The following is a 71,199-nucleotide window of genomic DNA, read 5'->3' on the forward strand; positions in this document are numbered from 1 at the left end:
GACGATAGGTAGATAATTGTCGTTGCTGCCGGCCAACGCGAGGAGTGCGAGAAAACCGCGAAGCTGGCGCAAAGGTCGGCAAGAGTGACGCATAGGACTAATCTGACACACCTTCAATAGTTTTAGGACCTAAAACTGTAATTTCGAAGTTATAGGACTAAAATGACACACATACAATAGTTTTAGGACATAAAACCACAATACCAAAGTTATAGGACTAAATTGACACACCTCCGATAATTTTAGGATTTCCGGTGCATATTACTCTTTCCTCAATCTCAAACACTTTCCAGTCCACCCATTTTCGATAGTTTTAGGACTTCCGGTGCATATTACTCCTTCCCCAATCTAAAACACTCCATAGTCCACCCATTTCTTTAGGCCTACACACGTCCACCCATTTCACCTCGTCCCCAACCTCCTCCGGCGTCGTCAGATCCGCCGGCGGGAGCCCCCTGCTACAGCGCCCCGACCCGGCTGCCCCTCCTCCTCGAATCCTCCCCGCCGGGCCGCCGCTCCTCGACTCCTCCCCGCCCGGGCCGACCTCCTTCAGTGCCGTGCGGCAGGACGCGCCCGGGAGCAGGACTCGATCGGCCGCCCGCCTGCCCGGCCCTCTCTGCCCTCCGCCCGGCAGCAGGAGGCGCCCGCACGCCCGGCCCTCCCTTCCATTCGCTGGTAAGCTCCGCGGCCCCTGCCTCTCTTCTCCCTCATGCTCTCTCCGTGTTTATCTCTCTGGTACTATATAATTTGTATGTTTATGAGATTGATGACATGTTTATGAGATCTCTCCGTGTTTATGAGATTGATGACATGTTTAAGAACTGGCCCTTACTAGTACTATGTACGGCCACAATGGTTGTATAAAGGCTAAGTCAAATCTTTTTCTTGCATCTCCCAGGTTACAACACTTCTGAAGTTATTTCACTTGTTTACCAGAAAGAAGACAGAGTTAAACTGCTGATTGTCAAGGTAATGGACAGTACTGTATGCTTGTTGCCGTTTAATATTTGACCGATTTCATTATTTTGCTGTTGCTTTTAGCTATTTCTTTCTTTTTCAAATATATTTTAAGCGCAGTAGGGATGAGGTAGAGAAAAACTTGTATAAATACAGGTTTAGGGAAAACTATGAAACATGGACAGAACATAGTGAGAACTGAGAAGTATGTTCCTAGCCAAGACGGATCTGCCTCTGCCACAAATTGTGCGAGGCATGATGAAATTGACCGAATGGACAATATGTTAGTTGACCTAGGTGGCAACCGTCCTCCACCAATTGATCAAGAACCAACCTCCTCTGCCAACGCTTTCTATAGGATGGTTAGCAGTACTGATAAAATTGTCCATGCGAACACAGCACACACGCGTATTTCTGCAGTAGTCCGTTTGCTAGCAATTAAATCTCAGTATAATATGTCAATTGCAGAATAAGATGATGTGTTACAAATCATCCATGAACTTATGCCTCCGGGTGCTAACTTGTCCAAGGACTTCTACCAATCTAAGAAACTCTTAGAAGGCCTTGCTATGCCTTATGTCAAGATTGATGTGTGTAAGAATAACTGCATGTTGTACTATAATAAAGATAGTGAGCATAAAGAGAAGTGTGACATCTGCGGTACATCTCGCTACGAGGAAGATCAGAATAAAGCCGCACATAAAGTGTTGAGATACCTCCCTCTTAAAGATAGATTACAGAGGTTGTATGCACATGAGGAAACAGCAAAACATATGCAGTCGCACAGTCGTTCCAATTCTGATAAGATGGTCCACCCTATTGGTGGTGAAGCTTGGCAAGGGTGTCCGTCTTGTCATAGCTGGTGATGGTTTTGCACCATACTAGTTGAGTGCTGCTCCATATACTTGCTGACCTGTTTTTGTAGCTCCATTAAACCTTCCACCTGGTATTCTCTTGAAACCAGAGTATATATTCCTTAGCCTTGTTATCCCTGGTCCTGAATATCTTGGTAAAATTTGAGTGTCCTAATGCAACCTTTAGCTGATGAACTGATGCAATTGTGGGCGGGGCTGAAGCATGGGATGCTTATCACAAGGTAAACTTTCCAATGAAAGCGGCATTTCTATGGTCAGTCCACGACTTTCCTGCCTTTGGTATGTTTGCTGGGTGGAGCACCCATGGCAAGCTAGCATGCCCTGAATGTATGACTGATTCCAAAGCATTTACTCTTCAATACGGGCGGAAGCCTTGCTAGTTTGATTGTTATAAGCTAGCATGCCTTTGGCATTTACTCTTCAATACGGCAGACTGACAAGCAAATGTGAAGTTCCCTGTCAAGCTATCCCTGTCATCTTTCCCTGAAGGGCGACCGACAGGAAATACTTACCCTGTCAGGTTCCCCCCTTTTCCTGTCTGTTTTCAGCCCACAGAAATATTTCAGATTCTGGTAGTGATCATCTTGGAAGTAAAAATGTTTTACCCTGTCATAGTTGCATACCTTAGTTGGCACTGTTTTGCCTCTTGAAATTATACTAGCTGAATGCCCGTGCCTTGCCACGTAATGAAAGGAACATTCGTAGAAAGAAATGCTTATGCACGAACAAATGACATAGCACACGCTCTCGTGGTCCTCACATACCATATGCACTCTTCAACTTCAGCCACTATGAGGTTCAACGCCTCCCTTTTGTCCACCGTCCTTTCTGCAGTGTGTTTCCTCTCTACCTCTTCAAGATATTGTTTTCATATGCCTGGTCTTTCTCTTTAGTTCTGATGACTTTTGTTAGAATAGTCTGCAAACCCTAGCATAAACCTTTTGTCCCAAAGTAATATATGAAGGAAAAATATAGTATGGATAGTCCCCAAGAATAAGTTATATGTTTCCACACTATCCATTTCCATCAGCATGTTAACAAAACGGAAATTATAAATCCTGAACGTTCAGGATTTTACCATGGCAAATCGAACCGTTTTCGATGGCAGTTTTAGTGACGCGAGGATGGCAAGTTTAGTTGACACGCAAGACAATTTTCTGGCAAAAAAATACACTGAGCACGGAGTTGCCATGCTTGCCAACTAAAATTGACATCCTCGCGTCACTAAAATTGCCATCAAAACGTTTGATTTGCCATCGTCAAATCCCAAACGTTCGGGCGTTATCGGGGTCCTAACAAAACACCCCCTCATCCCCTCCGCCCTCCCCTTTTCGCTACCACGATCGACCTTATTGTTGAATAAGCTACCTTCCTATGGCCTTCAGCAAAGGTTTCCGTCCAGTACTATGAATAGAATAATATTCTCTTGGGGATGAAGAGTTGTCCCTTTACATTGGAAAAGCATGTTACTCCTCCACCCCTATTTCCATGACCGCTTGTTTTTCTTGATTGCATTTAAGCACCGGTTTTACCAATAATATATTAATTATATGTCATAACTGTTAAAACCTGCATTTTAATATGAATCATATTTCCCTTCACTCGACCTCTAAAAAGGCCATATGATAGCTTTACAAGAAGACACATAGTTCCACATCGCATTATAAGAATGCCCCTTTAACAATGGGCATGAATCTTATGTTAAAACAAGTTAGAATCTCCCAGAAGAAAAGGAACAAGTTAAAATATTCCTTTGCAGTCCATTTCCTTCAAGAAACATTTAAATATCCTCAAGAAATGCAGAACCCCAGTAATGTTTGATACTCTAGAACTTTTTGAAGCAACCTGAACCAAACATGTACATAACATGTCTTTTTGAAGCAACCCCAGTAATGTTTCATAGATTAGTTTTAATGAAACTATTTCATAATCTAAAACATGTACATAACATGTCTGTTTCCCATTCCTTGCGAGTATTATCACTTCCTAGGCTACAAGAACCATACTCCAAACCGAAAGATATCAACAAAAAATCACTATCTTTTCAAAGGAAAAAGGGAACGTCCCCCCCCCCCCCCCCCCCCCCACCCACTTGCATCTTCTTCACAACAACGATCACATCTACAAGAGGAAGACACAAATAAAGAGAACAAACAACTTTGCGGAAAGAGTACATCACTAAACAAATTGAATGTCATCTTACCACATCCATCTTTTAGTGTCAGGTCTAAGTACGCGAGAGTCAATCCTGGGCACAACTCCTTTAGTTCCAAGCAAACCAAGCAGAATTAAAAACCAAGATCCAAAATTAGGGATCAACAAGCACATGTGAGGCTCCGGTTCTTACATTGATCTGCTTCTGCAAATAACACGGCGGCTTTCTTATGGGCAGTTAATGTTCAGTCATGTTCCACCACTCAGTGGCGGAGCTTGATGAAGATTGTTCAGTCATGCCCTTATTTTGGATATGCCCTAGGCTGTCACACTCACCGCCCTTACAGGGTTCTGAAGGGCTGATGGGTTGAACTTTACCATCACTAGCACTACCGGTAAGGTGCACAGGTTGGATCTCAAGTTTTAGTTTTCTCTCTTTTTACTAGTTCGGAAACTTTGCCTTCCTAAATTGCAGGAAAGTCATCAATATAATGTATCTACAAGGAAGGTGGTGCCTCCACTCATCTTGTTGTCTCATGCTGCTACAAGCTTGCCACCATAAGACTTGTCAAGGTCCAATGGGGACGTGCCACTCAATAATATGGATGGGTCCTAGGCTGCCGCACCTTTTGCCATGGCCCAGCCCATGACAGGCAGCAGCAAAGGGTGCCTTTCCAGAGCAAGGTGGTTGAGATGGGTGTCCATGCGCCCATCCATCACTGCCCTCAACAATCTTCATCAAGCTTGGGCCGCCGCACCATTTGCCATGGTGCAGCCCATGACAGGCAGCAGCCATAAAGGACGCCTCTTCAGAAGAGCAAGGTGTTTGAGATGGGTGCCCATGCGCCCATCCATCAGTGCCCTCAACAATCTTCATCAAGCTTGGGCCACTGCACCATTTGCCATGGTGCAGCCCATGACAGGCAGCAGCCATAAAGGGCGCCTCTTCAGGCGCCCATCCATCAGTGCCCTCAACAATCTTCATCAAGCTTGGGCAGCTGCACCATTTGCCATGGTGCAGCCCATGACAGGCAGCAGCCATAAAGGGCGCCTCTTCAGGCGCCCATCCATCAGTGCCCTCAACAATCTTCATCAAGCTTGGGCGGCTGCACCATTTGCCATGGTGCAGCCCATGACAGGCAGCAGCCATAAAAGGCGCCTCTTCAGAGCAAGGTGCTTGAGATGGGCGTCCATGCGCCCATCTATCACCACAACAGCTGCTGAGTACATCCATTCCATCCATGGTGTTTGCCCATTCTTGGCAAAGGAGGTGGAGGAGCCCACAATGTGCCCATTGTTGGCAAAAGAAGGAAGAGATGCAACTCCAATGGAGGTGGAGGAGCCCACGATGCTATATGTTGTATATTTTTTTTATTTTTTATTTATTGATGCCTGGTGGTGATGTTTGGCCATTCTTGGCAAAAGAACAAGAGATGTAATTATTTATACTCCATTTAGAGGTATATATAGATGCTGCACGTGAACGCTGAATGAAGTTACATCAGGGCTGACCCTAGGCCATGGCAAAAAGTGTGACGGCCCAGAACAAGTACCCTGGGCGATGGCAAGGAGTGTGATGGCCCACAACAAGTTGCGATGCCCAAAGTAGGGCCGACCCTAGGCCATGGCAAGAAGTGTGACGGCCCAGAATTCCTGCACGAGCCAATGTGTTGGAAGCTACCTAGAGGGCCAATCTCATTCATCCTACAGATTTTTGCTATGTGTATCTTACTTCTCTTATTTGTTCTTTAATTCTGTTTGGTCATATTAATGCGTGCTATATACAAAGCAGACCAAAAAAAAAGCCCCCCCCCCCTCCGTACCGCTGCCCCAGGCGACACCAGGGGCGACCCGCCTCCTCCCAAAGCTCACTCCTCCGCCTCTCCGCTCGCCGCCGGCCCGTGTGCCACGGTGGCGGCGGCCCCCTGCTGCCGAAGGTGCCAGGGGAGGTCCGGTCTGTTGGTGGCGCTGGGAGTCGTCGGGTGCTTCTGGGGTGGTGGCCGGCGGCTCGCCGACGCGGGATGCCGGGGCGGCTGCCCTGGGAGGTGGTGGCCATGATCTGTTGCGCGCCGATGGAGGCTGGTGGGAGCAGGCCTTGGGTGGCGCAGCGGTGGATGCGTCGTTCGCGCGGCGTGCTGGATCTCGATCCGGTTTTTGCGGGCGGGCGCCTCTGGTGCGCGGCTGCGCGGGTCCTTGTGCGGTGTGGCGGCGCCAGGTCGTCGCCGCTTTGCTCACTCGGAGCTTGGGGTGCGTGAAGGAAGCCGGGGCGGCGCCCCCGGGCTGAGGGGCACGTCGGTTTGGCCGTGGTGGTGGCCGGATTTGGCTCTGCCATCGGATCCCCGTCCGGTGGTAGCCCTGGCGTGTGCGCTGGCACGTCACTCGCGGCATGAGGTGCTGCTGTGGCTTCCGGCGCGGCGGCAGCTGCACCACGAGGTGGAGCCGGTGGACGTTGATCATGGGGATTGTGTGTTGTGCAGTGCTTCGGATATGCTCGGATTCGGAGGTGTGGAGGAGCTTCGGGCGAAAGTCCAGCACTGACTTTGGGTCGGTGCCGGCAATGGCGGCGCCATGGCGTCGTTCCCCTTTTTGAAGGCGTTGTCGTGGAGCTCCATTACACGACTCTCTGGGAGAAATCCCTAGCTTCGGATGGTCGAAGCGGGCGATGACGGCGGCTACGTCGTTTCCTTCTTTGAGGCATCGCCTTAGAGAGTCAGCATACTGCAGTTTGCACGGATCTCTTCGTCGTCGGGGACAGTGGACATCGGAGCGGCGGCTCCGGGTGGTTTCTGATTGTGCGTCGAGATGGCGATCTCGGGAACAATGTGAGTGGTAGCTCTATGTAGTGGGGCTCTATCTCGACATTGGTTGGTTGGCATCCTTGTCCCGCTTGGGCGGTAGGGGTGTCGGCTCGGTCGATGCGCCCCAGAGGGGGCGATCTGACTTTACGTCGGGGCGGCGGCCCCGAATGTGGTGCGACGTTCGTGGTTTGCGAGCGGTTGCCTTGAGCAGCGTGGGCTGCGGGCAGCTGGGTTATGCGGCGTTGCTGCTCGGGGGGGAGGGAGCGGTGGTATGTCGGGGCGGCGGCCCCGGAAGGCGATGTCGGTTGATTGCGCTGGGCGCGGCGGAGCAGTGGATGTCGGGGCGGCGACCCCGAGAGAATCACTATGGCGACCAGACTTCTGTGGCAACAATGATGGTGGGAGCGATGTCGGCGACGCGACAATGGTTGCGGTAGTCGGCTCTTCTCCGGCGTGTTCACGGTATTGCCTCGGTTTGTTTGTTGCTGTGGAGTCGAAGTTGCGGTGGCGGGGCCCTGTGGTGTACGATAACTGACTGCAGGTGGTCTGTTCGGCGATCTTCCATGGCGCCAGCCGTGCTTGGTTTTGTTCTTCTGAGTTCTCCGTCAGAGTCGGAGCTGCGTTTGTCTGGCCGTAGGTCGACATGTCGTCAAATAGGATGGACTTTGCCCTGTGTGTTTCAGTCTTTGGGTGTGGGCTTGGCCCTTGTTGTTCCGGTTTTCCGTAATTAACTGGGCAATTCTCTTCTGCTTAATTAATAGATGAGGCAATCTTTGCCTCCGTTTCGAAAAAATATATTAATGCGTACTGATTCTGTTACCAAGGATTCAAATATTTCTGAAAATAAGTAAATAGAAAATCCATCTCACCATTATAGCAAGTACACATGTTAGTTCTTGCTCTCTTTCAAAAATATGTGTCATTTATAGAGGAGCAAGAGCATGTCGTAATTTGTGCTCATGTATGGAAATTAGGCTATATCTTTGATTATTTTCTAATAATTTTTAGGTAAATCTAAATTTCTTAATCAAATACTGAAAATATTTTGAATAGCAAACCATAAAACCAAGCCACGATCCCTTCTTAATGTCAGGTTCATCTCGACGAGGGCTTCATCAGATACATCTCACTTGCTTATCCTAGCAACCTTTTGCCCCTGGAATTATGCTTTTTGTTATCTCTTGAGTTACTTGTTTTCTCCAACTCTTGCCATAACTGTTTAATGGTAAATGTATGCAAAAGGGAAAAAAATGTTATTTATATCTCATGGGCGTAAACCCCGTGGCCTGATGAGCGACATGACTGACCATGGCCTGGCGCAAATGCCATGAATCACACATAGCGAACGATGCGTAGTACTCGTCCAAGTTGCCGCTTTTTTCCAACCCCCCTCGAACTGGAGTATTTTGATCCGGCGTGGGCCAGAGTAATATGTTATTTTTTTTGTTCCTCCGCTTCTATTTTTGTTTCTCTTTTCGTCTTCCTTTTTCCTACATTTTTCAAATAACACGAAGCATTTTTTAGAAAACACAAAATTAGTTACATGAATATTTTCCCTAAAATACACAAACATTTTATATTTTATAACCTATGAATTATTATTGTATATATTGTTCAAAATTAGTTTTTAGTTCTACATATGTAAAAATAAAAAACAAGGATTATCTATTTAGTGGGCCGCATTTAAGCTAGCCCATTAGCTTAAAAACGACCTTAAAAATAGGGGTATCCTATTATATTTAAGTAATGGAAAACGATCTTGTGTGTTCTATATGATACCGTGATGGGGAATTATAAAAAATCAGGTAGGGCATCCTATATTTGAGTGTAACATTTTAGTATGGCAAACTGGTCCTCCGAGCAAGTTTTCTTTTCCATTATACTGCCTTTTCTCCTATCCCAGTGAAAGTCCTAAAAGTGCCCTAACAGTATCTCAAATGCTGGTACTATTACATAGTTACTATATAAGCTATATATACTGCTAAGTGAATGACTGGCCATGATTGCGGTTTTTTTTCTTGACAGTTAGGATCAATAGCATGGATGCTGTAGTAGCATTCAGACATGATTCTATTGCTCATAGAGGCCATATTTGTGTCTCTGAGAAAGCTTGTTTGCTTATCAAATAGGAGTACATATTCTGCTATTGTGAGTTTGCACATTAAAATACATCGGAAGGATAAATATCAGACAAATGAGCATGAAAGTTGGCCTCCTCAAATTATTGCTCTTTAGCTCTCCCTATTAAAGATCAAAGTATCCACTTCACTAATTTAATATGATTTTGCAGGTACTTATTCTTCTCCAAGAAGGGTTACCAGGGGAGGAGGGGCATACAGAGGCAGGGCACAAATGGACACGCAAATGTATAGAGGTGAGCAAGACCACCCTGTAATATGTAAAATGCTTAGCCAAACATGTTCTCGATACCCCCCAAAATTCATAATTTGTTTTTGGCAAAATTTGATAATATTGATAGAAGGTACATCTGCCATGTATAAAGTTAGATTCTACTCGCACCCTAAAAAACCAAAAAAAAAACATATCCTGCTATGAATAATAGGGAAAGTCACTATTCAAATGAGAATTGAAATTCCTATTGTTTACAACATGGCCTTTTCTCTTTTGTTTGTCAAGAAAGGGTTAAATCTGGATACTGAAATTTCTTGCATGCTAGGCTCATAGTTCACCACGTTGTTCCGTGATTTTTGTGTGATCTTCTGAGGTTTCTAATGTACTGTGTGTTGCTAGCAACTTATGAAGGCATACTAGCTTTCCCTTGATTCCTAACATGCATGATTTCTCTTAATACAAGAATTATGTATATATTTTCACAAGCTTGTTTGCCTGTCAAATCTAAGCTTTGTTTTATCAGTCACTCCACCCAATTAATGTGAATTATAATGATTAATCACGTAAATACATATTACTGGAAAATGACTCGCTCAAAATGGTTACTTTAGGAGTTTGGTGTTTTAGCTTGTTCAACTTGCTTAAATGTACTTGCAGGTTGATTTTTCTGTAGAGTTTGTGAACTAGGACTGCACAGGACTGTACGGGCAGGTGAGCTCAACCTCCTCTCTTTTCAATATCTCTATTGTGCATGTCTATATATAATATGTTAGCGCAACATAAGTCATGAGCTGTCTAGTGAATTAGTTGACAATAAATGTTGTAAACAATAAATGAAAGACATTACGAAAAATGAAAAAGGCACACACTTGTCAACGATAAAGCAAAGTTTTCGTGGGTATACCTGTAAAACAGTGCTAAGACCTCACCTTTTAGAAATAATTACAATTATGAAAACATGGATCAAATTGCTGAATTGAATAAATTTGGTGCTATCATATACCCACCATGTTCACGACTAGAGGTAAGCGGAACCAAATCAGTGACACCTGTTATAGGGTGAACCACCACCTCTGAAAATGTATTATGCGAATGTCAAGGACCTCGGTGCCCAAGACAGCCGGAGCTCGACTACGTAGTTCGTAGTCTCGGTTGATAGGAGCGCTAGGGTTTTTGCCTAACTGTTCAATGGCGCAGGAGATGAGATTAGGAGTAGAGGAAGAGGTAGGAAATAATGATTTATTGCTTGCCGTCAAAGGGTGCAGATTACACGATATATAAAGGCCTCATGGGCTGCTAACAAACTGGAAACTATGCCTAACAAACTACTCCTGGACTCTAGGAACCAATGTATACGGATCAGGACTCCTTGCCCCGATCACGCCTCGCCAGCTGTGGCCGTCGGCTGCTGCTCCTGGGCGCGTGGCCCGCGCCTGTACGCAGCGCCCGACATGACATCTCTCCCCCCTCGACGAGCAGCTCGTCCTCGAGCTGAAAAGCGAGGTAGCGCTCGATGAAACTGTCAAGATCCTCCCATGTTGCCGATGATGCAGCCTCGCCCTTCCAGTGGACAAGGAGCTGGCGAACGCCACGTGCTAGGCGTGAACGAGTCACGCGATCTGGTTTCGGGACAGCCGCACCGTTGTGGATCGGAGGCAAACCTGGCGGTGCAGTTGGAGGCGTGCCGAAGAACTTCTTGAGGAGGCCCACGTGGAACACGTCATGGAGGCGCGAGCGCGCCGGAAGCTCAAGGCGGTAGGCGACGTCGTTGACGACCTCCGAGATGCGGTACGGCCCGTAGAAGCGTGGCTTGAGCTTGCCCCTGGTTGGCAAGTTGAGAGAAGACGCGGCGCGCTGGCGAAGACGAAGCCACACCCAATCGCCGACGACATGCCGAACGTCGCGATGGCGTCTGTCGTAGTAGGACTTGTAGACCGCCTGCGCCTGCTGTAGACGATAGCGGACGTCAGCGAGTAGCTCGTCGCGCTCCGCCATGCTCTTGGCCACGGCCGCCACCCTCGTGTCGCCTGGCTCGTAAGAGCGAATAGTGGGAGGGTCGCGGCCATACACGAGCTTGAACGGAGTTTCTTGGGTCGCTGTCTGGTAGGCGGTGTTGTAGATGTACTCGGCCCAGGGAAGCCACCGTAGCCACTGCCGCGGACGATCCCCTGTGAGGCAATGCAGGTACATAACAATGATCTTGTTAGCAGCCTCCGTTTGGCCATCCGATTGAGGATGAAACGCCGACGTCATGTGCAGCTTCGTCCCGGTGAGACGCATGAGCTCTCGCCAAAAAACCAAGGTGAAGACGGGGTCGCGGTCAGAGACCATGGACTGCGGAACGCCATGGAGGCGCACGATCTCGGCGAAGAACACCTGTGCCACCGACTCCGCCGTGTACGGGTGGGCCAACGCCACAAAGTGGCAGTACTTGGTGAAGCGATCCACCACGGTGAGGATGACGGACTTCCCGCCCACGCGAGGGAGCGCTTCCACGAAGTCGATGCCGACGTCAGTCCACACGCCCGTGGGCACCGGCAGCGGAAGCAGCAGACCGGCGGGGTGCAAGTGCTTGGACTTGTACCTCTGGCAAGTACCGCAGGCGCGGACGTACTCTTGCACCGTCTTGCGAAGGTTAGGCGCGTGGAAATCGCGGCGGAGACGATGCAGCGTGCGCAGGACGCCTTCGTGCCCGTCGTCGTGCACTGCGGTGAGGAGCTCCTGGAGTAGTGGGGACGACGGCGGAATGTAGAGGCGGCCGTTGAAAGTGACGAGGCCGTCGGAGAGCGACCACGGCAGCTGCCGCGTGCCCGCCGTGATATCCTCGCGCAGCGCGACGAGCGCCGGGTCGGTTGACGTAGCTTGCCGTAGGCGATCGATGAAGTCGAAGCGAGGACCCGATATCCCCATGACCGTCGTCTCCTCCGTGTCGCGGCGGGAAAGGGCGTCCGGGAAAGGGCGTCCGCCACCGTGTTTGTACTACCTGCCTTGTACTCCACGGTGAAGTCGAACCCTAGTAGTTTGCCGACCCAATGGTGCTGCGGAATGGTCGCCAAACGCTGGTCAAGGAGGAATTTGAGACTGTAGTGATTAGTTTTTACCACAAATTGGCGGCCCCAGAGGTATGGTCTCCAATGACGAATAGAGCACCAGGCCGATGAGTTCCCGTTCATATGCTGCCAGGGAACGGTGACGAGGCGCGGCCGGCCGGCTAAAGAAAGCCACCGGGTGCTGGTCCTGGAGAAGGACGGCCCCGAAGCCGTACATAGAGGCGTCACACTCGACGATGAACGGCCGTGTGAAGTCCGGCAACGCGAGGACGGGAGCCATGGTGACCGCCGTCTTGAGGGCGGTAAAAGCTGCTACCGCCTCCGGCGACCAGGAGAAGCCGTCCTTGCAAAGGAGGGCCGTTAGGGGCGCGGCGACCACGCCAAACTCCTTGACAAACTTGCGGTAGTACCCCGCAAGGCCGAGGAACCCCCGGACCGCGCGCGCCGAGCGTGGCTGCGGCCAGTCGGCCACTGCCTGCACCTTTTCCGGGTCCATGGCCACTCCTGCAGCTGAGATGGTGTGACCCAGGTAGGAGATCGACTCGACGGCGAACGCGCATTTGGATCGCTTGACGAAGAGCCGGTGCTGGTGCAGGACGGTGAAGACGGTGCGCACATGTCGGAGATGGTCGGCCCACGTCTCGCTGAAAATGAGGATGTCGTCGAAGAAGACGAGAACGAAACGGCGCAGGTACGACCGCGGCAGATCGTTCATGAGTGCCTGGAACGTCGCCGGTGCGTTGCAGAGGCCGAACGGCATCACCAGGAACTCGTAGAGGCCGTCGTGGGTGCGGAAGGCAGTCTTTGGGATGTCCTCTGCGCGCATCCGCACCTGGTGGTAGCCGGAGCGCAAGTCGAGGTTGGTGAAGAAACGAGCGCGCCGGAGCTCGTCGAGGAGTTCGTCCACCACCGGGATGGGAAACGCATCCTTGACAGTGATGGCGTTCAGGGCGCGGTAGTCGATGCAGAAGCGCTAGGACCCATCGGGCTTGCGGACCAGCAGTACCGGCGAGGAGAATGCAGAACAACTCGCTCGGATGATGCCCTGGGCGAGCATGGCAGCGCACTGACGCTCCAGCTCGTCCTTGTGCGCGGCCGGGTAGCGATACGGACGGACGGCCACCGGAGCGGAACCGGGCAGCAGGGTGATGCCGTGGTCGCAGCCGCGGGGTGGTGGCATGCCGGAGGGTTCGGCGAAGATGCCGTCGAACTCGGTGATGATGGCGTCGAGGAAGTCGCGGCCGCTGCATGATTTCAGGGCTGGTCCAGCCGGTCTTGCAATGCCGCGCCAGCACACCCGATGGCCCTCCCGCCAGAACGTCATGGAGAGGGTGCGGAAATCCCACAGGATCGGTCCAAGCGTCGCAAGCCACTGCGTGCCCAGGACGACGTCGTAGCCCGCGAGCGGCAAGGCGAGGAAATCCTCCGAGAACGCCTCTTGGTCGATGTGGAAGGACACGGCGCGGTATGCGCCCTGGCACGGAACGCGCTCGCCGTTGGCCACCGTTACGCGCATCTTCTCAGGGGTGGGGGATGGCAGTGTAGCACGGGCGGCCGCCTCCTCGGCGATGAAGTTGTGGGTGGAGCCGAAGTCGATCAGGGCGAGGAGGGAGACACCCCCGAGTGTGATATGCATCTGCATGGTCTCGCTCGTGCGCACGCCGGAGATTGCGTGGAGCGAGATCCGAGGGTCGGCCGGCGAGGCATCAGCGGTGGCGGAGGCCGCGTCGTCGTCGTCGTCGTCTGGCGCCAGGTCGAGGAGAAAGATGCGCTGACACATGCGGTTGTGGCCCCTGCCAAACTTCTCATTACAATTGAAGCAGAGGCCCAGGCGACGGCGTTCCTCCATCTCCGCCTGTGACAGGCGTTTGATTTGGCGCCCTTCCGGCAGAACGGGGGCAGGCTGGGGTGCGGCTGGTGGTGCCGGTGCGGGGGGCGCGAGGCGTGGTACGGGCGCCGGCAGGATGCCCTTCTGCTGAAAACGAACCGGTGGCGCGGAGGCGAGCGCGCACTGGTCGCGCAGCTCCAACTTGCGGGCGAGACTCATGGCGACGGCGAGGGACTGCGGGTTGTGGATCTCCACGTCGAGGCTGAGGGGTGGCTGGAGTCCCGCGGTGAAGATCTGAACCTTCTGTGTCTCCGATAAGAAGCCTGCCCGGGGAAGGAGCGCCTCAAACCGCTCCTGGAAGTCGACGACGGACGTTGTGCGCTTGCATGCCATCAGTTCGCCCAGCGGGTTAGCGCGCAGAGGTGGCCCAAAGCGGAGATTGAGCAGCTCGGTGAAGCGGCGCCACGGAGGTGTGCCCTCGTCGCGCTGGACCTGCATATACCACAATTGGGCAGTACCCTCGAGATTGTATGACGCCATCCACACTTTCTCCTCCTCGGCGATCCGTTGTTGATGGAAGAAGGACTCGCATCTGTTGATGAATGCGAGAGGGTCGGACTTGCCGTCGAACTTGGGGAAGTCCATCTTCTGAAACCGGGGTGGTCGATCGTTGTGGTGCTGCCCATCGTGGGCCCCGTCAGCGCCCGACGAGGAGGCAGACTTCTCCTTCTGCAGTGCGGCGACGGACGTCTGCAGGGACGCCACCGTTGCAGTCAAGGCCTCGATCATCTTGGCCAAATCAGCGGTGGTTGGTTCTGCCATGGCGGAAGTAACCGAGGCGACGGCGGATGGTGGCGATGGAGGCGGGCTTGGCGCGGACGCAGGGGTGGAGGCGGGCTGCGGAGGCGTGGACGAGGAAGAGGAACGCCTGGAACCCGATACCAAGTTGTCAAGGACCTCGGTGCCCAAGACAGCCGGACCTCGACTACGTAGTTCGTAGTCTCGGTTGATAGGAGCGCTAGGGTTTTTGCCTAACTGCTCAATGGCGCAGGAGATAAGATTAGGAGTAGAGGAAGAGGTAGGAAATAATGATTTATTGCTTGCCGTCAAAGGGTGCAGATTACACGATATATAAAGGCCTCATGGGCTGCTAACAAACTGGAAACTATGCCTAACAAACTACTCCTGGACTCTAAGAACCAATGTATACGGATCAGGACTCCTTGCCCCGATCACGCCTCGCCAGTTGTGGCCGTCGGCTGCTGCTCCTGGGCGCGTGGCCCGCGCCTGTACGCAGCGCCCCACATGACAGCGAAAATGATTCCCTCAATCAAATTGGCTAGTTGAAGTTAGAGTTTGATGTTTTAGTTTGTTTGACTTTAAATTGGCCAGTGGGCCGCATTTAAGCCAGCCCATTAGCTTAAAAATTATCTTAAATAGGGGTATCCTATATTTAAGTAAAGGTACTGTGATGGAGAATTATAAAAAATTAAGTAGGGCATCCTATATTTGAGTGTAAAATTTTAGTATGGCAAACTGGTCCTCCGAGCAAGTTTTCTTTTCCATTATACTGCCTTTTCTCCTATCCCAGTGAAAGTCCTAAAAGTGCCCTAACAGTATCTCAAATGCTGGTACTATTACATAGTTACTATATAAGCTATATATACTGGTAAGTTAATGACTGGCCATGATTGCGGTTTTTTTTCTTGACAGTTAGGATCAATAGCATGGATGCTGTAGTAGCATTCAGACATGATTCTATTGCTCATAGAGGCCATATTTGTGTCTCTGAGAAAGCTTGTTTGCTTATCAAATAGGAGTACATATTCTGCTATTGTGAGTTTGCACATTAAAACACATTGGAAGGATAAATATCAGACAAATGAGCATGAAAGTTGGCCTCCTCAAATTATTGCTCTTTAGCTCTCCCTATTAAAGATCAAAGTATCCACTTCACTAATTTAATATGATTTTGCAGGTACTTATTCTTCTCCAAGAAGGGTTTCCAGGGGAGGAGGGGCATACAGAGGCAGGGCACAAATGGACACGCAAATGTATAGAGGTGAGCAAGACCACCCTGTAATATGTAAAATGCTTAGCCAAACATGTTCTCGATACCCCCCAAAATTCAGAATTTGTTTTTGGCAAAATAGAAGGTACATCTGTCATGTATAAAGTTAGATTCAACTCACACCCTAAAAAACCAAATAATAATAATAATAATACATATCCTGCTATGAAATAGAGAAAGTCACTATTCACACGAGACTTGAAATTCCTACTGTCTACAACATGGCCTTTTCTCTTTTGTTTTTCAAATTTTTTTTGAGGAAAAGAGTGATACAGATCACTCAGATGGCACATTACAATCAGTAATTAGGATATCCCTAATCACTTCTGGCACAGCAGCCACCATATACATGTCTCCACCTCCACCTCCAGCATAGCTTGCGCCTCTGCTTCCTCCAGTGTCACACTCGAATTGACCTGCCTTGCCAATGAGAAAAAACGGCTGCCCCCTGCGGTCTCTTGCAATAGCCCCAGCAGGCAGCAGTACTCACCCCGGAGTCAGCCGAGTAACCAGCGTCGGTATTTAACTTCACCCAACCATCCTCAGGGGGAATCCATCTAGTAATATTGTGTGTGGAAGCTTTTGCAGTCTGTATTGACGGAGATTGCTTGTTCTCCTGGTGCCGATCATCTGGGAAACAGGGGGTAGAACCACTGTTGCACAGCCTCTTTCCCTGAACCTGCTAGCGAACCATGGCCACCAACACCAAGTTCAGCAACATGTTGCTCCAGAAACGCTGCCGATTGGCCTACTGTCTCTTTCCCCGACTTAAAAATGCAGTCATTTCTCAGGTGCCAACAACGCCAGAGAAGAAGTAGAATTTTTGCCCGGGTTTCAGTGCTGCATGTAGAAAACAGATTCTGCAGCCAATCCTCTCCCGACTCCTGGAATATATTTTCACCTGGGAGCTCCCACAGTGCTCTCATTTCATTCCTTAAGGCCTTGCATTTTGTGCATGCCACCACAGCATGAAATTCATTTTCCTCCACACAGCCGCAAATACTACAAACGCTGCTGATCTCCAGCGAGCGCTTCCACCTATTCTTCTTTGTAGCCAGTGTGCCTGTAGCGACCCTCCAGCCGAATACTCCAACTCTTGCAGGAACTTTGGACTTCCAAATAATGTCCCAAATACTTCAGTCATACGGCTCGTTAGACGAACAAGAAGCACGAGTTTCACTTTGAGATTTGAGAGAGTATGCCAATTTGTAGGCGCTCTTAACAGTAAACATACCTGTCTTTTCATAGTTCCAAGCCAGACAATCCTCCACATTTGCCCTTGGAATTTTAATGTTACATATTGCCTCCGCATCAAACGTAGAAGATCTGGTTAATTTCTTGCATCTTTTGTTTTACAAGAAAGGGTTAAATCTGGATACTGAAATTTCTTGCATGCTAGGCTCATAGTTCACCATGTTGTTCCGTGATTTTTGTGTGACCTTCTGAGGTTTCTAATGTACTGTGTGTTGCTAGCAACTTATGAAGGCGTACTAGCTTTCCCTTGATTCCTAACATGCATGATTTCTCTTAATACAAGAATTATGTATATATTTTCACAAGCTTGTTTGCCTGTCAAATCTAAGCTTTGTTTTATCAGTCACTCCACCCAATTAATGTGAATTATAATGATTAATCACGTAAATACATATTACTGGAAAATGACTCGCTCAAAATGGTTACTTGAGGAGTTTGGTGTTTTAGCTTGTTCAACTTGCTTAAATGTACTTGCAGGTTGATTTTTCTGCAGAGTTTGTGAACTAGGACTGCACAGGACTGTACGGGCAGGTGAGCTCAACCTCCTCTCTTTTCATTATCTCTATTGTGCATGTCTATATATAATATGTTAGCGCAACATAAGTCATGAGCTGTCTAGTGAATTAGTTGATAATAAATGTTGGAAACAATAAATGAGACATTACGAAAAATGAAAAAGGTACACACTTGTCAATGATAAAGCAAAGTTTTCGTGGGTATACCTGTAAAACAGCTCTAAGACCTCTTCTTATAGAAATAATTACAATTATAAAAACACGGTTCAAATTGCTGAATTGAATAAATTTGGTGCTATCATATACCCACCAAGTTCACGACTAGAGGTAAGCGGAACCAAATCAGTGACACCTGTTATAGGGTGAACCACCACCTCTGAAAATGTATTATGCGAAAATGATTCCCTCAATCAAATTGGCTAGCTGAAGTTAGAGTTTGATGTTTTAGTTTGTTTGACTTTAAATTGGCTAGTGGGCCGCATTTAAGCCAGCCCATTAGCTTAAAAACGATCTTAAATAGGGGTATCGTATATTTAAGTAAAGGTAAACGATCTTGTGTGTTCTATATGATACTGTGATGGAGAATTATAAAAAGATTAAGTAGGGCATCCTATATTTGAGTGTAAAATTTTAGTATGGCAAACTGGGCCTCCGAGCAAGTTTTCTTTTCCATTATACTGCCTTTTCTCCTATCCCAGTGAAAGTCCTAAAAGTGCCCTAATAGTATCTCAAATGCTGGTACTATTACATAGTTACTATATAAGCTATATATACTGCTAAGTGAATGACTGGCCATGATTGTGTTTTTTTTTCTTGACAGTTAGGATCAATAGCATGGATGCTGTAGTAACATTCAGACATGATTCTATTGCTCCTAGATGCCATATTTGTGTCTCTGAGAAGGCTTGTTTGCTTATCAAATAGGAGTACATATTCTGCTATTGTGAGATTGCACATTAAAACACATTGGAAGGATAAATATCAGACAAATGAGCATGAAAGTTGGCCTACTCAAATCATTGCTCTTTAGCTCTCCCTATTAAAGATCAAAGTATCCAGTTCACTAATTTAATATGATTTTGCAGGTACTTATTCTTCTCCAAGAAGGGGGGTTACCAGGGGAGGAGGGGCATACAGAGGCAGGGCACAAATGGACATGCAAATGTATAGAGGTGAGCAAGACCACCCTGTAATATGTAAAATGCTTAGCCAAACATGTTCTCGATACCCCCCAAAATTCATAATTTGTTTTTGGCAAAATTTGATAATATTGATAGAAGGTACATCTGTCATGTATAAAGTTAGATTCAACTCACACCCTAAAAAACCAACCTGCAAATACATAAGCAAGTTGAACAAGCTAAAACACCAAACTCCTACAGAATCTGTCTTCTGGTCATCCAAGTCCCAGTAGTGTTTCTTTAGGATTGTTTTTTGCCTCTTAAATAGCCAAGAATATTGTTTCTGGAAGAGTGGAGTTACATGTAGTGTGATCATGTTGTTCACTGAACTGAATATTGTGCAAACTGCCAGTTTAACTAGCTCATTTAGAATCTATTTGAATAAAACTGAGAAGCGGCATACGGGAATGACTGAAAATCTCATTTTTACAAGATTACTAGCTACATTTGTTGAGTTCATGTTTGTGCTTAGGGTGTAGAGTCGTAGAGAAATGATTATGTAAATAAGGCTAAATTTCAGTTCTTGCTTCTTGAACTGCATCACTTTTCATATGTCACTAACTTGCTGCTCATCTATCCTTTTCAGGTCACGCCGTCGTGGCTGCACTGGTTCTCCTTACCACCGTCACTGCAGCAAGCCCAACTGGCTACTGGGGTTACCTCTGTGATGGTGGGAACTACAGTGCGCCCAGCAAGTACCAGCAGAACCTTGAACAGCTCTCCGCCACGCTGCCTGAAGCAGTCGCCTCCTCCCCCTCTTTGTTCCACACGCAGGCAGTTGGCTCCAGCCAAGATAGAGCATATGCTCTGGCAAGATGCCGCGGCGACACAGAGGCCGACGACTGCAAGAGGTGCCTTACACAGGCCTTCAAGGATGCCCGGGCTGTTTGCACGTTCAGGAAGGGTATTTCCATCTACTACGACACGTGCAGCCTCTGGTTCGCTGAGAAGATCAAAATTCATCTTGGAGATTTGCAGTCAGTCCTTAGGGCGGATGGTCCCCCTATACCTACCCAATGCAAGGCCTTCCAGAACGATGCCAGTACACTTATCGCAGATGTGGCGAGGAAGGCATCAGATTCTTCTCAAAGACATGCCACGGGAGAAAAGGGTTGTGATGAGCGTGCCTGCAACTACACACTATACACTCTTGCTGACTGTCTACCTGGAATTTCAGCTGCTCAGTGTCAGGTCTGTTTGGAAGATCTAACCTCTACACCAGGCCTGAGTGGTAGGCAAATGGGTGAGCGAAAGGCTACCCTATTGTGCAGTTACCGTTTGGAGCCTTATCAGTTCTTCAGGGATACAAAAGGTGAGTTACCATGAGATGCAGAATTGAATGCTTCTTCTGTTGGTCATATGCTTTCCTTGAATAATGTGTCAACTACATACAGGAGGACACACGAACAAGACTCTTTGGATCGTGGTGGTCATAGCGGGAGGCGCAGTGCTACTGGCAATCGCCTTGCTACTTTGGTGGTGGTTTCTGGTAAGTTTTCCCCGATTCTCAATAATCCAACTAATGATGTATTGTATCTCACCCTGGACACCCTTTGCTCAATTTAGTACATGTACAATGTTAATATCACACACTCCCCCTCAAGATATAATCATGCCCATCTTGCTACAAATGGTGGCTAGGTTATCACCCCAGCCATCTGTCAGGAACCGAACTGTAATCGAGCTAATCTACCACTCAATTGTCACAAATTCAGAGAAGATTTGGGGAATTTCGGCTAGGGTTTATACTGCTTAAAATGGGGAAAGTAGCTCAGCACGCCACTGGGAAAAGTAGCTCAGCACGCCACAGGTGGCTAGGGTATACACCCAGATACATCAATCATGTCCAGAATGGAGAGGAACGAGTTGGCTTTATAGCCATTACAGCAAGAATGCAGCGAAGGAAATAAAACAGAGCATATGCCGCTCTGGAAAGTAAACAGTGACAGGGGCGAGACTCGTAGCCGTTAGATTGAAGATCGACCAGCGACTGCAATCAGCCGTTGGCGAACCGTTATCCTGACGAGCGAGCCACAGGATGATGCATCGATGGCTGAGAATGAATCTGGCACGCAGAACAGGGGATATTCTGTAGTGTTTCTTCAGATAGCAGCAAACAGCATGACAATTCCCCCCGATTAAGACTGAGCTTGTCCTCAAGCTTGAAATGATGGGAACACCTTTTGAATGAACGCCGAGTCCTCCCAGGTAGCAGCTACAAGGGGCAGGTTAACCCATTTAACAAGCCATCTGACTACTGGTGTACTTATGTTGCCTTGTGGTCTGGGGATGAGTTTTCTGTCCAAAACTGCTTCAGGTTCCATTTGAATCATACCATCTGATCCTACCAAGGGCAGGTGCTTGGAGGGAACCACCAGAGGACCAATATGCTTCTTGAGCTGGCTCACATGAAAGGTATGGTGCAATTGGCAGCCTTCTGGTAGGAGCAATTTATAAGCAACCTTGCCAATCTTCTGAAGAATTTTGAGGGGACCATAAAACTTGGAGTGCAGTTTGAGGTGCCTGTGCAAGCTTAGGGATGTATGCCTATAAGGCTGTAACTTCAAATATACCATATCTCCCACAGAGAAGTCCCTTTCTTTCCTTCTTTTGTCAGCATAGTGTTTCATCCTAGCTTGTGCTTTGAGGAGATTTTGTTTGATAACTTCGAGGGCCCCTTCCCTGTTCTGAAGAAGATTGTCACTGTCCTCACAGATAGTGTCAGGGAGGGCTGATTCTGCAAATCATGGGGGGAGGGAATCCATATAAGGCCTGGAAGGGTGTCATTTGCAATGCAGTGTGGAAACTGGTGCTGTACCACCATTCAGCCAAGGATAACCACCCATGTCACTTTTTAGGCTGTTAAAAACACATGCATCTGAGATAATTTTCCAGGCATTGGTTTACTCTTTCCGTTTGTCCATCCGATTGTGGGTGGTAGCTTGTGCTCATGTGCAGCTTGATCTTGAGGGACTTGAACAATTGCTGCCACAAGTGACTAGTGAAGATTTTATCCCTGTCAGTTACAATGACCAAGGGCATGCCATGCAACTTGAAAACTGTATCAGAGAAGGCTCTTGCCACAGATTGCACTGTGATGGGGTGTTTCATGGCTATAAAGTGTGGATACTTGGTGAACCTGTCCACAACCACTAATATTAGATCTTTGTTCTCAGATAGGGGCAATCCTTCCACAAAGTTCATGCTGATGTGTGCCCATGCGAAATCAGGAACAGGCAGGGGTTTTAGGAGACCAGGGTAAGGGGAGTGCTCTGCTTTGTTGAGCTGACAGACTGGGCATTCCTTGACAAAGGTAATTACATCTTGTTTGAGGCCTTGCCAATGAAAGACAAGTTTGACCCGTTGGTAGGTGGCTCTTTCACCAGAATGGGCTCCTAATTCCGAAGCATGAAAGGTTTTTAAAATGTCTGTTCTGAGGGAAGTTGATGTGCCAACCACAACTTTGTTATGGAATCTCAATATGCCATTTTTGTAGGAGTAAGAGCTTGGACTGTCTTTACTGACAGCACATTCAGCTATGAGTTCCTGCACCCTTGTGTCAGACTTGTAGCTCTTGACTACCTCTTTTATCCAAGTAGGAGTGTTGGTACTCGTGAGCATGGACACCATGTATTTGACTCTGGATAAAGCATCAGCAGCTTTATTTTCTTTCCCCTTCTTGTATTCTACTGTGAAATTGTATCCCAAAAGCTTGAGCAGTAATTTATGTTGTATGCCTTCAGTCAACTTTTGCTCCTGAATGTATTTGAGGCTCTCTCGGTCTGTTCTAATCACTAGAGAAGTTGCTAAGTAGTGCTTCCACTTCTTTACTACTTCAATAATTGCTAAAGCTTCCTTGTCATATGTAGACATGGCTGCTGCTTTTGGTCCAATAGTTCTGCTGAAATAGGAAACGGGCCTCCCCTCTTGCATTAAGACAGCTCCTAGTCCATAGCCACAAGCATCTGCCTCCAAAATGAAGGGCTTAGTGAAGTCAGGTAGGGCTAGGAAAGGTGCATCTGTTAACTTGTCCTTAAGTGTGAGGAATGCTTGCTCTTGTTGTTCTTGCCAAACAAATGCATCCTTCTTCAAGCAGTCAAACAGGGGTCTGCAAATAAGGCCATATCCCTGGATAAACCTTCTGTAATACCCACTTAGTCCAAGGAAGCTTCTGAGCTCAGTGACATTTGTGGGTGCTGGCCATTCTTGAATTGCTGTGATATTTGCAGGGTCAGTGGCTACTCCATCCTTGCTGATAACATGGCCTAGATATTCTACTTTAGATTGACCAAAGGAGCACTTGTCCAGTTTGGCATACAGTTGGTTTTCTTGGAGTGTAGCAAATACTTTGGACAAGTGGACTTTGTGTTCTAGGGTCTGACTGAACACTGGGATGTCGTCAAAGAACACTACCACAAATTTGAAAGGACCAAACAGCAAGTTCATGAGAGCTTGAAATGTTGGAGGGCCATTTGAAAGGCCAAAAGACAGTACTAGAAATTCAAAGTGCCCCTGAAGTGTGGAGAAAGCAGTTTTGTGGATATCGTCCTCTGCCATTCTAATTTGGTGATAGCCACTTCTGAGATCAATCTTGGAGAAAATCTGAGCTCCCTTTAGCTAATCTAGGAGATCTTCTATCATAGGTATTGGGTACTTGTTTTTAATTGTGATGGAGTTCAACTTCCTATAATCAATGCATAGTCTCCATGAACCATCCTTCTTTTTCACTAAGAGAAGAGGAGAAGAAAATGGGCTGGTACCTGGGCCTAATGAGGCCAGCTTTTAGGAGGTCCTGGATGATTTTCTCAAGTACCTCTTTTTGGTGGTGAGGAACTCTGTAAGGTCTCTGGTTTACAACCTTTGTTCCTTCAACCAATGGAATTCTATGATCACAGGGCCTGCTAGGGGGTAAGCCAGTAGGGGAAGAGAAGATTTTCTCATATTTCTGGAGTACTGGTTGGAGCTCTTGAGGTACTTGCTGGGCTGCTGCAATTGGTTCAGAGCAGGCAGTAGTAAACAAGAAGAAACCACAAACTGGTCCATGACCTTATCAGCAGTGTCTACAATCTCAGGAGGTCTTTCCCAGGGTACAGTCTCATCCACAAAGGTCACTAGTGTCTTCTGTGGTGTTGTAATCCGTATTTCCATTAAGATGAAATCCATTTGTAAAGGGCTATGTTTCCTCAGCCAATCCACCCCTAAGATCATGTCATACCCTTAAGATTCAGAACCCTGAAAGTGTCTGTAAACTGATGACCTTGTATGGTATATGGACAGTTGTGGGCTGTGAAATCACTCCATAGGACCCCTCCACTGGCCACAACTACTTTAATCTTGGGTGTATCGATGATGAGGGAACCACAGGATGATGCATCGATGGCTGAGAATGAATCTGGCACGCAGAAACAGGGGATATTCTGTAGTGTTTCTTCAGATAGCAGCAAACAGCATGACACCATCATTGCTGCCAAAGCTGCCTTTGCCAAGCCATTCTTCATGGATGTATTCCTCTTGGTTCTGGTGCATTTGGAAGCAGAAGGAATAGAAAGATTTTTGAGAATACTAACCCTGGTTTCTCCTCTTTAAAAAGGAATGTACATCTTTATCTTTTAGGCTCTCCTCTGAGCTTGCTGCTCCTCTTGGCTGCTGGCTCAACTCTCTGGCCTAGGCCCTTGTACAACCCCTTTCTTTATCTTTGTATATACTTGTACGAAGTGGCCCAAGATCTTTCACTTCAAATGTTTTCCCCAATCTCTCCTTGAGGTATTTAATTTCTTCAACATCATCATCAGTTACCATTATATCATCAACATACACCACCAGGATAGCAGGGGGTATCAGGTGGAAACACACTATCTTCTGAAAATCTGCAAATTTTTGTTGTGGTCAATTTGATGTCATCTCAGCCCCCTCCCAGTCATTTTGCAGAAAACTACCTGCAAACCACATTCTGCAGTTTGCAAAGAACCCCTTCTTAAATGTCTGTCCTCAAAATTCAGCCCGCTGGTACACTTTGTGGATGCATGGTCCTGGACCTTCCCGGGCCTGTGCCATTTGGGCCTGTCAGAGATTTCCATCAAAAGTAGCACTAGTGTTGTTAGCTGACAGTCAACAAGTTTTCTATTTGAGGACAACTGAAATATTTAACTATCCAATTCTTTTCGAGCAATGCATTTGGTTACAACCCATTCATTTTGAAAACTGCAACACTGATTATGCTGGAACATATATCTATATCTATAAAAATAACCAAAATTTGGAGTATGGGTATTGGTAGGAGCTAGGACCCTACCGGGTCTAGGGTGGAGGTTGTAGGGGAAGGAGGGTGCTGGACGTGGCGGAGCTAGCGGTCGCTGGCGACAGGGCGCCGTCGTGCGCGAGGGAGGAGGCGGCGGCGCAAAGAGCAGGAGGCGGCTAGGGTTAGGGTCCGGCTCCTCTGGGAGCCGGGCAATAGAATTATTCTTATTGCTTCCTCATGAACGAGTCTTACAACTAGTATATATAACCACAATGGAAAATAAAATAGATAACTTGCGGGCTAAGCCCCTAACTAAATCTGCCCAGTGGGCCTCCTACGGGCATAAGTCTGCCCGGTCATAACATCTCTCCCCGCCTGCGCAAACAGCTCGTCCTCGAGCTGAAAGTCGGGGTAGTGTTGGTGGAACATCTCTCCCAAATAGCATCCTCCTCTGGGAGGCCAGCCCACTGAATCAACACATACCACACCCCGCGACGAAGCTGCGCCTTCAAGACCTTCTCCGGCTCCGGAAGGAGGCGCCCGTCGAAGGTCGGAGGAAGCGCCGGAGGGGCCGCAGGTGGCTCCCCACGGAAGGGCTTCAGCAGCCCCACATGGAAGACGTCGTGGATGTGGGCACCCGCCGGAAGCTGAAGACGGTAGGCCACCTTCCCGATGCGCTCCAAAACAGCAAAGGGCCCGGCGTAGCGAGGGCCCAGCTTGCGCTTCGCGCGTGGGTCCAGCGACTGCGTAGAGCGATGAAGGAGACGCAGCCAAACCCAATCACCCACCGCGAACTCCGCCTCGCGATGGTGGTCGTCGTAGTAGTGCTTGGCCAGCTGCTGGGCCTGAAGGAGGCGTTGCCGGACCTCGGCCAGCATCTCGTCACGGCGCCGCATGAGATCACCGGCCACCTCTGTCCGAGCCGTCGCCGGATCAACCGGCAGTATGGGCGGGGGCGGCCAGCCGTAGACCACCTCAAATGGAGTGGCGCGCATGGCAGAGTGATAGGAGATGTTGTAGCAGTACTCCGCCCACGAGAGCCAATCCACCCAAGCGCGAGGATGATCACCTGTGACACAACGCAAATACATGGCAATCACCTTGTTGACAACCTCAGATTGGTCGTCCGTCTGAGGATGGAAGGCCGTGCTCAGGCGGAGCTTCACGTCCGCCAACCGGAAGAGATCGCGCCAGACATGGCCGGTGAACACCAGGTCCCGATTGCTGACGATCGAAGAGGGAAACCCGTGGAGGCGGACGATACCGTCAAAGAAGGCACGAGCCACAGATGCAGCAGTGTAGGGATGACCGAGCGCGATGAAGTGAGCATACTTGGAGAAGCGGTCGACCACCGTGAGAATGACCGATTTGCCGCCCACCTTGGGGAGGCCCTTAATGAAGTCCATGGAGATATCCGCCCAGACCTGAGACGGCACCTCCAAGGGCTGGAGCAGACCAGCCGGCCGGAGTGTCCCTGTCTTGTTACACTGGCACGTCACACAAGACCGGACCCAGTCACGGACCAGGGCCCGATCACCTGGGATGTAGAAGTCGGCGCGGAGACGATGGAGGGTTTTCTGCACACCCTCATGGCCCGCTGAGTGGGCCAGCAGCAGCACCTGGTGATGGAGATCGTCGTGCGCCGGCACGAAGACCCGGCGCCCATGAAGGAGCAATCCGTCGGCAAGGCGCCATGACTCCTCTAGCTCACCCGCAGCCAGTTGCTGCTGAAGGAGGAGGGCGTCTGGCGCGGCGGCTGTCACCCGGCGGATGTCGTTGAAGAGAGCGAACGTAGGCCCCAAGCGTATGCAGAGTGCCGCCCCTTCGGAGTCGCCCCCGGTAGTGTCGTGGTTGGCGTCGCGGCGAGACAGGGCGTCGGCCACGGTGTTAAGGCGGCCCAGGCGGTACTCGACGGTGAAGTCGAAGCCGAAGAGCTTGCTGATCCACTGGTGATGCGGCACGGTCGAGAGCCTCTGGTCCAACAAGAACTTGAGGCTGTAGTGGTCCGTGCGAATCCGGAAAGACCGACCCCACAGATAGGGCCGCCAATGGCGCACTGCCCGCACCAATCCAATGAGCTCTCGCTCATACGCCGCGAGCTTAAGATGGCGCGCGGCGAAGGGCCTGCTGAAGAATGCGAGGGGTCCATCGCCCTGATGAAGGACGACACCAAACCCTGCACCGGAAGCGTCGCAGTCCACAATGAATGGCCGGTCAAAGTCCGGCATCTGAAGGACGGGCCCTGTCGTGAGGGCCCCCTTGAGGGCCTCGAACGCCACGGTCGCCTCCTCATCCCAGGCAAAGGCGTCGCGACGGAGCAGGCGCGTGAGTGGAGACGCGATGAGGCCGAACTCCCGGATAAATTTCCGGAAGTAGCCCGCGAGGCCCAGAAACCCGCGAAGAGCCCGCGGTGAATGCGGGTTCGGCCAGGCGGCAACGGCCGCCACCTTGTCGGCGTCCATGGCCACCCCCTCGGCCGAGATGACGCGGCCGAGGTAGGCGACGGAAGGCGTCCCGAATGAGCACTTCGAGCGCTTAAGGTGAAGATGCGCTCGAAGCTCGTTGAAGACGATGGCGACGTGCTGAAGGTGCTCCGCCCACGAGGCGCTGTAGATAAGAATATCATCAAAGAAAACGAGCACAAACCGGCGCAAGTAAGGGCGGAGGACATCGTTCATCAGAGCCTGAAAAGTCGCCGGGTGCATTGGAGAGACCAAACGGCATGACCAAGAACTCGAAGTGGCTGTGATGAGTCCGAAACGCCGTCTTGGCGATATCATCCGGGTGCATGCGCACCTGGTGGTAACCCGACCGGAGATCGAGTTTGGTGAAGAAGCGCGCCCCATGTAGCTCATCCAGGAGCTCATCGACCACCGGAATAGGAAACCTGTCCTTAAGTGTCAGTGGATTGAGGGCGCGGTAGTCGATGCAGAAGCGCCATGTGCCGTCTGACTTGCGGACGAGGAGTACCGACGCGGAGAACGGCGATGTGGAGATCCGGATGATGCCCGTGGCGAGCATGAGTGCACACTAGCGCTCCAGCTCGTCCTTCTGTAGCTGCGGATAGCGGTATGGCCGGACCGCCACCGGCGCCGAGCCCGGCAGGAGATGAATGCGGTGATCGTACACCCGGGCAGGCGGAAGGCCCCGCGGCTCGTCGAAGAGGTCGCTGTGCTGCTGCAGGAGGTGCTCCAAGAGTGGGTGCTCAGCCTCGGTAGTGGTCGTCGCCAGCTGAAGTTGGGGCGTCGTCGGTGAGGCGCCCCCAACGCCCTCCCACCGGACGCGGCGGCCGAGACGCCAGAAGGACATCGTCAAGGCGTCGAAATCCCAAAGGATGGGACCGAGGGTCCGCAAGAAGTTGACACCAAGGATGAAGTCGAAGCAGCCCAAGTCGATGCCTGCACACATGATGGTGAAGTGCTCGTCGCCGATGGTGATGGGTACGTTTCGCGCGAGCCCATGACACCGGAGACGATCGCCGTTGGCCACCGTGACCCGAAGATGCTCCCCGCCCGTCGGCTGAAGCGCTAAGCGGCGCATGGTAGCCTCGGGCAGGAAGTTATATGTGGAGCCCGTATCCAAAAGGGCCACCAGGCGCTCGCCGTGTATCATCACTGGCAAGAGCATGGTCCGCTCATCGCGGATGCCGGCAAGCGCATGGAGCGAGACCACGAGTGCCGTCACTGGGGCGGCCGCGGGCGCGGCCTCGGCAGCTGCGGCGTCGAGCCCCTCACCCGAGGCGTCCTCCTCAGTGTAGTCGGTCGTCTCCAAGTAGAAGAGTCACGGGTAGACATGGCCCGACGCGTAGGGCTCATCGCAGTTAAAGCAAAGCCCCAGGCGCTGACGCTCCAGCTGCTCCGCCTGAGAGAGGCGACGGAAAGGCCGCGTCGCAGCCGGGGTGGTAGTCACCAGAGCGGCCGGGGGTGGCCGGGCCGGTGCCGGGGACTGTCGGGCGGCCTGTTGGCCTCCTCGAGCTGGGGTTGCCTGCTGCACGGCCTGGACGCGGCACTCGAAGGCGCGGGCATAATACATGGCCGTCTGGAGATCCTGGGGTCCCCGGAGCTCCACGTCCACGCGTATGTGATTCGGGAGTCCACCGACGAAGAGGTCGGCCCGCTGCTGCGCCGTCACGCCCGACGCGTGGCAAGCCAAGGCCTGGAAACGGTCGGCGAAGTCCTGCACCGTGGAGGTGAAGGGAAGGCGGCCTAGCTCTGCCAGGCGGCTCCCACGGATCGGTGGCCCAAACCGAAGGAGGCAGAGCTCGCGGAAGCGCTCCCAAGGGGACATACTGCCCTCGTCCTGCTCGAGGGCGTAGTACCAGGTCTATGCCGTGCCGCGGAGGTGGTAAGAGGCGAGCCAGGTACGCTCCGAGGCAAGGGTGCGCTGCCCGCGAAAGAACTGCTCGCACTGGTTGAGCCAGTTGAGGGGGTCCTCCGTGCCGTCATAAGTGGCGAAGTCCAGTTTGGCAAACCGCGGCGGTGTCTGTGGCGGGGCGCCGTGGCCGATTGCCTCGGAGGTGCGAAGCAGCGAGGACTGGGGCACCCGGTTAGCATGGCCGCGGCCCATGTAGTTCCCCGCCGAGCCGGAGGGATCGCCGTACTGCAGAGTGGGCCGGCCACTGTGACGGGGGGTGGCGATGATCCGGTCAGCCAGGCCGGTATTGGGGACGGCGACGGCGGAAAGCGCACTTGCTGGATCGGTACGCCTCCCTGTATGGTAGACCCGGGCCCCGTGCTGGGCGGTGGCGGGGCCGGCAGCTGCGGCTGCGTCGGCACGGACCCGGGTGCGTGGGGGGCGCGGCGAGGACCGGGGTCGGCCACTACGGCCATTGGGGCGCGACCGCGGGCGGCGGCGGGGCCGGCAGCTGCGGCTGCCCGGACCCGGGCGGCGTGGGGGGGGCGGCGAGGGCCGGGGTCGGCCATTGCGACCACTGGGGCGCGACGACGGGTGGCGGCTGATGCGGCCAGGGGTGATGTAGAGGCCCGATCAGCGCCGCAGTTGCCGAGTACCAGGGCAAGGCGGCTGGCCCGGTCGTGGCGGCTGGCCCGGTCGTGGCGGCCGGCGGCAAGGGCGGCGGCTGCCCGTAGGGCCCGGCCAGGTAGAGGCGTATGCCCTGGACGGCGGTGACGAGATCATTAAGGACTCCGGTGATTTCCGTCGGGGAGTAGATGGCGGCAGGCGGCGCGGTGAGGGGCAGCGACTGGCCAGTGGAGGCCCCCGCGGTGGAGCCGAGCAGGGAGGTCGGCAGCGGCGGTGGGAAGCGCCAGCGGCGTGGTGGTGGACAGCGGCGGGATGGGTGGTGGAGCAGACATGATCGGACCCAAGCTACCTGATATCAAATTGGTAGGAGCTAGGACCCTACCAGGTCTAGGGCGGAGGTTGTAGGGGAAGGAGGGTGCTGGACGTGGCGGAGCTCGCGGTCGCCGGCGGTAGGGCGCCATTGTGCGCGAGGGAGGAGGCGGCGGCGCAAAGAGCAGGAGGCGGCTAGGGTTAGGGTCCGGCTCCTCTAGGAGCCGGGCAATAGAATTATTCTTATTGCTTCCTCATGGAAGAGTCTTACAACTAGTATATATAACCACGATGGAAAATAAAATAGATAACTTGCGGGCTAAGCCCCTAACTAAATCTGCCCAGTGGGCCTCCTACGGGCATAAGTCTGCCCGGTCATAACAGACATCTTTTTAAGTTGAGATGAATTTGTGTATCAAATAATTACAAAAAAATGCAGTTACACAGGTAGCTGCATATAATTTCAGAAAGTCACACGCTTGTGGTTCTCGATGTTCTTAGAAAAACCATCAGCGTGTAATAAGTTATATACTATCTGTTAAACTTGTGTTTCAAATTTGTTACTTTTTATTCATGTTACCATACATTCCTACGTGTGATTTTCTGAATTTGAATGAAGATGTGTCTTCTAAAAGTCTACATTTGCATAATCATACTTTTTAGTTTTTTTTGACTGACTTATGCAAAGCATTTTCTAATGTATGTTTATTGCAGGCTAAACATCCTTCTGCGATAGATTCCTTCAACAAAATCACAACCAACTGGCAGGGCAAGACGATAGCCCTCTTCTTGGACTACGACGGAACCCTAGCGCCAAAAGTAGATAATCCTGACGAGGCATACATGTCCAGCGAGGTAAGTATAATGAAAAGAAAAATTCTTGCATGTTACTTGATATTTGTAGATCTTTTGATAGGAGCTAGGGTCCTACCAGGCCTGGACCACAGGTTGTAGGGGTGGAAGGTTGGGTGGCGAGAGGTTGGGCGCAGCCGGCGGCGCGTTGGCGCCGTGATCGCGCGGGAGGAAGGCGGCGGCGGTGAGGAAGAGGCGGCTAGGGTTTAGAGTTCCGGCTCCTAAGGGGAGTCGGGCAATAGTTTATGACTTATTGCTTATTCCAAAAGGTAGCCTTACAACTGTTTATATAATCCTTGCTAATAAAAATAAGATAAGTTGGGCTAAGCCCCTAACTAGACACGCCCATTGGGCCTTCTCCGGCTATAAGTGACGCCGGTCATAACATCTTTCCCCGCCTGCGCAAACAGCTCGTCCTCGAGCTGGAAGTCTGGAAAGTGTTGGCGGAACTCGTCAAGCTGCTCCCAAGTGGCATCCTCCTCCGAAAGGCCTTGCCACTGGATCAACAAGTGCCACACCCCACGACGTTGCTGGACCTGCAACACCTTCGCTGGTCCTGGAAGAAGGCGCCCGTCGGAGGTCGGAGGGAGCACCGGCATGGTCGCCGGCGGTTCCCCGCGGAAGGGCTTCAGCAACCCCACATGGAAGACGTCATTGATGCGGGCATCGGCCAGAAGCTGAAGACGATAGGCCACCTTTCCGATGTGTTCCAGCACGGAAAACGGCCCTGCGTAGCGAGGACCCAGCTTGCGCTTCGCGCGCGGGTCGAGGGACTGCGTGGAGCGGTGAAGGAGGCGCAGCCACACCCAGTCGCCAACCGCAAACTCCGCCTCGTGGTGGTGGGCATCGTAGTAGTGCTTGGACAGCTGCTGGAGAAGTCGTTGGCGCACCTGAGCAAGCATCTCATCCCTGCTGCGAAGAAGGTCGCCAGCCGCCTCCATCCTAGCCGTCTCGGGGTCAACCGGTAGGATGGGCGGGGGCGGTCGGCCATAGACCACCTCAAAAGGCATGGCGCGCAGGGCAGAGTGGTATGAAGTGTTGTAGCAGTACTCCGCCCACGCGAGCCAGTCCACCCAAGCACGGGGACGATCACTTGTAACACAATGCAAATACATGGCAATCACCTTGTTGACCACCTCAAATTGACCGTCCGTCTGGGGATGGAAGGACGTACTCACGCACAGCTTCACGCCCGCCATCCGAAAGAGATCGTGCCAGACATGCCCAGTGAACACCGGGTCCCGGTCGCTGACGATCGAAGAGGGGAACCCGTGGAGGCGGACGATGCCGTCGAAGAAGGCACACGCCACGAAGGCGGCAATGTAGGGATGGCCGAGCGCGATGAAGTGCGCGTACTTGAAGAAGCGGTCGACCACCGTAAGGATGATGGACTTGCCACCCACCTTGGGAAGGCCCTCGATGAAGTCCATGGAGATGTCGGCCCAAACCTGAGAGGGAACCTCCAGGGGCTGTAGCAGCTCAGCCGGTCACAGCTTCTCCATCTTGTTGCACTGGCACGTCAGGCAAGACCGCACCCAATCTCATACCAGGGCCCGGTCACCGGGGATGTAGGAATCGGCGCGGAGACGGTGGAGGGTCTTCTGCACGCCCTCGTGGCCGGCTGAGTGTGCCAGCAGCAGGACCTGGTGACGGAGGTCGCCGTGATCCGGCACGAAAAGTCGGCGCCCATGCAGGAGCAAGCCATCCGCCAAGCGTCATGGCTCCTCCAGGTCGCCAGCGTCGGGGCGCTGCCGAAGGAGCTGAGCGTCCGTAGCGTCCGCGGTGGCCCTGCGGATGTCGTCAATGAGGGCGAAGGAGGGCCCCGAGCGGATGCAGAGGGCCGCGCCCGCGGGGTCGATGGCGTCCGAGTCGGGGTCGGCGTCGCGGCGCGACAGGGCATCGGCCACGGTGTTGAGGCGGCCCGGACGATACTCGATGGTGAAGTCGAAGCCAAAGAGCTTGCTGATCCACTGATGCTGCGGCACGGTGGAGAGCCTCTGGTCCAATAAGAACTTGAGGCTGTAGTGATCCCTGCGAATACGGAACGGCCTCCCCCAGAGTTACAGCCGTCAATGGCGCACGGCCTGCACCAAGCCAATGAGCTCCCTCTCATAGGCCGCGAGCTTATGATGGCGCGCGACGAAGGGCCTGCTGAAGAACGCAAGCGGCCCGTCGCCCTGATGAAGGACGGCGCCAAACCCAACGCCCGAGGCATCACAGTCCACCATGAACGGCTTGTCGAAGTCAAGCATCTGGAGGACCGGGCCCGTAGTGAGGGCCTGCTTGAGGCTCTCGAACGCCTTGGTCGCCTCAGCATCCCAGGCGAAGGCATCGTGGCACAAAGTCGCGTGAGCGGGGACGCGATGAGGCCGAACTCCCCGATGAATTTCCGGTAGTACCCCGCGAGGCCCAAGAAGCCTCATAGGGCCCGCGGCGAGTGCGGCATCAGCCAGGCCGCAACAACCGCTACCTTGTCGGCGTCCATAGCGACACCCTCGGCCGAGATGACGTGGCCGAGGTAGGCGACCGAAGGCGTGCGAACGAGCACTTCGAGCGCTTGAGGTGAAGATGGTGCGCTCGAAGCTCGTTGAAGACGATGGCGACATGCTGAAGGTGCTCCACCCACGAGGCACTGTAGATAAGAATGTCATCAAAGAAAACGAGCACAAACCGACACAACTAGGGGTGGAGAACATCGTTCATCAAGGCCTGAAAGGTCGCTGGTGCGTTGGATAGACCAAAGGGCATCACCAAGAACTTGAAGTGATCGTGATGAGTCCGAAACGCCGTCTTCGCGATATCGTCCGGGTGCATCCGCACCTGGTGGTAGCCTGAACAGAGGTCGAGCTTGGTGAAGAAGCGTGCCCCATGTAGCTCGTCCAGGAGGTCGTCGACGACTGGAATGGGAATTTTGTCCTTGAGCTTCTGTGCGTTAAGAGCACGGTAGTCGGTGCAGAAACGCCACGTGTCGTCCGCCTTGCGGAAGAGGACCGCCGGTGCCGAAAATGGCGAGGTAGAGATCCGGATGATGCCCAAGGCTAGCATGACCGCGCACTGTCGCTCCAGCTCGTCCTTCTGCAGCTGGGGGTAGCGGTAGGGGCGCACCGCAATAGGGGTTGTGCCCGGCAGTAGGTGAATGCGGTGGTCGTACGCCCTGGCTGGCGGAAGGCCCTGTGGCTCGTCAAAGAGGTCGCGGTGTTGCTGCAAGAGATGGTCCAACAGGGGGTGCTCGGGCCTTGCAGCAGTCGCCATCAACTGCAGATGCGGCGTCGCTGGTGAGGCGCCGCCCACGCCCTCCCACCGGACGCGGTGGCCCAGGCGCCAGAAGGTCATCGTCATGGCGTCGAAGTCCCAGAGGATGGGACCCAGGGTCCGCAAGAAGTCGACGCCGAGGATGAAGTCGAAGTAGCCCAAGTCGATGCCGGCGCACGTGATGGTGAAGTGCTCGTCGCCGATGGTGACGGGGACGTTCCACGCAATCCCATGACACCAGAGGCGGTCGTCGTTAGCCACGGTGACCCGGAGTTGCTCCCCGCTCGTCGTTGAAGCGCCAAGCGGCGCATGGTCGACTCAGGCAGGAAGTTATGGGTGGAGCCCGTATCCAGGAGGGCCACGAGGCGCTCGCCGTGGACCGACAGGAGCATAGTCTGCTCTGCTCGTATACCCGCGAGGGCATGGAGGGATACCACGAGAGCCGTCACCGAAGCGGGCGCCGGTGCGACCTCCGCAGCAACTGGGGCGGGCAAGTCGCGGAGCCCGTCGGCGGCAGTGTCCTCCTCGATGTAGTCGGCCGCCTCCAAGTAGAAGAGCCGCGGGCAGACGTGGCCCGGCACGTAGGGCTCGTCGCAGTTATAGCATAGCCCCTGGCGACGGCGCTCGAGCTGCTCGGTCGGGGTGACTGGTGGAAGGGCCGCGTCGCGGTCGGAGTGGTGGTCGCTGCAAAGGCCGGAGGCGGACGCCCCGGCACGCGTGGTGTCAGGGGCGGTCTGGCGGGCTGTCGGGCGCCCCGAGACGGCGACACCTGCTGCAAGGCCTGCGCGCGACGCTCAAAGGCGTGGGCATAATACATGGCTGTCTGGAGGTCCTGAGGTCCCCGCAGCTCAACGTCCACGCGGATATGATCCGGCAGACCGCCCACGAAGAGCACAGCCCGCTGGCGAGACATCACACCGGGCGCGTGGCACGCCAGGGCCTGGAAGCGGTCGATGAAGTCCTGCACCGTGGAGGTGAAGGGTAGGCGGCCCAGCTCCGCCAGCCGGCTCCCGTGTATCGGCGGCCTGAAGCGTAGGAGGCAGAGCTCGCGGAAACGCTCCCATAGGGGCATGCCGCCCTCGTCCTGCTCGAGAGCGTAATACCAAGTCTGTGCGGCGCCTCGGAGGTGATACGAAGCGAGCCAGGTGCGGTCCGACGCGAGCATGCGTTGCCCCCGAAAAAACTGGTCACATTGATTAAGCCAGCTCAAGGGGTCCTCGATGCCGTCATAGGTGGCGAAGTCGAGCTTGGCGAAGCGCGGCGGCGTGTGGTTATGGCCGCCGTGGGGGTACACCTCGTCAGCGCGGAGCAGCAAGGAGGGCGGCGCCGAGTCGGTGGTCAGGGGGGGCCCCCCGTGGAACGGAGGCCCGTCGAGGCCGGCGTAAGGGCCGGCGGAGCTGGAGGGCCCGCCGTACTGTGGGGGTGGCGCCGGCGGTGACTGCACGTGCGGCGGCCCCGAAGCCATCGTGTAGACTGGCTGCGACGACCCGGCCAACCAAGCCGGTAACGGGGACGACGAGGGTGGAAACCTGACTTGGTGAATCGGGACCCCCGCCGGCGCAGTAAGGGCCGGCCCGGAGCTGGTAGGTGGTGGCGGCGGCTCCTGCAACGGCCCAACGGACGTGGCGGAGGCCGCCAGGGGCGGCGGCTGCCATGGTAGCCACGGCGGCGTGGTGGCGGTGCGGCCGGTTGCGGCCCGTAGGACCCGACCAGGAACAGCCGGATACCCTGGACCGCCTAGGTGAGATCCCGCGGCGCCTCGGTCACCTCCTCCGGTGTGAGGACAGCGGGGGTGGGCGTGACGGAGGAGCCCGGCGCGGGCAAGAGCGGGGCGACGGCCGTGGTGGTCACCGGGGGCGACGAGTTGGTCGGCAGCGGGAGGGACGGGGTGGGCTGCGGCGTAGACATGATCGAACCAGAGCTACCTGATACCAGATTGATAGGAGCTAGGGTCCTACCAGGCCTGGACCGCAGGTTGTAGGGGTGGAAGGTTGGGTGGCGAGAGGTTGGCGCGGCCGGGGGCGCGTCGGCGCCGTGATCGCGCGGGAGGAAGGCGGCGGCGGTGAGGGAGAGGTGGCTAGGGTTTAGAGTTCCAGCTCCTAGGGGGAGCCGGGCAATAGTTTATGACTTATTGCTTAATTCCAAAAGGTAGCCTTACAACTGTTTATATAATCCTTGGTAATAAAAATAAGATAATGTTGGGCTAAGCCCCTAACTAGACGCGCCCATTGGGCCTTCTCCGGCTATAAGTGACACTGGTCATAACATCTTTCTTATCCCTGATCCATATAATCAGATGCGCGAAGTTGTTCAAGAACTTGCCTCCTTGTGCGCCACTTCAGTCGTCAGTGGAAGGGCCCGCGATAAGGTATTACCGACTAATGGGTATCTAGTAGCATTTTAATTTGGACGTTCTATACATTTGTAATTAGCGACTCACTTGTTTTGCTATTCATCTGCAGGCGGAAAATTTCGTAATGATCGAAAACCTGCACTATGCAGGGAACCACGGAGCAGAAATCAAACTCGTAAGCCATTATTAAATTTAGCAATGCCTATATGTAGTTTATTCTTTCTCTTTGACGCGCTCTAAATATTTAACCTGCAGATTGACGAAACAGAAGCCTACGAACCTGCCCGCGAGTACGTGCCTGTTATAAATCAGGTATAAAATACAACGAACTATAATAATCCGCATATCTGTTATTCAATTTCATTACATTCCAGAAATGCTAATGCATTACTTGCATGACAGGCAAGAGAGCGTTTGGAGGAGGCTATCAAAGAAATAAAGGGTGCAAGCATTGAACATAAGAAATTCGGGATTTCCGTGCACTACCGGTGTGTTGAGAAGGAGGTATAACTAAAGCTAAAGCTTCATTGTTTTTGCCTCTTGTTATGTGGGGTCAGACTTATAGCCGTAGGGCCCACAACAGTACAGCAAAGGAACGACCATAGGAGGAGTGAGTAGCAGGGAGACTGTTTCCTGTTTGTCAGATCCAAAATCTTAAGGACATCATGTAGAGGTCTGCAGATTTTGCCATAATCTTTAGCAAATCGTCTGTAATACCCTGTGAGGTCCAAAAATCCTGAGTTTAGTGACATTGTCAGGTTCTTTCCAGTTTAACACCTCTTGGATCTTGCTAGGGTCAGTAGAAACTCCTTGCTCAGAAATGACATGGCCCAAGTAAGAGACTTGTGGAACAGCAAAGGAGCATTTGGACAGTTTAACAGAGAGCTGGTGTTCCTGCAGAATTTTCAGAGCTTGGTCTAAGTGCTCAATGTGTTCTTCTATTGATTGACTGAATATCAGAATGTCATCAATGAAAACCAAGATGAATTTCCTCAAGTATTTCCCAAATATCCAGTTCATGAGGTTTTGAAAAGTAGCTGGAGCATTTGTCAACCCAAAAGGCATCACTGTGTATTCATAGTGGCCTAAGTGAGTTTTAAAAGCTGTCTTAGGAATATCATCAGTAGCCATTCTGATCTGGAAAGCTTTGCTCCATATAGTCTTAGCAAAAGTTTTCACAAAGTTATTAAAAGCTTTCTGGTGGTGAGGGACTTTGTATGGTCTCAGGTATGGAGGTTGTGCTCCTGGTTTAAGAGGAATTTGATGATCACAATCTCTTGAAGGAGGAAGGACTGTGGATTCAGTAAATACTGCCTTACACGTTTCCAGTAAGGGAGCAAGTTCAGCAGGAACTGCTGGTGCTGTCTGTAGTGTTTCAGTGTCGAATGTATCCCATTACACCCTTTTGTAGCATCTTGTCCAGTTTGAGAGCAGAGATAATACACTTCTCCTTTGGAACAGTGTGATCAAATAATGTAACAGGAGACCCATTCTTAGTGACAGTCAGTATTCTTTCCACCAGATCCAAACAAATAGAACTGTAGCTGTAAATCCAATCTGCTCCTAGGATGATGTCATAGCTGCCCAGGTCTAGTAGCTTGAAGGAACTAGAAAAGGACTTGTCCTGTATAGAGAAGTTTCTGTGAGGTACTATACTGTTGGAGATTAGTTGAGCACCTCCAGCTACTGTAACTTTCTTTGGTGACATAGCTTTCTGGTGGCAATTACTTTTAACTGCAAATGTATTGCTCATGAAAGTATCAGATGATCCACTGTCCACTAGGGCAACAGCCTGTTTGCCATCAATCATTAGCAGAAGGGAAAATGTGCTAGGACCAGTAGTTCCCTCTGCTGCATGGCAAGAAATATACATGGCCTGTTTTGTTTGTTCCTGTTCAGGGGTATTAGGGGCTGTATGAAAGGTTTGCTCAGGTGACTGCACTTCTTCCAGGGTAGTATCAGTGTCACTGTCATCTTCCACTTCTTGTAGAATATGGAGGGTTTTCCCAAATTCTGCATTTATGTTGTCTGGACCAAGGTTCTCTGCAATACCAGCAGGCCCTAGCATTTGGTAGGGGATTGTTCACTTTATCTTGTTGAACTTGCTGTGGGAGAGGAGCCAAGGGAAAATTATTTCTGAAGGGCTGATTGTATTGTCCTCTTGGCCTGAATTGATTTGTGGTTAGAGTTCTTTTGGCAGCAGCTGCTTTTTCATATATCTTTGAGTACCAATAGGCTTCTATCATTCCAGTAGGTTTTTGCCCGCAGACATCATGTTTAATATCTCCTTTAAGGCGTGAGTAGCAGGGAGACTGTTTACCAAAGCCTTTAGTTTGAGTCAGAATCAACTTAGTTAAAAGATTGCAGAGTCAGTTTAGGTAAAGAGATAAAGAGTCCAGATTGTAATCAGTTTAGTTTTGCCTTGATGGCCAAGTTAGTTCACCTATAAGAAAGGACTTGATCACGATGAATAAGCACGGATTTCGAGTTCTTCCACCTCTTTGCTATATTGAAATAATTTTCCTAACGTTCGTTTTTCATTTTGCAGGAACGGGAACTGGTTAAGAAGCTTGCCAAGCAAACCATTAAAGGTTTCTCTGAGCTCACAGTAACTAAGGGTGACAAGGTAAGTAGATTTGGTTGGACATCAATCAAGTTTAAATGTTCTGATTGTCAAGCTTCATGCACTAGCTAATGCAACCAAAATTTTGAACTAATGGAAATGGCTAGGCAATCCACATGTACACTTCAACACCCCCTCTCATGTATGACGCGGGAAGTCAACACATGAATAGACTCAGAGGTATGGCTCAAGAGGCCTAAACGTGGACACATAGCGGGGCAACATCAATTTTTGGATAAACTGCGAAAGCCAAGACTTGAGCTCAATACCCTGATACCATGTCAAGCTTGAGTGCAAGTCCTGGCTTTCGCAATTTATCTAAAAATTGCTGCTTCCTCACTCTGTGTCCACGTATAGGCCTCTAAGTCTATTCACGTGTTGACTTCCCGCGTCACACGCGAGAGGTGGTGTTGAAGTGTATATGTGGATTGCCTAGCCCTTTCCACCAGTTCGGACTTTTGGTTGCGTTGGCTAGTGCATGAAGGTTAACTTTGATCATATTCATTACATGTACACTTGTATGCAATTATATAGGTTGTTGAAGTTCGTCCTAAGGCTGAATTCAACAAGGGGTTTGCAGTCAAGTATATACTCGAGCAGCTAGCCCGCAAAAACAATTGGGACAGTTCTCAGGTGGTCGCTATCTTTATTGGTGACGATAAGACAGATGAAGATGCATTCAAGGTAATATCATCTAAACGCGGAAACCTAATCTTGTTAAATCATTATTTAAATAATCTCTCCACTTTTTTTGCGATTAGGTGCTTCGTAAACGAGTTGGCGGACTGGGGATCCTTGTCAACAAGAAACGCAAGTGGACCAAAGCCTCGTATTCCCTTGAAGACCCGGCTCAGGTAATGTATTCAACCTCAAATGCATTGCATTGTGTAGTCTTGTTAGTTGTACCCAGTAAAATAACTACTAATATTTTAACTTTGATTCAGGTGCAAAAATTTCTTCAGATGCTCGTGAACTGGAAGAAGAAGGCAGAGGCTGAAGTTTGAGCGTAGCTTTGATACATGTCATTCGGTTGTTAACTTGTTATATAAAACTTCTGAATAACAAGTACTAGTTTATGTTCCAAGCAAGTTGGGTCGAGGCTAGAGATGCAACCCAACAGAAAACCGTGAGAACCTAAACGAGAAGCGAGAAAGTACTAGTAAATAAAATAAAGCCCTTTTGTGTGTAATAAGTACATAATTGAGTTGGATCTGTGTGGATTCTTTGTTTCTCCACACATGGCAAGTTACTTATCCGTCCGATATCTAAAGCCCTTTTGCTTTGCCTATAGGACAGTTGTGCTCTTTTTTGTGTGACAAATTTTCTGCTCTCCTAAGATAAGAAGCAATGCAATGTGCTAAATCACTAAAGAAGTTATCAAATAAATCCTGCAAATATTTCTGAATTTGGTTCAGAATGCCCTCTCTTTGGGGAAGTTACAAAAAAAATACAGTATGCAGTGCAATGCAATGTGCCGCGCCAGAGTGAAGGGGGCTAAGCGAGAAGGGAGGGAAAAAGGAGGAGAGCGAGCGTCACCTATCGGCCGGAAGTAGCTGAGGCCAGCCGCCGGGCGCGGGCGTGGCACTCCCTCCTGGCGCCCCCCGGTCGGGTGGGGTGGCCCTCCCTCGGAGCAGAGAGAGACAGTGGGGCGGGGGATATCCTCCGAGGGAGGACTAGTCCCAGTCTCGCCGCCTCCGCTGGCCGCCGCGCCGCCGACCGAACCCCAGTCTCGTCGCCTCCGCCGGCCGCCGCGCCGCCGGCCGAACCCCACACTCGCCTGTCCGGTCGCGGCACCCACCACATTGGGCCCATTCCCCTCTCTCTCTGTTCCCCAAAATAGGAGGGGAGTGGACCTTTGTCTGTCCAGCGTGGCAAAAACAAACCGCCCGTAGCCAAACCGGGTTGCCGCCGGCCGGCTCACTTCTCTTAGTCCGCCGGCGGCGATGGCTGGCTATTCTGCAGTGGCGAGCAGCTCCTCTCCGTCACACGCGTCCCTCTCCCCCGGCACGCGCGTGGATGGTACTACTCCCCGCGGTTCAGGACAAGGTACGGCCCCAGTTCAATTCTCCAACGGATCTGGACTTGGAAGCTGTTTTCAGTTGGGGATTCTTGTTCTCCACAGTTATTGTGGACAAGGATGGAAGCTCGGTAATGGCGAACTGGTGATTTGCTGAAACTGCATTCCATTTCCATTTGTTTTTCTTTTAACAGATCATGCAGATACCACTTACTCAGTTAGAGATTCAAGAAATCTGAATATGTGTGGAATATCAGTATCCTTGCGGATCAAGCTCATTTCCGCAGCGTTGCTGAGGTGGAGGCCTAGCACGAATTCCACCCCTCCTTCAAGCCCAAACCAGAAGGCCGCCGCAGGCCTCTTAATAAACAGCACGCCTTAACTGTAAGCCTCCGAATTCTAAAAAAAAAAAAGAAGAACTGTAAGCCTCCGAAACTCCGATCCGATTTTTCTTGAACTTGCATAATAGTTACTTCGTATTTCTTACTTATGGTGATTATGTGTTACTCAAAAAAAAACTTACGGTGATTATGGTGATGTTTGATGTTATTATAATTCTGGGTCGTCGTGTTTTGTACTGTAGCTAGATAGATGTCACTCGAACCAGAACAACAAAGGAATACAAACTAAGAAGTCACATGCCCTCGTGGCCGCGGCACTTCTTATGTATGTTGATAACATGATCATCACCAGTGATGACTCTCCGTTCATTAATTTTGTTAAAATTAATCCGAGGTTATCGTCGATCTATCGAGGACCAAGCAATCACACGACACGCGACACCGAGATCTGTTAACGAGATTCACCGATATGGCTATATCCTCGAGGCCTGATTACGGGCGCTCCTCCCCATGACACCGCTACAATACCGCACCGGGCCGCCCGGGCGCCGGCACACGCCATGTCGGCTCCCCCTGCGCGCTTGTGCTATTATATTGGCATAGGTTACATCGTGTGTCTATCCTCGCTATATATGAGAGACCTAAGATACAAGTGTCCTACTTGATCACGACTCCATATCCTATATAAACACAATACAACTACAGGTCCAACTCGAACCTACCTTGTACAATAATATTCGACACAACTCTAACAAACTTCACCTTGGCGAATATTCTTCACCATCTTGGATTCATCCATGAGTACCGCTGCTACTCCCAGACTCCATGTGACTCCACCTGCAATTGTAGTCCCTTCTTGTCTTCTTCACAGTCAACACTTGATCAAAATTAAGTTCCTCTTTACTCTACTTTGTGCTCTCAACTTTTGAAGTATCCATTCTGTTGGGTTTAGTCCCACATCGGCTGGGGGGGGGATAACACGACTTATAAGAGCGGGGGTGTCCCCTCCTAATAGGCTAGTATTTGGGGGGGGGGAGAGGGCCCACGACCTCTCATAGATCGGTGTTGCTCTCCTGTTGGGCCTGGTGACGCAGGTGGGTCAAAAACGCTGGTGTTACCGAACCCGAGATTACGTAATAGTTGGTATCAGAGCCCAGGTGCCAGGAATAAATCTTGTTGGACTCATGGATGGTCGGTCATGGTTGGTGGGCTGGAAACGTTGCTGTTAGCGGGCCCATGGGTGACCGATGTGTGAGGGGGAGATTGTTGGGTTTAGTCCCACATCGGTTGTGGGGGGAGAAATAACACGACTTATAAGAGCGGGGGTGCCCCCACTAATAGGCTAGTCTTTTGGGGGGAGAGGGCCCAAGGCCTCTCATAGATCGGTGTTGCTCTCCTGTTGGGCCTGGTGACGCAGGTGGGTCGGAAACACTGGTGTTAGCGCACACAGGATTACGTAACAGTTGGTATCAGAGCCCAGGTGCCCGGAATAAATCTCGTTGGACACACGGGTGGTCGGTCATGGTTGGTGGGCTGGAAACGCTGGTGTTAGCGGGCCCATGGGTGACCGATGTGTGAGGGGGAGATTGTTGGGTTTAGTCCCACATCGGTTGTGGGGGGGGGATAAGACGATTTATAAGAGTGGGGGTGCCCCTCCTAATAGGCTAGTCTTTTGGGGGGAGAGGGCCCAAGGCCTCTCATAGATCGGTGTTGCTCTCCTGTTGGGCCTGGTGACGCGGGTGGGTCAGAAACGCTGGTGTTAGCGGATCCGAGATTACGTAACAGTTGCTATCAGAGCCCAGGTGCCCGGAATAAATCTCGTTGGACTCACGGGTGGTCGGTCATGGTTGGTGGGCTGGAAACGCTGGTGTTAACGGGGCCATGGGTGACCGATGTGTGAGGGGGGATTGTTGGGTTTAGTCCCACATCGGTTGTGGGGGAGAAATAACACGACTTATAAGAGCGGCGGTGTCCCCTCCTAATAGGCTAGTCTTTTGGGGGGAGAGGGCCCAAGGCCTCTCATAGATCGGTGTTGCTCTCCTATTGGGCCTGGTGACGCAGGTGGGTCAGAAACGCTGGTGTTAGCGGACCCGAGATTGCGTAACACATTCAACGCCATCATACACAGATCACTATCTACGTGAAAGTGAATTGGACGCCACATATGAGAGTTACCTGAACTCAACATCACCGCTCTTTCTTGACCGCCTATCTGAAACTTGAAGGAATTTCGCCATCACCCTGTGTCACCTAAGTTAAATTCGCAGTTGTCTCACCTTTTTTTCCAGATAGTCACTGACATGTCCCACCGTTATAGCACTCCGCCTCCTTCTGTCTTGTCATCTGCACTTTGTAATGTGCACTGAACACCACAAAATATACTGCCATGTACTCTCTCAGCTTTTGACATTAAGACTTTCCGTCACTTTCACAGATTCTTCATGGTCAACTCCTGTCCGTCAACTAGCACCAATAGACCCAGTCACCAACTTGAATCTGGTACTCGTCAACACTATGCTTTAGCACCCCTGCACACTTTGTCTGACCACATGTCTGACCACCAGTGCCTTGGCCTGTCGCTGTGTCCCGTGCTTACCGCACGCCTCGCTGCTATCACCGCGTCGAGCCTCTGCTGTCCTGATCGAGTCTCCCGGGTAGCTAGCCCATACCGCCTCAACCCCCACTACAGAGAACCACTGATCATCAACGACCGATGCCGAGTATCACGTCTCCATCAGACCACTGGCCCCTAGTCCGGTCCAGGTGTCTCTCGCTATCCCGCTAATATAGGCTTCAATTCTCTGACGTCTTACACCGTAGCCCCTCCATCAGCACAGAGTGAAATCTTTCGCTGGACTCCAGCTCCACCTTCAACATGACTCTATGTAGCAGGCCGTGCTACCCCGCGCCCTATCGACTTCAAGCTCTCATGTGTACACTACCTTGAATCAACCATGCGCCATAGTCTTGTCGAAGCCGGACAAGCCCTCAGGCCTGCACCACGTGTTTTCACGCCCCAGAAGTCATCCACCATCAACATCACGCTCCTATGTCGTTGTCGCTGAAATCACCGCTGTCTTCTGCTTTGACCAACATATCCGTCGATCCATCGAACTGTCCAGTCAGACCCAACCAAAATTATCCGACTGATGTCATGCTCCACCCTGCGTCGAGTCGGCCTCGCACATCTGTACATTGCCGTGACGCCATGTGTATGCATGATCCTTGTCACGACACACTCCAAACTCCTCCGAGCCTTATACGCACGTTGCCTCTTGATATGTCTCCGTCGTATCTATAATTTTTGATTCTTTCATGCCAATATTATACAACTTTCACATACTTTTAGCAACATTTTATATGATTTATTGGACTAACCTATTGATCCAGTGCCCAGTGCCAGTTCCTGTTTTTTGCATGATTTTTTGTTTTGCAGAAATATCCATATCAAACGAAGTCCAAATGCAATAAAATTTTAAGGAGAATTATTTTGGAATATATGTGATTTTTGGGAGGTGGAATCAACGCAAACGGAGGCCCACAGTGACCACAAGGCACCAGGGAGCGCCCTAGGCCCCTAGCGTGTGGTGGTGGGTTGAGCCCTCCTCGAACGTCGGTTGGAGCTCTACTTCGCGCGCAAGGAAGCTTATATCCAGAAATAATTCGTGTTAAAATCTTAGTGCAATCGGAGTTACGGATCTCCGGGAATATAAGAAACGGTTTTCGGCCAGATCTGAGCAACGCGCAACAGAAGGGAACAGAGAGGGAGATCCAATCTCGGAGGGGCTCCCGCCCCTCCGCCACCATGGAGGCCATGGACCAGAGGGAGAACTCTGCTCCCATCTAGAGGGAGGCGAAGGAAGAAGAAGGGGGGCTCTCTCCCCCTCTCTCCCGATGGCGCCGGAACGCCACCAAGGCAAGGATCGTGATGGTGATCTACATCAACAATCTTGCTACCGTCATCACTAACTTTCTCCCCCTCTATGCAGCGGTGTAAGACCTCTTCTCCCCGCTGTAATCACTACTTAAACATAGTGCTCAACTCCATATATTATTTCCCGATGATCTATGGTTATCCTATGATGTTTGAGTAGATCCGTTTTGTCCTATGGGTTAATCGCCTTGGTTGGTATGATTGTATATTTTATTTATGGTGCTGTCCTACAGTGCCATCCGTGTCGCGCAAACGGAGGGGCCCCTGCTACTTCTTGAGCTTGTGTTGGTTTTTCCCTTGAAGAGGAAATGGTGATGCAGCAAAGTAGAGTAAGTATTTCCCTTAGTTTGAGAACCAAGGTATCAATCCAGTAGGAGACAACGCACAAGTCACAGAATACCTGCACAACCAATCAACAACTTACACCCAACGCGATAAAGGGGTTGTCAATCCCTACACGGTTACTTGCAAAAGTGAGATCTGATAGAGATAGATAAACAGTAAAGTAAATATTGTGGTATTTTTGGTTTATAGATCAGAAAGTAAAAGGTTGCAAATGAAGTAAATCGAAAACTATAATTGTAGATCGGAAACTTATATGGTGGAAAATAGACCCGGGGGGCATAGGTTTCACTAGAGGCTTCTCTCAAGATAGAAAATATTATGGTGGGTGAACAAATTACTGCCGAACAATTGATAGAAAAGCGCAAAGTTATGACGATATCTAAGGCAATGATCATGAACATAGGCATCACGTCCGTGTCAAGTAGACCGACTCCTGCCTGCATCTAGAGTATTAAGTTCATAAGAACAGAGTAACACATTAAGTAAGATGACATGATGTAGCGGGATAAACTCAAGCAATATGATGAAAACCCCATCTTGTTATCCTCGATGGCAACAATACAATACTGAAGGAAATATGCCCTAGAGGCAATAATAAAGTTGTTATTTTATATTTTTTTATATCATTGTAAATGTTTATTATTCATGCTAGAATTGTATTAACCGGAAACTTGATACATGTGTGGATACATAGACAAAACACTGTGTCCCTAGTAAGCCTCTACTAGACTAGCTCGTTAATCAAAGATGGTTGAGTTTCCTAACCATAGACATGTGTTGTCATTTGATGAACGGGATCACATCATTAGGAGAATGATGTGATGGACAAGACCCATTCGTTAGCTTAGCATATTGATCGTTCAGTTTTTTTGCTATTGCTTTCTTCATGTCATATACATATTCCTTTGACTATGAGATTATGCAACTCCCGGATACCGCAGGAATACCTTGTATGCTATCAATCGTCACAACGTAACTGGGTGATTATAAATATGCTCTACAGGTATCTCCGAAGGCGTTTGTTGGGTTAGCATAGATCGAGATTAGGATTTGTCACTCCGAGTATCAGAGAGGTATCTCTGGGCCCTCTTGGTAATGCACATCATAATAATCCTAGCAAGCAGTGTGACTAATGAGTTAGTTGCAGGATGATGCATTACGGAACAAGTAAAGAGACTCGCCTGTAACAAGATTGAACTAGGTATGAAGATACCGACGATCGAATCTCGGGCAAGTAACATACCGATGACAAAGGGAATAATGTATGTTGTCATTATGATACGACCGATAAAGATCTTCGTAGAATATGTGGGAACCAATATGAGCATCCAGGTTCCGCTGTTGGTTATTGACCAGAGAGGTGTCTCGGTCATGTTTACATAGTTCTCGAACCCATAGGGTCCGCACGCTTAACGTTCGATGACGATTTTGTATTATATGAGTTATGTGATTTGGTGACCGAATGTTGTTCAGAGTCCCGGATGAGATCACGAACATGACGAGGAGTCTCGAAATGGTTGAGAGGTAAAGATTCATATATAGGACGATGATATGCGGACACCGGAAGTGTTCTGGGGGTACCGGGTACATATCGAGTCACCGGAAGGGGTTCCGGGCATCCCCCCGGTAACTACATGGCCCTAATGGGCCAAGTAGGGGATAGGCCAGCCCCTAAGGGGCTGGTGTCAGTGTCAAAACCGGCGGATCTCGGGTAGGGGTCCCGAACTGTGCGTCTAAGGTCGATGGTAACAGGAGACAGGGGACACGATGTTTACCCAGGTTCGGGCCCTCTCGATGGAGGTAATACCCTACTTCCTGCTTGATTGACCTTGATGAATATGAGGATTACAAGAGTTGATCTACCACAAGATCGTAATGGCTAAACCCTAGATGTCTAGCCTGTATGATTGTGATTGCCTCTACGGACTAAACCCTCCTGTTTATATAGACACCGGAGGGGACTAGGGTTGTACAAAGTCGGTTACAGAGAAAGGAATCTTCATATCCGAACGCCAAGCTTGCCATCCACGCCAAGGAGAGTCCCATCCGGACACGGGAAGAAGTCTTCTGTCTTGTATCTTCATAGCCCATTAGTCCGGCCCATGTTACACAGCCCGGACGCCCGAGGACCCCTTAATCTAGGACCCCCTCAGTAGCCCCTGAACCAGGCTTCAATGACGATGTGTCCGGTGCGCAAATTGTCTTTGACATTGCAAGGCGGGTTCCTCCTCCGAATACTCCAAAGCAACCTTCAAACACAGAAAACGTGTCCAGCTCTGCAAAACAAGTACCACACACAACCGCAGAGAGTATAATATTTCACGAGTCCAATCTGCTGACAACCTTTGTAGCGTGACATCACGTCCCTGCCCGGTCATTATTTCAAACCGTTTTTTAGCCGCCCGCTCCATGTTTCAAGATGCAATTTTCATTGGCATGTCTTGTCAAAGCAGAGATCGTGTCCCCTTATTGCGGGATTCTCATCCATACGGGCGTGGGTAATCCAACCGCGCCGTCTGCACGACCCGTGGGGAATAGGCGAGTGGGGAGGCGCTTGATATTCACTGCCTTTATAAGGAGATAAGGATTCACCCTTTCACCCACGCCTTCTTCCTCTCTGCCCATCCATTCTCGAGCTCCAACGCCCAAGCTTCCACCCTTTCCGCCTCAAAAAAGCACTCCGACCATGTCCGGATCTGGAGCGCGGGGCAAGTGGATGGTTTCCTCCGTCAAGGAGAAGGACATCACGAAGCTCCGGGAGGCCGGGTACTTGGCCAAGGAAATCGCCCACCGGCTTCCGGCCAAGGGCCAAATCTTCCCCACCCCAGAGCCCCATGAGCGGGTAGTGTTCATGCCCCACTTAGTCCGCGGGTTGGGATTTCCTCTCCACCCATTCGTCTGCGGACTCATGTTCTACTACGGGCTGGATTTCCATGCTGGCCCCCAACTCCTTCCTCAACATCTCGGCATTCATTGTCGTGTGTGAGGCCTTCCTCCGCATCCCACCCCACTTTGGATTGTGGTTAAAGATCTTCAATGTGAAGCCGAAGGTGGTGGGTGGTCAACATGCAGAGTGCGGAGGCGCCATGGTGAGCAAGATGCCCAACGTCACATGGCCCAAAGGTACCTTCGTGGAGACCGTCAAAGGGTGGTAACAACAGTGCTTCTACGTCACAGAGCCTCGCGACGCCACCTGGGCCGCGGCTCCCGAATTCCAGTCCAGAGCCCCGATGCGGCTCACCTCCTGGCTAGATAAGGGCATGGACTGGTCTTCGTCGGACGAGCTGATAGTGCTTCAGACGCGCATCAGGAGCATGGTAGATGAGGACATCAAGCTCATCAATGTGATCCAGGTGATGCTCGTTCGCCGGATCCTACCATGCCAAAGCCGGACTTGCCATTTGTGGGAGTTCAATCCGGCCGAGCACCAGACCTTGCAACAGTTCTTCGGCACTACGCACGAAGATATCTGGAAGGTGCTCTTAAAGGCCAATGAGACATGGCCGGCGACGACCGAAGAACGTCGACCTAGCCCATCCCGCCAGTCCGGTAAGTTTTTCGTACTTCAAGGCGTATCATTTACTTGCATACTCAAGGAAGATGTCTAAGCTTCCCTATTCGTTTTTTCAGGGCTGGACAAAGAAGGCGGAGCGGATTCAGTGTCCGGCTCCGCTGCCCGAAAACCCAGCAATCCCACTTCTGACGAAGATGCTGGTTCCGGGGCCCTACCAAGCGCCGGAGAAGAAGGCCAAGAAGAAGGCCAAGGAGACCAGGAGTGGCCTCCGCCGTAAGGGCACTTCGGACGTGACGTCCGAAGACGCCGAGACCCACTCCTCCACCGCCGAGGACGACGAGGAGGAGGAAGAGAGCCACTCTCCCCCGAGGGAGGAAGGAAGAAAAGGGCGGCCTCCATGAATCTGGAGGCAGAGGCGTCTAAGAAGGGGAAGGTTTCCCTCGCGGACAACTCCGCGTGGGACATCGACAGCAGTTCCGAGTGGCGCCCCAGGGATAAGCCCCTGGCCGAATCGTAAGTACTCAAAGACGCACTCATATATTTGGCTCCTTTACTTCATGGTTTTAACATGTTAAATCATGCGCTGTAGCCCGACTCGTTCCGACCTCCAGCGATCCTCATCTACGGGGACTTCGCTGGATCTGAAGGTGATGGACAACGGGTCCCTTCCAACGGCCTCCTCTCCCAAGACTACGGAGGATGCTGAAGTGCTATCCTGAAGGACCCTCCCGGCTCGGGGGGAGGCACAGGAGGCCGTCACGGTGGCGCCAGAGGATGACACCTCGGCCGCCGGACACATGGGGGAGCAGATCCCCATGGAAGCTGGCGATGGGGCCATACCCAATTCAGCCCCCAGCCGAATACAATTCCGGAGACCAATACGGCTCTGGAATCAGGCAAGCAACCTCCTTCAAAAGAAGGAGGTGCACCTATTCCGCCGGTGTCCTCTGTCCACCCAGAGGCACCGGATAATCTACTGGAAGCGCTGCAAGGCGCTTCCATTGTTGAGGAACACCGTATCCTTATGGGTACGGTGGTTGATAGGGTGCAATCCGCTAAAAGTGGACTGACCGAAGCCTGCACCAGCCTTCTAACAGGCTTTGAGGTAAGCGACGCAATTGTATGAAAAGAGGATGTCATAGTATAGATAGTAGCCCCTGAGACTCTGTCCAGTGTTCGGAAAGAAAAGCCGGACAGAGGATCAAATAATTTTTGTAGGAGACTAACCATACATGTCTATGTGAATAAGCAGGCGTCGTTGCTGGCTGCGACCTCTCATGTTGTCGAAGTCTGCAGACTGAAGCAGAGTCTGGAGCGGGCCGAGGAAGAGCTCGGCCGAATGAAAAAGCAGATGGAGGACAAGCAAGGTATGTAATGACCTATTTAGATATAGAGAGATATGAATTGTTTGTGTTGATCACATGATATTTTGTAGGATCGGCGTCCGAGGTGGAAACCCTCAAGGCAGCGCTAGCCGAAGCCTAGAAGAAAGTGGTGGAGGAACAAGCCACCCGCGAAAAGCACGAGGCCAGGGTCGGTGAGGTCCAGCAGGAGCTCCAGGATACCGTGAAGAAATGCGAGTCCTTGGAGCGCAATATTGCGGATCAAGAGTCCGAACTTGCCAAGGCCCGCCAAAGCGCACAAGATGCCCGGGTTGAAGCCCAGGGCTCCCTCCAGGAAATCCAGGAGGCCAAGAAAATCGCGGCAGGTAAGGCCTTTATTATGCAGAGCAAATATGTGAAGAAAAGATACCTCTTACTGACCCGGATTTGGAGTTCTCCAGGAGCATTTGCGGATCTGCCGCGCAGTGTTGCGGATGCTGCCGAGTTCTTCTGAGCCGAAGAAGGGAGCTCAACAGAGAAGCTGTTCTGGTCGCAATATCTTGCGCCAGAGCATCCAGTGCCCTTTAGCGATCAGATAAAACAGCTGACCGAACTGCATAGGGTGGCCAAACTGGCCATGAAGGATTTGGTAATCCGTCTATGGTCTGCCGAAACCATACCCAGCAGCTACTTCAGACTCGTGAAGCGGCTGGTCAATGCCTGCCCCCGACTTGATGCCATCAAGCGGTCGGTCTGCATCGAAGGTGCGCGGATGGCCTTCGCCCGTGTCAAGGTGCAGTGGGCGAAGATGGACGCCGTCAAGCTCGCGACCGAGTGACCGCCCGCGGGCAAGAAGCACCGTATGCCCGAGCAGTATTTTGATGATGTCCTGAAGGGATCCCGCATTCTAGAGGGCCAGTGTTCAAAAGACATTATCTTTGAATGAAGATATTCATGTTATCCCTCCTGTATTATGGAACAATGCCGTTATGTAATGTAATGCTTGTTATTTTTAAAATTTTACCTCTTGTGCGGCTGTTTTGTTAAATCTGAGAGTTGGCCAGTCGTCGGCTTCAGCCCCCACGTAGGTAGTACGGGGGTGTTCCGGATGGAATCTAAACACTCTTGATCCAAAATTTTGGTCCTTGAAGGAGGTGTTTAGCTCAACGAACCAGGCAATCGGACTATGTGGCTTTATCACCCTCACTTAGCCATAGGAGTTTGACAAATAGAAATGTAGGCGTAGCCCCTAGCTAGTATTTAATCCGGACTAGGGTGCTGTAGACACCTGATCGGGTGAAGGCCGATTCGTCGCACAAGGCAGAAAAAATCGCAAAAGATTTTGAATCTTCGAATAGCTGACCAGCTCTCGCCGCATCATGACAGTCAGTTTTCGGCTTTCTCTACTGAGGTGTTTGCTCGGATAAACCAGAAACACAATCGCAGTAGTTCTCCCTTTACTACCCTAGCCGATAGGACGGAACGTAAGGTACCAAGCACAGGAGCCGGGCAACCCAACTATTGACCAAAGACATGATTCAGAGCTGATGCATATAATGCTAAAATTCGGGGTGCCGAACTGTATTGTAAAAGTGTTCGGACTTTGTTGCCATAGTACGGAGCGCAATGAAGCCCCTGGCGATTTTAAAGCGTACCAAAGTGTACGGGTGCAGTCGATAAGAATAGCGAAATAAAATGAAGTAGTAAGCTAGTGACACATAAGCTGGGACACAAACTGTTTCCATTATAATTTGGTTAATACATCAAAGCGTATTTGTACAAATAGTGTGATAAGCAACGGGGCTATTTAACATGCCAAGATCAAGGGGGAGCTGCGTGCGGGTCCTGAAAACAGGTAGAATGATCGTCAAGAAGAACATCTAGAGATTCCTCCACACGTATATGCTGCCTGCCACCTTGGTATATCCATCCTTCGAAAGGACCGATGATCAGGCCGTCGAAAGGGCCTGTAGAGAGGAAACCTGAAAAGTATAAAAATAAAGAGGAAGGTAAGTGTGCCTAGGGAAGGTCGAGCCGTATTATGGACCACAATCTAGCTATGCCTATGTCTCTGCCCATGGTATTTTGAGTGCGTAGTTATATACGCGTGGTACATATGCCGCCATTTGGTCGGGACTGAGATGGAGGCCGAATTGCAAGTCTGAATCCTTACGGGCTGGACTGTCCCACTGCAGAGTAGTCCGGACTTGTTTGACAGTGTCCGGGAGCTTGGCCGCCAAATTAGAGTTCTGCTTGATAAGGCCGCTCTGTACTTCTGCTGCTAGGGCCGCGGTGTGCTCCTCGGTACGGAGGGAGCACTACAAAAAAAAGACACATCCGTGACATTTTGGGCCGAACGAAAATCTTTTCTGTCATACTTATGACACTTCTATGACGATAATTGTGACAAAACCCGATATCATCATAGATGTCGTGGGGTCGTACTTCTATGACAAAAAATCATGACAGAAAATGGGCTTTTCGTCCTGGGCGGGCCGGAGACACAGCTGCATGATATTCTTTGGGCCGTCCATGACGAAAAAAACCGTGGTAGAAGCGAGGGCGCGGAAAATATCGGGGAGTCCCCGGTTATGGTGGGTGGTCGGGGGCCGAGCGATGCGCGTTTCTCTCGTACGTACGTGCGTGTGTGCGAGGCGTTGGGCTCTAACTGAACCCGAGCGAGGCGTTGGGCTCTAACTGAACCCGAGCGATTGCACTGCAGGCTACGCGTTACTGAACCCGAGCGATCTATCGATGGCTGTTAACTGAACCCGATCGAGCGATTCCTTCGCTACTGCTGCTAACTGAAGCCGATCGATGCTACCTCTGGATGAACAGTGACCGTTGCGGGGGGGGGGGGGGGGGGTTGGATGAACAGTTCCCGGTGGGGGTGGATGAACAGGACCCCGTGGTGTTGCCTCTGGATGAACAGTACGCCGATCGTTTGAGCCGGTTGGGGCAGGATGAACAGGACCCCGTGGAGGGCAGGATGAACAGGACCACCCCGTGGAGGGCAGGATGAACAGGACCACCCCGTGGAGGGCAGGATGAATAGTAGAAGGTGGAGGGCAGGATGAATAGTAGCCCGTGGAGGGGTGGTTGAACAGGAGCCCGTGGAGAGGGCTGGTTGAACAGCAGCCGGTGGAGTAGCGCGGGGTGGAGGCTGGATGAACAGGAGCCCGTGGATGAACAGTCGTAGGTGGAGGCTGGAGGAGGTCGACGGTGGATGAACAGTAGCCCGTGGAGGCTGGAGGGGGTCGACGGTGGAGATGAACAGTATCCTTTGGAGTCCCGTTTTGCGGTACGCCACACCCCTCCCGATGAACAGGACCCCCGTTTCGACCGTAGCGCTCCAACACAAGTCCGTTTCCTCCGTTTTGCGGTACGCCACACCCGTCCCGATCAACAGGACCCCCGTTTTGACCGTAGGAGGTCCGTTTCCTCCGTTTTGTGGTACGCCAGACCCCTCTTGATGAACAGGATCCCGTTTCGAACGCGGCCGGTCGAACACAAGGTCGTTTCCTCCGTGGTGCGGTACACCAGGCCTCGTTTCCATCGGCTGTTCCATCCAAGCCCTCCCGATGAACACGGCGACGCATTCCGTTCCGACCCAGCCGGTTGGCTCCCCATGAACACGACGACGACGACGCTGTTTCTCCGTTCTGACCCAGCCATGTACACGAGCCCTGGCCGTACGTATGCGCGAGTAGGCGTTCGAGACCCTGCCCGTATGTACGTACGTGGCCGTATTTTCTTTCTTGCACACTGGCTGCTGTACGTACGTGTACATGCTACGTGCGCGCCTCTACTACGACACGTGCGCGCCTCTACATCGACCAGTATGTATGTACACGTTCGCGACCAGAATGACAACGCTACGTACGCTTCGACCAAGTGGGTCCCGACTGTCAGGCACTTCCTTGCGTGCGAAGATGTAGCTGGTGGGTCCCAGCAGTCAGGGGGAAACGTTTTTTTGCGAAATACGGTGGCCCGTCCGGTGGGTCCCCGCTGTCAGGTGGAGGAATAATTATTTTGCGCGTAATAAGGAGGCACTTCCTTGCTGCGGCCGTGGACCCAGCTGTCAGCCTCTCCACGTACAGTCCACGTCCGATGGAAGCCGTTCCTTGACCACGTTGACCACGCCGCGCCGAGAGCACCAGGGCGGTGGACGACGGCGAGGCCTAGGAAGGGGACGACGCGGAGCCAGGGAAGACACGACAGTGGATGCCCACGCGGAGAGGAGTATGAGGGTTCACTGGTTCGCTGCAGTGTGAGGCTGCCGTCGCCGCAGAATAACAGGGGCTGTGGGTGAGTAGAGGGATGGCCTGGCCAGTGGTGGGAGTAGTAGGGGGCGGTGAGGCCTCTGCCGCATCGCAGCCGGCCATGGGAGGCAGGAGCACGAGGCATGACCGACGCTGGTTTGGGCGGCTGGAGCAAGAAGACCAGAGGTTGAAGAAGCACTATGGCCGTTGGATGGACATCGTACGGTCACTGGAGCTAGAATCGTGCATATTGACTAAGTTGACAAAGCCCTCCGTCCCCGTCAACTTAGTAGGCCCACAAGTCAGCCTGCCACTATACTGGGTCCTAGCTAGCAGGGGGAGTATTCATTTTTTTTATGCATAATAAGGAGGCACTTCCTTGCGTGCGAAGATATAGCTGGTGGGTCCAAGCTGTCAGCGGCGGTAATGTTTTTTCGTGAAATACAGAGGCCCTATCGGTGGGTCCCAGATGTCAGGTGGAGGAATCATTATTTTGCGCGTAATAAGGAGGCATTTCCTTGCGTGCGGCCGTGGACCCAACTGTCAGCCTCTCCACGTACAGTCCATTTCAGATGCATGTCGGTCGTTGACCACGTTGACCAGGCCGCGCCGAGAGCACCAGGGCGGTGGACGACGGCGAGGCCTAGGAAGGGAACAACATGGAGGCAGGGAAGACTCGGCAGTTATTTCCCACGCGGAGGGGAGTACGAATGTACGAGGGTTTATTGGTTCGTCTGCGGTCGCCGGAGAATAACAGCAGGTGTGGGTGAGTAGAGGGATGGCTAGGCCAGCGATGGGAGTACAGTGGGGCGGTGAGGCCTGCGCGGCAGCATAGCTGGCCGCGAGGAGGAGGGAGCAGGCAGTCCCGCCGGCGCTTGTTTGAGCGGCTGGAGCAGGAAGAGCAGAGATTGAAGAAGCACGACGGCCGTTGGATGGAAATCCAACAGTCACTGCTTGTGCGTCAACCTTTTTTTAGGAAAGCCTCAAATCTATGGAAAATAGCATACAACCCATCTGCCATTATTTCTAATAATTTACAGCCCATTTTCTAATTCTTAAGGTTTTTTTGGAGCCCATATTCTTTTTGTTAGCGTTATAGCCCATATTGTGGCCACGGTTAAAAAATTATACGAAATTTTGCATATTTCGGTGCGGTCCGAACTGTTTTTAATCCCGAAATTTCGAGTCACATTCAAACTGATTTTAAAAATAAATGTATATCAATATAAAATCCAAAAAATTGTCCACGCATAAAAATCAATGCAATTTGAAATCTCAAAATGAAAAAAAGAAATTTGAAACTAATTGCCGGTTTGATGTGTTTTAAAAATGTACAGCCCATTTCTCATTACTGATAGGCCATTTTCTCGGCCAGCCGAATGAAGCTCTCCTCGTCTTGAAAGATTTGCAGCCCAACAGGCCTGACAAAGCGACTTACTTGGCAAATCACAAAAAAACTGGGCTGTGGCCGTGGACCCAGCTGTCAGCCTCTCCATGTACAGTACTCTTCCGATGGAAGTCGGTCGTTGACCACATTGACCACGCCGCGCCGAGAGCACCAAGGCGGTGGACGACGGCGAGGCCTAGGAAGGGGACGATGCGGAGCCGGGGAAGACGCGGCAGTGGATGCCCACGCGGAGAGGAGTATGAGGGTTCACTGGTTCGGCTGCGGCGTGAGGCTGCCGTCACTGCAAAATAACAGGGAGTGTGGGTGAGTAGAGGGATGCCCTGGCCAGCGGTGGGAGTAGTAGGGGGCGGTGGGGCCTCCGTGACATCACAGCCGGCCACGGGTGGCAGGAGCACGCGGCACGACCGGCGCTGCTTTGGGCGGCTAGAGCAAGAAGACCAGAGGTTGAAGAAGCACTATGGCCGTTGGATGGACATCGTACGGTCACTGGAGCTAGAATTGTTCATATTGACTAAGTTGACAAAGCCCTCCGTCCCCGTCAACTTAGTAGGTCCACAGGTCAGCCACCCACTATGGTGGGTCCCAGCTAGCAGGGGGGTATTCATTTTTTTGTGTGTAATAAGGAGGCACTTCCTTGCGTGCGAAGATATAGCTGGTGGGTCCGACCTATCAGCGGGGGGAACATTTTTTTCGTGAAATACAGAAGCCCTTCCCACGTACAGTCCACGTACAGTGCGTAATAAGGAGGAACTTTCCTTGCGTGCGACCATGGACCTCGTGGGTCCCAGCCGTCAGGCTCTCCACGTACAGTCCTCTTCCGATGACTCTCGTATGTTGACCATGCCGCGCCGAGCGCACCGAGGCGGTGGACGACGGCGAGGCCCCAGACTGGAACGACCCGGAGATGGGGAAGACGCGGCAGTGGAGTCGCAGACAGAGAGGAGTGGGAAACTTGACTGGTTCGGGTGCGGGGTGGGACTTCACTCGGCAGAGAATAACAGGAGGTGCGGAGTGGAGGGATGGCCTGGCCGTCGGCGGGGTAGCGTTTCGCCGAGGAGCGCAAAACAACGCCGCTGGACGCCGGAGGCTGGAGCAGGCGGTCCCAGCAGCGCTGGGGGAAGAAGACGAGAGATTGAAGAAGAATGCCGGCCGTTGGATGTAAATCCAACGCCTTTTAGGCTTCGACCTACTGGCCCACATGTCAGCCAGTCCATTTGTTTTTTTAGTCCATTTGGCGGGCTGGGTGAAACAATGATGTAGCATCTATGCAACCCGTTTATATGTATGGTAGAATTTAAAGCCCATTTGCATTTTTCTCGAAATCCGCGGACTTGCTGGGCTGGGTGAAAATATCATGTTGGGCTAGACGGAGAAATGTTATAAAAACATAAACACATGATTGCACGTCTATTACTGCATTGGCCAGTAAAATCTTTGCAAGCTTATGTACGCAATCACTAGGACTTAACTTGCCAAGTTATATATAAACAATTATTATTATTATCTTGTAAGAACTTTCAACTTACGAAATAAAATATCATTTAAATTTGATGAGTTAATAGTACGTGGGGTATTATTATTTTTTAGGCTAGACGCAGGACAGTTGAGTTGGTTCTAGGGAAAAGTACTGCGAGAAAACTCAGTTTACATCGAAAAAGAAAGTGGTAGAAAATTCAGATATAGGATTAATGAAAACGAAAAATAGAACTGAGCTGTATAGGAAGAGGACGAAAGATTGAACAAAATAAAGAAATACAAATGGATAGGTGGTTGGTCCCATATGTCTGTGTACGAGACCTGCTGGGTCCACCTGAGGAGGGGAATATGTTGGGAGGAAGGAGATTCAAAGCACGGCAGCCAAGTGAACTAGTTTTTTTAACGGACAAGTGAACTAGTTACATACATAAGCAAATAGCCACTAAAAAAAGCAAACAGGTTAATGGGTTCTTAAAAGAAAAAATTCGGACAAAACAGATAATTACGACACTTAGGCTAATGCATGAAACAATCAGATGATAAAGGTGCTTATAAACAGATAAAGTACAACATCTAGACCTTCCTGGCACGCTTGATCATGATGCTGCGGCTATCCGTGTACTCGTCGGTTACGGGAAGCAGACATGCCCTCATGTCCAAGATCTGCCTGTACATGTCGTAGCATGCGTATGCGTCCCTGGCCGCGTAGGTTATGTAGGCTAGATTTAGAGGTACCTCCCACGTGTTCAGGTCCTTGGTATCGTTGTCTTCTTTCATGTTGGCGTATCAGGGGTCGATGATGGTCTCAGCGAGGTCAACCATGGAGTCCTTCTCCTGCCCGTTGCTGATGATCTTGTATTGCTTCTGGATGTCGACAAGCTTGTTGCACCAGATGGCCGAATCGTCGCGTTCTTCCTTCTCTCCACCGTAGCGAAGGTGCAGTCGGCACTGCCGATGAAACGGGCGAATGCTCCAGCACCTCTGATGGCCCTACAGAAGTGGTAGATGAGAACCTCGTCCCGCACACATACCTGGGCGACGGTGATCCGCTGGTCCCTGTCAGGAGACGAATGGATGGGCACAAGGTCTAGTCCTGCAACCTTGTGCTTTCTCGTCCTGTAGGTACTGCTTGAACTCGGTGAGGCAGAGCTTCACCGAGTCCGGATTGTTGGTGTACATCACATTCAACTTGGTGCAGCCATAGGACTGAATGGTGAACTCAAAGGGGAACTCCTTGCTGAAGTCCATATCTAGCAGGCTCACCCCTCGGATCGCCATTGGAGTCTCTTCAAGTGAACGAGTGTGTAGGCGGCGGCAGCAGTTCGTTTTTCAGCTCTTGGGGAACTGGATTCAACAGTAAACTGAGTGTGTACAGGCCACAACAGTTACTACCCCTCCCTCGTCCGCTGCACGCCCGGCAGAAGATGCACCCTCAGCGCATTCAAACGCCTCCATTAAGAAACCTACTCCGGCCACACGTCGGTTCACGAGCGGGTCTGTATTGGTACTGTAATAACAGGAGTTAGTGGTCACTTTACTTAAATTTAATTAGCTTTAATAGAAATTTATACTTAAAACAAGCAATGCATTGGCTCGTTCTATTAGTGCCACAGGATCAACATGCACAACAATTAGAATTATCATTCTCAGGACGCACACGATCAGCACATTTGTCGCACTTTCACAAAGATAATACTACCAAGTTTGAACTATTTGTTATGGTTGTTGTCCTCTGCATCATCATGCCGTGTTTATCAGCTTGCAAGATTCAGAACCAACAAATAAGATCCAAATAATAAGTACAACAAAGATGCCTACACATCTCATTGATTCCCAGCTTGCAAGATTCAGAACCAACAAATAAGATCCAAATAATAAGTACAACAAAGATGCCTACACATCTCATTGATTCCCAGCTTGCAAGATTCAGAACCAAGAAATAAGATTCAAATAATAAGTACAACAAAGATGCCTACACATCTCATTGATTCCCAGCTTGCAAGATTCAGAACCAACCCATTAGAGCCTTTTGATAAAGTGAATATCGGGATTAAATCCATCTTGGCTAGCCATGTCATACAATCGAAGAACTTGGCGAATGCTCTTGACTGTCACAACATCTGTAGTTTAGTATTCCTGTTTGCACACCACAAACCAGGAGAGCATGATTTCACTTTAATAGTGGCCTCCTTTACTCAACCTGCAGCTCCACTAGGATGAGGCCTGCCTGGAGTTCCATGATTCAATTCATGCGCCTTTTTCTGCAGTTCACCTGAAATGAAGCAAAGATTGCATCATTCAGCTAGCAAGAAGTACTTGCTCTCGTGAGCTGGCAGGTTCTTCTTTAGTAGTTGCACTAAAATTGAGGAACATCAAGGTTGGCTGTCCGGCTCATGTAAGGTGCAACTATAATTTTCTTATCCTTTTGTGCAGTTCCACTAAAATAAAGTGCCATTGTGGTGACAGTGACGGCTCATCTTGCAAAGGCTAATAAAATGTTGCACGAGATTACCAGCAGAACTAGACGGAGATTTTGGAAACTCCAATCACCATTTTGTGCAGTTCCACCAAAATTGAGAGATGTTGCCCACGTGACATTTTAGTTGAACTGCACAAGACACTCATTAAAAAAAAGTGTTTTGTGCAGTTCACCAAAAGGTCACAATAGCAACAAGGTGAAATGGATATCCCTATCTGCACAAAAAGATAGAAAGTAAACAGTTGCTGGTCAATAAGAATATATGAAACATATATGAAATGAAAAGAAGCATCTTAATTATGTTCATGGCAACCACAAGGACAGTAGAAATTTTAAAACGTCAGCAATGCTTCATGTTACCAGAAGCATTACGATCAACAATGAGATTCCTCAAATATGGGATTACTTTAATGGCGGCATTGCTTGTTTACCAGATACAGTAAATCAACAGCAGCTAAAGAGTTGGTTTAAGGGCATGGGACCGTGGGACACCAGGACACTGAGCAGCGTAAAGGAGCAACTTACTTATCATACTGGGGAAAACAGCAGGAGTGCCATTTGTAACACAGTTTAATTGCATCTTATCACTGGAGGCATTAGATTAACAATAACACTGGTTAGACATGTCCCTAAGGTAACAGTGTGATCGCTTCATTTTAGTACATGCGCCCTTACATTAACAACAGCAAAAGGTTGGTATAAGGACATGCGACAGTGGACGCATCAGCACAATGTACCTACAAGGAGGCATAAAGTGGTGATGCAGAGTTTGTTCATGCTATGTGAGGGCAGCAAATCTAATCCTGGAGACCTTTTACTATGTTTGGGCAGCAAACCTAATCCTGGAGACCTTGTACTATGTGAGGGCAGCAAATCTAATCCTGGAGACCTTTTACTATGTGAGGGCAGCAAATCTAATCCTGGAGACCTTTTACTATGTGAGGGCAGCAAATCTAATCCTGAGACCTTTTACTATGTGAGGGCAGCAATTCTAATCCCGGAGACGTTTTACTATGTTAGGGCAACAAATCTAATCCTGGACATACTACTCTATTAACTTGTCCACCAGCCGCCACTTTCTATCCTTTTTTCAACCAATAATAGATCTGTTCCTTATCCAGTTTGTACTGCGTTTTCCCATTATTTCCCTTTTCAACCAAGAGACCGGTTGGGTATCCGGTCTCTACTACTTTCACCATATTATTTCCTCTTTGAATCAAGTCCTAGATTCATGCTAAAACTTTCCCCCCTTTCTTCGTTGTTTCAACAAAGCCCTAGATTCGAATGCATGAAGTAGCTTTAACTCTAATAATACTAAAAATTTAGGTGGCTTTGGAAGAGCTGATGGGAGTAGAAAAAGATGCACATGCAGACACGTGGGGAGCTGGGGCAGTAGAGCAAGGCCGCTTTCGAAGAACTTATACCTGAGGGTCGTCAGGATGTCGGCGGCGGCAGGTCGGATCTGCGGACAATACGGCAGGGAGGAAGAAGGGTCGGAGGACCTCCCGAGCCGGCGCTGTGTCGGAGAGAATGGCACGGGCAGAGGATCGGGCCCGTCCGGCAGCTGTGGGTTTCCTCCCTCGCCGGCGATGACCGCATGAATGATGCACCTAGTCCTCTACACACACCAGCCGAAGGGATCCAGCCGGATCTGTGACCAGCGGTGAGCAGAGAGAAAATGTCGCTACCGCTGTCTTGTTTATATCTGGAGAGGATGAGAGAATGAAGAGAGCAACCCTAGTAAAGCAAGCGCTTAGGCCCCTGCGTACATACATAGTGGAGTGATTATCTTTTTCTCTCCACAACAAGCGTTTCAATTTGTGTACGTGGCATTAAAGAAAAGAAACTCTCTATTTAAGGTGACTACCTATACGACTCCTACTTACTACTACTAGTAGTAGTATTGTTCACTTGTGCTCCCCGGCCCTCCATTCATTGAACAACCCCACGGGTGAATAAACATACAATACTAGTATTTATATAGAACGAACAGCTCAAACTATTTTCGCGTAGTTAAAAGTTGAGGGCGGGGCTTTTCCCGGGCAGTACGCGCGACAGTTTTCACGTAGGCGGTTTGACAGAGAGGCGAGGAGGGTGAGGGAGTAGCGGATTCAACTTACTTACTGCTGGAAAGGTCGGGCTGTGCGATTTGAACTCGACTAACCCAAAAATATCCAAACAGGAGGGTTAGTTTGGGTTAGTTTGAACTCAACTAACCCAAAAATATCCAAACAGGAGGGTTAGTTTGGGTTACTGTTTGGATCCATGTGTTAGAGTTAGTTTGGGTTAGTTTGAACTCAACTAACCCAAAAAAATCTAACCCACCCAAGTGGTGCTTATTTGGGTTAGTTCTTCTCGGGACACTAAAAAACACATTTTTCTCTCGCTCTCCCCGCAGCAGATCCCTCCCCATTTCCTCGAAGCTTCTCGTCCTCTCCCTCCCTCCCTCCTTCTCGCACCGCCCATGAAGGCACCTCGCCGTATCCGTGCTCCATCTAACCCTGTCATCCAAACACCTCTTTCGCTAGAGTTACTTCAGGGTTAGTTCAGGATTAGAATCTAACTCTAACCTTTAACTGAGTTAGAGTATCCAAACAGGGCCTTTGAGAGAGATGAGGAGGGAGAAGCGATACGGGCTGCTGGATTACTAGAGATAGGTGTCTCACAGAAGCCAAGAAATATGGTGATAGCGTGGGTTAGCCATGTACTAGTATGATGTAACTACACTGGGTTGCCGTGTTTCGTACTCTTCCAGTCCACTGTGGAGATGATTGGTTGATTTTATATTGCTGAATAATATACAATATTATGAGTGCAGACGCTCCACCCCGAGGTTCCTTGCTCCTTCTCGGTCGTCGGGAATCTATGTTCTTCGACTCTATTTTTTTACGTGAGCTTTGTTCATCATTTTGCCAACACGCGGCACATCTAGCATCAAGGTGCACGTGTCATGCAAGGATCGTTCCATCTATATGAAGAACACGTGGGACTGGAACTACGAGACGGACATGTACCCAGGAGTGGACGTGCGGACCTGTGTAACGTAGCGCAGTAAGTGAAGTAGAAAGACACAAATAGTATGAACATGCGTGGCATATAGGCATTTGTCTCTTACTACCACTAAATGTTGTACGTGCAATGCCCGGTGATGTTATGGAGTACGTGACTAAGCACTCTACTACTACTATATTAATTGGAGGCACATATTAGGTTTTATATTTGTTTACGTGTATGCCCCGAGACCTTCCAACTAGACGTGTCTTTCTCTCCGGGTCGCACTTTGTATCGTTCATACCACTAGTACAGTAGTAGTACTACGTGTGGTCTCCGACCCAGAAGTGGAGACGCTCTACCACACTGTTCATGTCCCACTCCTTTCGCCGACATGTGCGACATCCAGCACGTGCCGTGTGTTTGGCACTCCTTCGTCGTAAGAGTTCAAACGCTAGCATTCATTAGAAATAACAAATAAATGTAAATCACCAGTGATACTATACCACGCGGTTTCCTTGCTCCTCGATATCAGAAAGAATACTTCCGCCCGCCGACATGTGGGACGTCGACCATCCTGGTCCACTTGCCATGCCCGCAGAACTCCAAGGGAGACTCACCCCGGTCGTCGCGTCGTAGTAATTACTAATGAGCCGTCAAATCACAGGCCCAACCTTACCCACTGTGAAGTTGCTCGGATGAAGGAACCATCATGACTTTGAATTCCGCTTCTTGAAGAAAACTACTGTACCAGCAGTACTGCTAGCTACAGTAGTTACTCCAGCAGAGGCCTCCTTTGGTTCATAGGATAGGAATTTTATAGGAATATGAAGATCATAGGAAGTGACATGACATGCATCTCAATTCCTATAGAGAAAGATATGCCATTTGATGCATAGGATAGGAATTTTTCCATTGAGTCTAGGCTAATGTACTGGTAATTTGCTCTAAAAACTACAGTAGTAACTAGTAGTACTATTACATGCTCGTATTTAATTAAACAAACGTACGGGCGACACAGACACACACACTAACTACTAGTACTACTACTTCTCACATGCTGGCCAGACGCCGTCGTTCTCCTTCCCGGCTTTGTCGGCGACACCCCACCGTGCTTGGTTCTCCGCCGACCTCTCCGCAGCAGCGCGTGCATCCTCTTCTTTCTTGCGGCGGCGGACCTCTCTTTTCTTGAGTGCTTTCTGACTTTTCCGCTCCCTCTGTGTGGCTTTGGCCGCCTCTTGCTCTACCGCCCATTCGACCTTGGCAGCTTCAAATTCCGCCCACATAGGTGTGAGGTCGCGAGCGGCGATGAACTCGGCACGGCGGGATGCCACCGCTTGCCTACCATTCTGTGTGCGGTCGTGGGCGGCGAGGAACTCGGCGCGGCGGGATGCCATCGCTTCCTTACCGGTTAGTGTGCGGCGCGGTGGCATGAACGACGCTTGGTGACAGCTCTCGGGTGGAGTGGTCGGACAACCATAAAGTGCATTGGTTTGTCAAGAGCTCAAGGACAGAAGACACAGGAAATTTGGATTCCCCTTCAATCCTGGTCATTTATTACCGAGTAAAATGCATTGGCGGTCATTGAACTTGTCTTGATAGCTCACTTTGATCATTGTATACGAGATATGGTGATTATACGGTCACTGGCTCAGCGTATAGCTCCGTATTTGTCTGGTTGACTAGTCAAACAGTCCGCATGCGCCTCATCAGCTCGTGTTCTTTATCTATCTATCTATTCGGGCCTACCTGTCAGTGGAGAAAGAAATAAAAACCAAAATTATGCGTATGTGACATTACTGTTTAGATGTTTGCTGGAGGCCTCCGCGAACACCGAGCATGTATTCACCTGGCTCAACACCAACGGTCATACTCGTGACTCGGCGCCTTGCTCATGTATATCGTCCATCACAACGACAATCTATAAAACAACCTAGCTAGAGAGGGTACTATGGTGTGGAGTATGTACTATCATGAGCAACCGATCATAGTGCCACTGCACACGAGTGTGTGTCTGATCGATTCGTCCATTATTTGTAAGTTATATATGGTTGTGTGGTGTCTAATGGTGGTCGTCGAATGCTAGCTGGCGACAAGAGTGGTTGCATGGACGCTTGGTTGTCAATACGTGCCGCATATGCTTCAAAGTCTCGTCATCCATGAGTTCACATTTTACCACCACGCCAGCGTCTGACCGCCCTGGCCTACCGAAACCCCTTCCATCGCTAGCGCGCGCTTCCCACCTGAAACGATCACCGTCTCTCCAGAACGTCAATGCCGCATTCACCGGCCTTAACTGCAGGTGCAGTTCGTGTGTCACTGACATGCGGGCCTGATGCCCATTGGGCCCACATGTCAGTGAGACAAAGCACCTGCGGTTAAGTCACTGAAGCAGTGTCCGCATTCACGCCCGACGTGACCTCTCACTGGCGCCGGCATTGCAGCAGCCCGACAGCCGGGAGAGCGCCACCCGCGTGGCATCCCGGTGCAAGCGACTTCTCCGCGTTAATGACACCACGGCTACCGACGAACCTACTCTGGTGCCAGCCGTCCATCCGTCTGCCGCGGTTCATTGCCATTCGCCCGCTATATTAACTTGAGCCCCAGCTCCCAGCCATAGCCAAAGACCCACACTCATTCTCCTCCGATCCCTTCCTTCTGTTGGCACCACTCCAACCATGGCCTCCGGGCACTCCAAAGCTCTCTTGGACGTACTATCGCAGGAGCAGACGAAGGACATCGGTGGCTCCGCTCCGGGCGTGCTCCAAAGCTCTCTTGGACGTACTCTCGCAGGAGCAGACGAAGGAGATCGCCGGCTCCCCCCCAGCCGCCCTCCGCCGCCATGACCACGAAGCCGGCGCGCGTGCGCGGGTGCAGCCGGCAGCGAGGAAGAGTAGTACACGGTAGGTCGCCACCGCTGTGGTCCCAGGAAGACCACCGCTCCTCCATTCAGTCGACGCCAAGCTTGGTGCGATAAAAATCGGCGGCCGATTAGCCGCTTAACGGCGACGTGGAGGCGGAAATCTACATAACCTTGTGCTCCGGAGGAGGAGGTTCTCGAGGCGGATAAGGAGGAGGCAAAGGCAATGGCCGGCTTTCTCGGGTTCAGGGCCGGACATGGTGGTCGGGGCCCGGCGATCATTTAGATTAGGTTTACAGTAGGTTTTAGTACGGTTTGTGCGAAATATGTAATGAATTTCGTCCAGTTTATAGGAAAGTTCTCGAAATGTAATGAATTTCATCCGGTCAATTTGAAATTTGCTTTGTTTGCACGAATTTCGTCTGGTTAGTTCATATAGTTGTCGAAAGGTATGCGGGCAGCATTGGATGGCATCCACCAGTGTCCTCGGACAGATGCTGGTGTAAATTTGAGGGCCAGTGCTGGAGATGCCCTAACTATCATGCTATAATCGCTAACAGTGCTCCATTATTTCGCAGGGAACAGTTATCACTCGATCAAAATCAGATCCGCCGTGTTTCGCACTCCTCCCACGTAAGAGTGTAGACTCGTGCTTACATAAAAATGGAGCAACTGGACGGCACAGTAGCACGTCATATCACTCAAACTAGCCTGCCTAACGCGCGGGAAAGCACCACCCTCGTCATTTTGTTCTGGATTTCTACCAGTCGATCGCACGAAAATGTTCACGTCTAAGGCGGCACACTTACAACTCGTACGCGTCGCGTTCACGTCGCACCCCCAACAGTTCGGCTCGCACGCCGCTCAGCAGAGGGGACACATGTTGTCTTGCATTTTCACTGACATGTGGGACTGCAATTGAATAAACCGTCGATAGCCAAAATCTAATCGCTCGGCGGGCGTCGGCTGAGAGGAGAGAGACGGGGGAGGGATAAGAGATCGCCCGCCCGCCGTGCACGGACTCCAAGAAATATGTGGTGATAATGTGAGGTGGGCCATGCGGGAGTCCGCACCGCTTCCAAGCCCGCTTCTTACCGCCCTGGCCCACCAGAACCCCTCCCCCACCCCACCACCTCCCCGCGCGTGCTCCCCCCTCAGAGGCCAGCTGCCCGCATTCATAGCAAGTACTACCAGTAAAATTCTAGGCTATAAAGGGCATGTACAATGGTTGATAAGATAGTCTTATCATAAGTCTTGCATGTAATTTAGAGATGACAAAAAACATGTGCACAATGGATCATCACTTAGCCTTATCTTCAATAACTATTTATTCCTAAAAACATGGTGAAACATATTGTGCTAAGAGATCATCTCTTGTCTTCTCGACAAGCCCGCTTATGTGGAGGAGAGAGAGGCATTGACAAAGTCAAGGAGTGGGATCTGCAGGAGCTCGTCTCTACACGTGCTCCTAGGTAAAGAAAACTAATTCTAAAAAAAGAGGCATAAAAACAATTGTGTCTAAAAAAGAAAGGTAAAAAACATTTGAGAGGAAATAGATAGAGAGAAAGTGAGAAAAAGTTGTAACCTTATAGTCAACACTATGGTAGTATTACATGAGGAAGGAGGGAGTGGTGCACATGCCAAGTTCATTGGGCTGCCGTGTTTCACACTCCTCCGTCATAACAGTGGAGACAATAGGTTTCATCAAAAATAAACAATGAATACTCATTGCTCGTCCACTATATCGGAAAGAATACTTTCATTTGCCGACATGTGGGACGTCGACCATCCTGGTCCACCTGCCGTGCACAAAATTATCCTGGTCCACCCCGGTCGTAGCGCAGGCTCAACCTTTCCCACTGTAAGTTAGTCGGACGAAGGAACCATCATGACTTCGTTGAATTCCGCTTCTTCAAGAAAACTTACTCTACCCGCAGTACTGCTACCACACGCGAAGACTGGACGGCACTGTACCACGTCATATCACTAAAACTCACTAGGCCAAACTTGCCCGCCTAGGATCTGTACTCCCTCCGTTTCAAAGTTAGTAGTACAAAGTTGACTCATCTATTTTGAAACGGTGGGACGTCTCTGTACTGCTATGATTTTGTGTTGTACGTCTCTGTACTTTTGCTACGATTTTCCTAACCTATGAACCAAATGAGGCCTGAATGTATCCGCGTTGACTATTGTCTGATCGATCGCTAAGCCTACAATTTTAGGAGCTTGGGCTATTGGCCAATCGACGACGGATCAGTATAAGCGTACCACGAGCTCATCAGCCCCAACATTTCTCTTCGGTGAGTGTTTTGCAAGTACTATAGCTCGCACAGTAGCTAGCCTACTGACACCAAGAATCATCAAATAAGCCCTGCTGATATGATAAACAGTTCAAACTTACATCTAAGCATGCCATATATTACATCAAAAGCTAGTGAGGATACATCTGTTTCCATAACTCGGAGAGGGTTCACATGATTCACTATCAAACAAAAGTAGCAAGTACCGCCCACACAAGACAGTGCACTAGCCCTAAGATGGTTTGATAACACCCATCGTTCTGGTAATTAAACACAGGGCAATGCAAACTACCCTGAAGGATTAGCGCGACCAACTATTTCTTGTCATCGATCTCTCGGGCAATGACCATAGCACGGACAGCGGCATGGGAATCGATCTCTGGGGCGATGTCCACAGGACTGACCGCGACATCGGAATCGATCTCTGGGGCGATGTCTACAGGATGGACACCGGCATCGGAATCGATCATCGGGGCGATGCCAACAGGATGGACCGCGACATCGAAAACGATCTCTGGGGCGCTGTCCATAGGACGGGCCGCGACATCGGAATCATCAAGGACGTCCACCGGCACCTGCACAACCCTAACATATTAGCAACCACATTGCAAATAATCAAAAAGCACAACTTTTTATTTTTACCTTGTGCAGCTCACCGGGGGATCCCATCCCTCCCGGGGCCATCTCCTCGTCCTCGATGGGGGCCATCACCTTGCCAGGGGAATACTGCTTCTCAACGGCGACTATCTCCTCAAACTCGGCCTTGAGCCGCGCAAAGGTGGCCATCAGAGTTTCTGGGGTAGGCACGGTGGGGCCCTTGCCGTTCTTCCAACTTTCTTTGAGGAGTTCGTCCGCCAACGTCGTCAACTCTTTGGCCAGTGCTTGTTTCTTGGAGTTCTTCATCTCCATGGGTTGGCCCGCCAACATGGTAAACTCGTTGGTCGGTGCTCGCTTCCTGGAGATCGCTGTCTCCAGTGGGTTGTCCGTCGGCAACTCTTTGCCTAGTGCTCCAGGATCCATCAATGAACTGACAAACAAAAAGCAATCGAAAGGAAACCACAATCACAATGAAAACGGGAAAAGAATAGGCTGTGAGAATCGGTCGGTGCTTCGCAAAAAGAAGATTCTTGGAATGAAATATAGCAGCATCACTGATTCGCCCACCTTTCCTTCGTCGGTACAGAAGAAAAATGGCAGAAGTGAGTAGCCTGGAGTGAGGTTTTCTTCAAGAAAGGGGAAAAAGGGCTTCAACGAGCCTTCCAGTGAAATGATGGTTGCTTCGTCCAGTCCAACTTCAAGGCCACTTCACCACTTCTGGTAAAGGTGTGGGTTTTGTGATATGGCAGGTCATGACGGCCACACCGGGGTGACCGGTGAGTTTCGACTGTAGCACCTCGCTGTGATTTGGTGGATGGCACGCGGGCCCGGATGCTTTGATGTTCCGCATGTAGATAGAGCGGCTAGTCATATAGGAGTGGTCAATATTGTGCACCGTGACCAAGGCGGAGAGGAAAACGAGAAAACTACATAATTAATGCATGAGTTTAATTAGGGTAGTTTTGTAAAGTACGAGATACATTCCTTCAATCGCAAAATGCCTTGGTTGATGAGATTTGAAATTTGAGCCCTATAAATCGGAAGGGAGATTTGAGATTTGAGATACTGCACGCGGTGTAGTCTAGTCACTTGTTGGAATCTCTAGAAAGACTTATACCGCATGATTCTTTGCTTCTTCTTACTACTACGTACTACTTCGCCGACATGTGGGAGAGCCAGCAGCATCCGGGTCGACGTAATACGTGTCATGCACTAGATTAGAGTGCGGAACGGAAGGGGGCATCACCCCGGTCGATGGCCAGCCTCGACGCGGAGCAGTCGGTGCACCGGGAAGCGGCGCTCTCTCGGCCGTCGCGCCACTTCAAAGCCGGCGCCAGTGAGAGGTCGCCTCCGCTCTGGCCGGGCATTATTGCGGCACTGACGCTCCAGGGCGACGCTGACCGTTTCACGCGGGAAGCGCGCGCTGGCAAGGGAGTATAGGTTTTGAACCGTTTCATGTGTAGTACTGGTAGTTTGCAAATCTACTCAATTATTGCACTCAGTTTCCTAAGAAATTGTGGTAAAAAACGTTACTCCACAGCCCGCTTCCCTTCTCCTTCCTCTTCCACCGCCCGCGCACGTCCGCGGGAAGCGACCGGTCAACCCTTATATAGGAGTGCTAGCACAAAAAGATGCATGCATGACCACTAAAATTTCCAGATTAAACAGCCGCTCCGGCGGGAGTATGGCGTATGTTGTTACCTTCGGCCGG

General features: G+C 50.8%; 2 protein-coding genes across 2 annotated transcripts; one reads left to right on the plus strand and one right to left on the minus strand.

Moving 5' to 3' along the window:
- Positions 1-338: 338 nt before the first annotated feature.
- On the plus strand, positions 339-40,930 carry LOC109770791 (uncharacterized). Its single transcript, XM_040403402.3, has 18 exons — positions 339-675; positions 899-969; positions 9,075-9,158; positions 9,794-9,847; positions 15,993-16,076; positions 17,817-17,870; positions 18,940-19,026; positions 19,622-20,347; positions 20,430-20,524; positions 31,277-31,417; positions 36,963-37,034; positions 37,129-37,194; positions 37,275-37,331; positions 37,422-37,523; positions 39,568-39,645; positions 40,177-40,326; positions 40,404-40,496; positions 40,587-40,930. The coding sequence occupies exons 7-18, from the start codon at positions 19,005-19,007 to the stop codon at positions 40,644-40,646; spliced, it is 1,662 nt and encodes a 553-aa protein (XP_040259336.1). The 5' UTR covers positions 339-675; positions 899-969; positions 9,075-9,158; positions 9,794-9,847; positions 15,993-16,076; positions 17,817-17,870; positions 18,940-19,004; the 3' UTR covers positions 40,647-40,930.
- On the minus strand, positions 13,441-15,214 carry LOC109770755 (uncharacterized). The gene is made up of 2 exons (XM_073511568.1): positions 13,560-15,214; positions 13,441-13,492 (listed from the first exon to the last, which is right to left on the minus strand). The coding sequence occupies exons 1-2, from the start codon at positions 14,834-14,836 to the stop codon at positions 13,441-13,443; spliced, it is 1,329 nt and encodes a 442-aa protein (XP_073367669.1). The 5' UTR covers positions 14,837-15,214.
- Positions 40,931-71,199: the final 30,269 nt, after the last annotated feature.

This window comes from Aegilops tauschii, chromosome 3 (assembly GCF_002575655.3).
Source record: "Aegilops tauschii subsp. strangulata cultivar AL8/78 chromosome 3, Aet v6.0, whole genome shotgun sequence".
In the NCBI taxonomy this organism is placed as follows: Eukaryota; Viridiplantae; Streptophyta; class Magnoliopsida; order Poales; family Poaceae; genus Aegilops; species Aegilops tauschii.

Excerpts from the sequence above, each read along its gene's own strand:
- LOC109770755 (XM_073511568.1), bottom strand. The coding sequence starts at position 14,836 with ATGGCAGAACCAACCACCGCTGATTTGGCCAAGATGATCGAGGCCTTG. Across the intron at positions 13,493-13,559 it reads GACGTCGTCCTGGGCACGCA|GGCCATCGGGTGTGCTGGCG; the intron begins GTGGCTTGCGAC and ends TTCTGGCGGGAG.
- LOC109770791 (XM_040403402.3), top strand. The coding sequence starts at position 19,005 with ATGGACATGCAAATGTATAGAG. Across the intron at positions 31,418-36,962 it reads AGGCATACATGTCCAGCGAG|ATGCGCGAAGTTGTTCAAGA; the intron begins GTAAGTATAATG and ends CCATATAATCAG. Across the intron at positions 37,195-37,274 it reads ACGGAGCAGAAATCAAACTC|ATTGACGAAACAGAAGCCTA; the intron begins GTAAGCCATTAT and ends TTTAACCTGCAG.